This window comes from Leptosomus discolor, chromosome 6 (assembly GCF_034619465.1).
Source record: "Leptosomus discolor isolate bLepDis1 chromosome 6, bLepDis1.hap2, whole genome shotgun sequence".
In the NCBI taxonomy this organism is placed as follows: Eukaryota; Metazoa; Chordata; class Aves; order Leptosomiformes; family Leptosomidae; genus Leptosomus; species Leptosomus discolor.
The window spans coordinates 38,358,505-38,415,778 of record NC_141396.1 but is presented as its reverse complement, the minus strand read 5'-3'; the positions used below and the strand labels follow the sequence as shown (position 1 = coordinate 38,415,778).

At 46.1% G+C, this 57,274-nt stretch overlaps 2 protein-coding genes across 5 annotated transcripts; both read left to right on the top strand.

The window, feature by feature from the left end:
• The first annotated feature begins 686 nt into the window (after positions 1 to 686).
• On the top strand, positions 687 to 36,592 carry P4HA1 (prolyl 4-hydroxylase subunit alpha 1). Of its 4 annotated transcripts, none has more exons than XM_086467479.1 (15): positions 687 to 748; positions 9,175 to 9,291; positions 10,217 to 10,313; positions 12,639 to 12,790; positions 15,144 to 15,281; positions 17,865 to 18,104; positions 19,513 to 19,703; positions 20,260 to 20,436; positions 24,302 to 24,372; positions 30,450 to 30,549; positions 32,123 to 32,176; positions 34,173 to 34,238; positions 34,752 to 34,820; positions 35,497 to 35,593; positions 36,081 to 36,592. In XM_086467479.1, the coding sequence occupies exons 2-15, from the start codon at positions 9,204 to 9,206 to the stop codon at positions 36,149 to 36,151; spliced, it is 1,611 nt and encodes a 536-aa protein (XP_086323605.1). In that variant the 5' UTR covers positions 687 to 748; positions 9,175 to 9,203; the 3' UTR covers positions 36,152 to 36,592. The 4 variants fall into 4 exon arrangements, with proteins under 4 accessions (XP_086323605.1, XP_086323604.1, XP_086323602.1 ...); XM_086467478.1 differs by lacking the exon at positions 32,123 to 32,176 and adding an exon at positions 32,006 to 32,059; XM_086467476.1 differs by having other exon boundaries at positions 32,006 to 32,176.
• An 8,527-nt stretch (positions 36,593 to 45,119) lies between these two features.
• Positions 45,120 to 56,191, top strand: PLA2G12B (phospholipase A2 group XIIB). Its single transcript, XM_086466328.1, has 4 exons — positions 45,120 to 45,354; positions 51,988 to 52,076; positions 53,672 to 53,837; positions 56,073 to 56,191. Exons 1-4 carry the CDS (start codon positions 45,120 to 45,122, stop codon positions 56,189 to 56,191), a joined length of 609 nt encoding a protein of 202 aa, XP_086322454.1.
• The last annotated feature ends 1,083 nt before the right edge of the window (positions 56,192 to 57,274 follow it).

The window sequence follows — 57,274 nt, the reverse complement described above, 5'->3', positions numbered from 1 at the left end:
AGGAGAGGAGGGGAGATGTACAAGGAGACTCTGGGCTGATGATACTAAATTGTGCACCCAGCGTGAACCACCGAGGACAAAGGGCGCCTGGAATGTTTATTTGGGGGTGCCAGCCAGGAGCTGTGGCAGCAGCCCCCTCCTCTCCCCTCGGCGCTGGGCTGGCCAGGCCTGGGCAGGAGCGCGGTGCCCCGTGGGAGCGGAGGGACGCTGCCGGGGTGGCAGGTGCGACACGTGCGCAGGGCTCAGCTACCCCGGCGGCAAGCAGCGACCCCGCCGCTTTAGGCCTTTTTGGGGAACTTTTATTCCAAAACTGGCACTTTTGGATACTTCTCAGGGTGTTTGTTTATTGTGCCGGTGAAGGTTCCCGTGTTCGCTGTTTCCATTACCCCGCTGTGCTCCCAAAAGAAAGCTCCAGCGTTTCGGGTGCCTCCGTGCCGCCGCCCACGAGGCCCTGCGCTCCCGACACGCCGCCGGGGCGACCCGCCGGGCCGCGCGCCCACGTGGAGGAGCGGCGGCGGCGCCTGCGCAGTGGGGCGGCCGCCGCTGTGACCGAGCTCACGTAGCGCGCCGGCCGCCGGCCCCGCCCCACCCCGCGCGGGACGGGCGAGGCGTGGCCTGGGCGCCTATAAAAGCCCCCGCGGGGCTAGTCGCGCGCGGTTGGTTACGCCACGGGGCAGCTCGCGGGTGTCCGTTACCGGTGTCACCGCCCCCTCCGCGCGCCGCCACCCGCCGCCCTCCGTTTGCGCAGGTGAGGCCCGGCCGCCCTCCTCCTCCTCCTCCTCGGCGGCGGGTGGGAAGGAGGGACGGAGTGGGTGGGTGGGTCGGGGGGATGCGGCGCGCCTTGAGGGGAGCGTCGGGGTCCGGGCGCTGCGGCGGCCGCTACGTGGGCGGGGATGTGGGGGATACGTGGCAGCGCTCCGCCACCGGTGTGTGTGTGTGTGTGTGTGTGTCCCCGCCCCCGGTGAGGGGCCGGTGCCCCGGGCCTTGCGGCCGTTACGTAACGGGAGCCGCGAGCCTCCGGAGGAGGGCGGGAGGGCGCCGCCGCGCCGGCAGGCAGGGCCGCGACGGCCCGCCCGGCTGCCCCGCAGCTGGTAGACTAAACAGTGCCGCCGCCGCGGCCGTACGGCCCGTCCCTTGTGCTCGGCCGGGAGCAGCTTGGAGCTCCCCGCCGCGGCCCGCCTCTGTTCCCCTCCGGGGGCGTGCGGCCGGCGGCGCAGGTGGGCTCCCGGCCGCCGGTCCCACCCCAGCTTTGCGGCACCTCCCCGGGTCTGCTGGGTACCGGCTGGCAGCCGGCCGTCGGCGTCTGTCCGAGCAGGGGCTGCCGCTGCTGGGGCCGAAGGCGAGGGAGCTCGGTGCAGCTGGTGGGCCGCTTGTTTGCGCTGTGGCAGGGGTTGAAGGGTGATCGGGCACTGGAACGGTTTCATGCTCGGATGGATGAAAAGTTACTTTGCATAAACGCTGGAGTGGCTGCGCTGGTTGTCACACGCTGTTTGTAACCACGGGAGCCGTGTGTAGGAATTGCGTCGTGAGGAATGAGGCTTATCTTGATTTCCCTCTCTTTATACTCCTTGGGGTTGGAGTCAGCTAATTGCCTCGTGTAAAACCGATCTCGCATCTAACTTTGCGGTAAGCTATACCCTTGAGCGAGTATCTTGATAGGACCCAACCTGTCTAGAAGGAAAAACTCCAGCATGGAGTCTTCAGCGTGCTGTTCAATGAAGAGTAAATAAAAATGGTATATATGCTTAGAGTAAATCTTCCAGTTCCCCAGAAAAGCTGGATGTTTTTAGAAGAAAGATAGTTCAGAGTTACAGAGGGAAGGTATTGAAAGGGTTGCCCAGCATTCTGTTTCACACGTTTTTTTTCTGCTGAATTCACTAAGAGAAGTTGCAGAGGCGCTTGAGTGCTTAAGTGTTCACCTACTTCAGATACATAGAAGTTGAGCACTCAAGGTTTTAGTAAATGAAAGAAGCTATTGGTTACCACAGGTAGATAAATGTTAAATGCAGCTTCTTACGATGCCAAAGACCATTCACTAAGCATGCAGGCAGTACCCTGGGCAGGGGTGGAAGGTGTAAAGGTGATGAGTTTCCAGTTTGTCTGGGAAGAGGAGGCCTGCTTTTGGGGTAAGAGAAGTTCTCTGTCTTGCTGCTCTGTACCCATTACTACCATGGATCATTGCTGGATACATCTGAATGTCTTGAACCATACTACAAAGCATTCTATTTGACCTAGACTACTTTTTTTTCTCCTCTTTCTTCCCCCAGCCCAGGACTCAAAGTAACAGGAATCTGCCTAAATCTTGCTATGTTAAGAGTGTTAACTCTGCCATTTAAGCAGTGGTTGTGGCATAGGTAGGCACATCTCTTCTAGCTGTTAATTCATTTAGAAGCTGAAGAAGCAGCACCATTTCATGAATGGCTGCCCAGCGGCAGTGCTGCCCTAAGCACCTGCTGATGTGTGCTCTTCACATGGGGTGATACGTCTGACAAACCAAATCAGGCATGGGTGTATGGGGGGAAACTGCTACCTCCCCTCCCAGCAAAAAAATAGCTAGTGTGAGTTAGCACCCTTTGCTAATTCACTGTGTAGCCCTACACGTGACGGGTCATCTACTGGCACAGCTGAGGTGGTGGCATGGACAGGAGCTGCTGCAGAACTGTGGTTGGACAGCAGGGTTACTGACTGCGTTAAGAGCTGTGCCTCCAGCCCAAAGAGAGAGTGGTGCTCTGAGCTATAGAAGCTTAAATGTTGATGCATAATGAATGTTTTTTAAGTCTAGCATTTATAGCTAGATTTTGAGGTGTTCACATATATTAAAAAATACCCAGTGCAGTTTGAAAAACATAAATGACAGATAATGAGTAACACTGTGGAAGGAGTAAGGGTAAATAGAGGTTTATGGGAGGAAAACTCTGTCTCTGTGTTGAGGTTGATATAGATAAGGACATTATTTTTTTTTAAAGAAAGTGGTCCAAAAGAATATACTTGAAAAAATGTGCTTGACTGAGGAAAGACTGTAAATAAAGACTGTGCTGAAACAGCATGTTTGCTGTCGCTTGTGCTGTGTGTTTCTAGGAAACGTTCTTGCAATAATTTCAGAATGCCTTGCTGTTCCCCTCAAGAGGAGCAGGCTTTTTGCTACTGGAGAACCACCTGTGGGGCTAGCTTCAGCCTAAAAGAGCTCTTATCTGTTACTGTTTCTTAGCTGATCGTTGGGATTGTCCTGCTTGCTTTTACAAGCACTCTTAATATCTGAAAACAGTCTGTGTGTCTCTATAGATATTCTGCTGATCCTTGAGCAGAAGGATAAATAGAAGGATAGCCTCCTCTTGTTTTGTCTAATAAGATAAGTGCTCTGCTCCATCACCAGTGTTCTTCGTCTCTGCTTAGAAAGTTAAGACAAGTGGGCTGTGAAAGGTGTGCGTCCGTTCAGTCTTAGTCTGGAAGAAACCAAAGAAAAACTTGCTTTGGTTCCTTGGGTACAAATCTGTGTATGACCACACCTGTTCTGTAGTTAGGCTCAGGAATGTCATCTTCAAGTTGGCAATAAATGATACTTAAAACACATCACCTACTGGACTCTAGAATTCATTCTCATTTCTTATTAGACTATTAATTACTTTCTATATATAAAATTACTTATATTACAACTTTGTCGTTAAAAAGAAGCCTAAACTATGCCACATTCTTTTGTTAGCAGCAATTCTAGAAAATCTTTCTGTTTGGATCTTAATTTTAAAACAGCCTTTAGATATACATACTAGAGATCTTAGGGAACTGGATTCTAATGTTTCTGTTCTGTGAGACTGGTAAGCAATGATGACAGCTAGCTGTTCTTGGTACTTCCCCTGGGAAAGTTCTTTGCTTTTGTGTAGTATTTCCAGTCACATTGTGTCACGAGGCTATAACTTGAGTTGTTCTTGAGACAGTAGAGGTTTAGTGCAGTGAGCAGCTATCATTTCTGGTGCTATCCTCTCCCCCACCCCCTAAACTCAGCTCAGTTTAACTGATTCTTTTTTTATATTTTTTTTACATACAGTGGGATACAGTAAGGATTGTGAGAGTGGACCAGTATTTAAATCAAAAATTGAGGATCTTGGTGGTAACAGTTTTGATTCTTGGCTTTGCAGCAGACATAATTTTGAGTGGGCCACTTATTTCTTACCTAAATAAAGCAGCTGTTTTGGAATTAGGTTAGAGCCATTCCAGAATAATTCCTTGTTGAAGTACACCCTCCATTCCCATTTTCTGTCTGTTTTGTGGATCCTGGTAAGCACTTGTCAGCTTGGAATTGGCAGTAAGGACACTTGTATAATGAGCATCTTCAATGAAATGCTTTAGGCTTTGGTCACCAATTAGCGTGACCTTAATCGTTGTGAGGTTATATCACTCCTTGTAGTTCGTCTTAACTTTGCTTTTCCTTCTGCTTGCATGGATGCTGCCATGCACGGCCACTCTCCTACGACTCTTGCAGGTTGTTTCTGCTTGTAGAGCAGAGCTGAACTCTTTAAAAGTCCTCAAAAAACCCGCCTCTAAGTTTTGCCGTTTGAATTGGCATTTGTTGTGTATTCCCGCTGTCTGGGGAATCCTGTGCTGTGCTTGGCACTCTCATTCGTCCAATTCTGCTTTGTTTTATTTGTATCTACACGTTTGTTTGTTCTTTGCTATTTTTTCCCATTCATGGGTTTTGTTTTTTTTTTCCCTGCTCTGCCATGTTTTACTGTTTCAAAGCTTAGCAAACATACTACTTACGGAAAGTTAGGAAGCTCCTGTGTTAAGGCTGTCAGCGGGACTCCCACGTCTCTATGTGGGTAGTGGATTCCCTCCTCTGTGAGATGCTCAACTGCTGTCTGTGTTTGCCTGAGGGAGGGACACGGCTGAGGAGGAGAGTCAGACTGACAGGAATAATGTGGAGAGGATTTTCGTCTTGTTTTACTTCATGTCACTGACAGGAAGAAATTAAGCCTACTTATTTGGCAGCTTGCGTGCCTAAGAGATTTCCAGTGTCTATCTTAAGTGAGCTTTATTTTCGTTGATTTGGGAACCTGTAGCTGATCCTTTTGCAGTAGTTTTGATGCCGTGCTACTTAGCAACTGCTGTTAGGGCAGTGAAAGCTTGGCTGGCTGCTGCCTTGGGCTCTGTTTCCAACTCTGAATTCTGTCTGGGAGGGAGGTAGTCTTGGGTGGCTGAAAGCTACTATGGGAGTCTGAGTCCTTGCAAGTGACAGAGAATCCGGAGACTGCGAAAGGAAAGAAAAATGAAGTTTGAAGTGACCTTTGGACGTCATCTAGCCTAACCTCTTGTTTGAAGCTGGGTGAGCTTGGAGGTTAGGTCAGGCTGTGTGCAGGCTTGTCCCGTTTAGTTTTGAAATTCTTCCAAGAAAGGGAAATTCAGTTTCTGTGGGCAACCTCTTCTAGTGCCTAACTGCTGTCACTGTGAGAAAGTTCTTCTTTGTGCCTACATAGACTTTCCCTTGTTGCAATTTGTGACTGTTGCCATGTGCTCATTCTGCTGTGTGCCTGTGAAGGTGTGAGGAGGGAAAAGCATTGCAGCTGCGTTTGGGTTCAGCCCAGTATTGGAGCAGGCTGTAAAGGCAGGTAGAGAAGAGGAAAAATGATTCTAAAACATTCTACTTAAACAGGCTTTAAGGCATCATTCTGCTGTGTGAGGTGGAAGACTGTCACTAAGAGCCATAGGTGGAGAGGAGGCATTGCTTTCATCACCATTTTGATGGGGTTTTTTTGTTTGGTTTGTGTTTTAGAGAAGTTTCATACCGATTAATAGTACAAAGTAAACTTTATGAAGCTTTCCTTGTGTTTCACTGAGTGCAGTAAACAAATAGCTCAATGAATTCTGCCCACTGATAACGCTGGTAAATATTTATCATGTAGTAGAACTGTTTGTGCTTTGTAATTGATTCAGAGATGTATTTGCTTGAGTGCTGAATGAGGAGGTGGCACTTGGCAATATTAATTGAGCAGTGTTTTCCGGAAGAGTGCAGGTACACATTAGTGTCCTGGCACACGTGGGTACAGCTTCTTTTAAGTTAAGAGTGAGAGGAAATTTGCCAGCAGGAAAACTTCATCATTCCAGATGTGACCCAGTAATTTCCAGCAGTTGCTCAATTGGAGCTCTTGTTTAGTGAGACTGATTAGTCACAGAAGAGGGAGGTACAGTTGTATAGACCTTACCAGCATCCCTGGTTTGTGCTGAAAAGTAGGTAAGTGTTACAGGCTGGCTGGAGGGTTTTGTGTTTGCTCAGTGTGTTTAGGGCTGGAGTTTCACAAGGGGATAAAACCTGTGCTGCTACCAGAAACAACAGTTTTGCCTTCCATTGCTGTCCTTGGCTGCCAGTTCCTACGTCCAAATTGCGCTCCTGTCGTGGCATGGATGTTACGTGGCTGTGAGTGAACTGTATGAGAACTGAACTTAGGGTGAAATGAGCTTTTGGGGGATTTTTTTTTTTTTTTTTTTTAAATTAGTTATGTCTGAAATAGTCTGATTTAGCTTGTTGCCTGGCTGCCTGTGGAGGGGATGACCAAGCGAGGAGGAGGTGAGGACACACCTCCTGGTTTAGAGCGTTGGGAGGCTGAGGTGTCCGACTCGACTGGGGAAAAAGCAGCACTCCAGGCTTCTGTCTCCAGATATTTACTTTACAGCTTACTTTTTGCCATCAAATGTGTCAGAACATTTCAGCCCTTCAGTTGTGGTCATGCAGATTTCAGATTATTTACAAGAGTTGGAGATGGTGCTGCTTTGCTGGGCTTGTATGAGTTTCCTGGTGTTCATGTTAGTGCCAGTGGAACTGTGCTTGCTGTGTCCAAGAGGCAGTCCAGAGAGTCAAGAAATCTGAACCTGAGTACCGTTCTTCCTGTAGTGCTGGATGTGGAAAGGAAAGGAGGGAACTGCTTCCTGACCTTTGGGTGCAATATGAGAAGAGATGCTGCCCTCCGGAGTCAAGGGAGCATTCCCAGTTAGTATCTCCACTTGTGGGTGGAATGATTTTCCTTTGGGTGTGACTCTTGCGCTTTCCTGATTTTTGTTTACACCTTTCTTGTGTGAATGGCACGCCTGGTTTTGTGTTGTTTGCTGTTGGTACTGTCAACTCAGTCAAAAGCATATTGCTTTCTTCCGAAAAAAGGCCAAACCCCTTTGTAGCTGGGCTTGCTTTGTGATGTTGCTTTTTTTTTTTCCCTTTTTTCTTTATCAGTTGTCTTGCCATTGGAAGAGCTGTAGAACAGTTTCTGTTAGTACGTGCGGTGTTTTTTTTTTTTCTGGGCAAATACAATAGATGAGAGTTTAAGCTTTTGTGTTTGGAAAAAAGTAGGTCTTGCGAATTCTGAGTCAGTGTAATTACTTTTAAAGTATGTGGTAGCAAGGAAATCCTAGGCTGTTAAAAGGGTTCAGGATCTTGAAAGGCTGAGAGCTTGGCAGCTGTGTGTGGGAGAAAGCACTGCCTGTGAGCCTGCTATGGACTGATCCAGGCACTAACTACGAACCAGCCGACAGAGGAGCTTTTTGTGTCAGGTACAGAGGCAGGCTGGCTTTGCGGTGGGGGCAGCTGAAGGGCAGGGATATCCAAATAACTTACTCTGAGGGTTTTCATTTAGACCTGTTCCACTGGCATCTTTCTGACTGAGCAAAGGAAACACTTTTTTTCATTAGGTGGGTGGACTCGATAATACATGTTTTAGCTTGATATTATGGGTTTTTTCAGTGTTTGATCTTGGGTTTTTTTTTGGTGCTTTTTGTGAGGCAGCTCTATCTGCAGTGTCTTAGTGTGGTGGTTTGACCGTGGCTGAATGCCAGCACCCACCAAAGCCATTTTATCGCTCCCCCTCCTCAGCTGGACAGGGGAGAGAAAAATACAGCAACAGGCTTATGGGTCGAGATGAGGACAGGGAGATCACTTGGCATTTACCGTCACAGGCAAAACAGACTCAACTTGGGGAAAAAATGTAATTTATTACCAGTCAACTCAGAGAGGAGTAATGAGAAATAAAATCAGATCTTAAAACACCTTCCCCCCCCCCCGCCCCCAGCTTTCTTTCCCAGGCTTAACTTTATTGCCAATTTCTCTCCCTTCTACCCCGAGTGGCGCAGGGGGACAGGGAAAGGGGGTTGGGGTCAATTCATCACTCTGTTTCTGCTGCTCCTTCCTCCTCAGAGGGAGGACTCCTCATACGCTTCCCCTGCTCCGATGTGGGGTCCCTCTCATGGGAGCCAGTCCTCCATGACTTCTCCAGTGTGAGTCCTTCCCACGGGCTGCAGTTCTTCACAAACTGCTCCAGCGTGGGTCCCTTACATGGGGCGCGGTCCTTCAGGAACCGACTGCTCCAGCGTGGCCCGCCCCCCCCCCCCCATGGAGTCACTAGCAGCAAACCTGCTCCAGTGTGGACTTCTCGCCTTAGGTTCACAGGTCCTGCCAGGAGCCTGCTCCGGTGCAGGCTTCCCACAGGTTCACAGCTTCCTTCAGGTATCCGCCTACGCTGGTGTGGGGGCCCTCCACGGGGTGTAGGCAGATGTCTGCTCCACCGCCCATGGGCTGCAGGGGGACAGCCTGCCTCACCATGGTCTTCACCACAGGCCGCAGGGGAATTGCTGCTCTGGTGCCTGGAGCACCTTCTCCCCCTCCTCCTTCACTGACCTTGGTGTCTGCAGAATTGTTTCTCACACATATTCTCGCTCCTCTCTCTCACTGCAATTACTGCTGTGCAATAACTTTTCCCTTTCTTAAACATGTTACCCCAGAGGCGCTACCACTGTTGCTGATGGGCTTGGCCTTGGCCAGTGACGGGTCCATCTTGGAGCCGGCTGGCATTAGCTCTGTTGGACGTAGGGGAAACTTCTAGCAGCTTCTCACAGAACCCACCCCTGTAACCGCGCCCCCCCCCCCAACCTTGCCATGCAAACCTGTTACACTTAGATGTCAAAAAGATGAAGAATGTTTGTGAAGACCCTGTTTCCAAGTTGTTTTTTCCTCTCTTACCGCACAAGACAGAAGTGTAAGAACGTCTGCAGAAGGGCATCAGTCCTCTGTGAGAGCTGTTTATCAAGATTCTGCTACCTCAAGAACTAGTGGTAGCTCCAAGAGAAGCAGCTCTCTCTTTTGAAGGCAGATTCAATTTCGGTGAATAGGGATTTTTAACCTACTTGATGTTTCTTTCTTAGGTACGTGGTGAGGTGACCGCTGTTCAACTATGGCATTCCACAAGATTTGGTACACCATAGCCCTTGGACTTCTGCTGCCTTTTTCTTATGCCCATACGGACTTCTTCACTTCCATTGGTGAGACATGCTTTGGTGTATACGCTGCGTAGCCGAAAGAGTTTCTTGACGGCTCTCAAAACTGATTCTACAATGATGTGTTAATGGCACCCAAGGCTTTAATTGGTACAGAACTAATTCCACTTACTAGTTCTTATGACCTTACTGACTTCTTTCTTTTGGGAGAAACGTGCTTTGAGTTAAGTCAGTCCAGTTAGTCTAATGACCCAGGCTAGGCTTTGTATTCGTTACGTATTCTTTTAGGTATTGGATTTTCAACAAAATTTTGGTGTGGACTGTTGAACGTATGTAGAAGCAAGCGAAACAGCGGTTGAAGGTACATAATGATACCAGTATGTCAGCATACTCTCTCTTGGGTTCTGGTGGCCTATGACACAGTTGAAGATGTGGACTGCATCACTTTGTATGAACCGGTTCAGCTGTCTGCTTGCAGGAAATGAAGCAATTATTAATTAATAATAGTGTCTGTTAGGGGACCCATTGAAGTCATGCAAGTAATCTCAAAAATAATACACTAGATTAGTATTGTATATCAAACATTGTCTGTGTATATTTCTGTAGCTTTGTCTTTATTTGCTCTACATTATGTATGCTTGAATGAAAAATTACTCTGTTGCAGCCTACTTCCTTTTCAAAATGAATCCTAAATTGGTTGTAATAATAAATATGTGATATTATGTTAATTTCCATGGCAACAAGCTTGCTCCAACATAAGATTTTCACCTTCAAAAAAAAAAGGGGTGAGAAGCCTTACCCAAATGCTTGTTCAGGATTATTTAAGCAAATGCAGAAGGACTTTGGGGAAGAAAGAGTTGAAGAGGGGAAGAAAGTAGAAGAGAGGAAGAGCACCTCTATTCACAGTTCTTGGGGGGGGGGGGTGGTGTGTTTGTTTCTCCTTGTCTAACCAAACTAATTTGTTTTCTAGGTCATATGACAGACTTAATTAATACAGAAAAAGATCTGGTGGTGTCACTGAAAGATTACATTAAGGCAGAAGAAAGCAAGCTGGAACAGATCAAAAAGTAAGCAGCTTGTTTCATAATGCTAATAGTTAATAATTTGAGTCCACCCTTATGTAAAAAAGTGTTTCCCAAGGCTGATTAAATTTGTGGAATTTTTTCTCTGAGGCAAAGCTTAAAGTAGCAGGTTTTGCTGAGTTTTAAGTTGTTATCTCCGAGCCATTGGTTTGTTTTATGCAGCTTTCTAATGATGAAATCTAATCAACCTGCTTTCTGTACGATACATTCACTTTAGGACTCCTGCTTGCACGTAATTCCCATGGGAGTGTAGATCTTGCAGTGACAATTTGGTTAATGGAAACTGAAACCCAAGAAGTCTCCAGATGAGTGTTGGAAGGACTGCAGTGATACGCTAGATGTAAAGAACGCTAAAAAGTGTTGGTGTGGCCTTACCGTTCATGAGTGGCTAACCAATGAATAGTAATAACCCACTACAAGAGCAGAGACTCTTTCTGCATGCTATGTTTGGATTTAAAAGTAAAATAAAACTTCTCTACTGCTTTTAAAAATAACAAGAAACCTGACTGTTGTCATTACTATGTTGCTCGGCTCTATAGACGTGAGGACCAGAGCTCAATATGTGAGATTTTATCACAGTAGAAATAAAAATCCATCCAGGAATAAAGATACTTTTGTTGGACTGAATTTATTTTTATTACTTAAAATACAGAGTTGAAATTGCTCATAGGTTTGGAATGTTACAAGTATATTCTTTACAGCTACAAATTAAGATGCGAGTGTGCTGCTTGGACATCCAAACGTGCATAAATACAGCTTATCATATAAGCATTGCAGCTCTGTTTTTATTATATTAGAGGTGCCTGCTGACAGGTCAGAAAAGTTAAAGTGACTGTCAGAGAGAGATGGAAGAACCTGGAAGAAATGCCAGCGTCATTTGAGTTTCGGCTCTGTGCTTTGGCTGAAGGATATCAGTAGCTTGTGTTGACTTAAATTCAGTGGAAGTTGGTAATTCACTGAAATGCGGAGGATGGCTCATGCCTTGTGAGTGGCTTGTGGTGGAGGCTTTGTGAAACAAAGTACTTGAAAGGAATCCTGGCCTTATGGTTGTGGCTCACGGTTGCAGTGACTTTCAGCTACTCATTAGGTTTGATAGGCATGCAGTGGGAAATGCACAATTTGTTGAAATTGGTTTCTTTAGTCTTCAGCTTGCTAGAAGCTGGAGTTGATCCATGGGAGCACTTTGAGCCCTCCATTTTGGAGGGAACCCCTTCATTCACGTGGCTGCTGGCAGGAACCCAGACAGGGGCTGTCAGAGCGCAGTAATACCACTAAAGACAGTGTGGGAAGAGTGAATGCAAACAGTGGCGCCTTTAACAGTAGTGAACATCTACCTGTCTCAGGTAAAGCAGGCAACTGTAGCTCAGGCGTACCAAATTCTGGACACAGAGCTCCCTCCAGGCTACAGGTTTTGTATTTGCTTTCCATTGATGTTGATGTTTGGTATCCTCTGGGGGGGTGTGGCTTTTTTAATATTAGTTTATCTTGTTTTCAGGGTGTTGTTACATGTCTTCGTGTTCTAGGTTTGCGTTGTTTTGGGTAGAGAGGGGAAGTTTGGTTGCTTTGCAGACATGTAGTGGCATAGCACTGATTGTTATGGCATGACTGATGTGCTTCATGACTTGAGACTGGAGCAGACTCTGTGAACATGACAGATGAACAGCAGAGTTCTTGAAAGGTGTGCTCACTTCACAGTGCGTTGGAGTTGTGAATGGCTTATGTCCTGGGCAGAGTTAGGGAGGTTTGTGGAGTCGGAACTGTAGCACCAGAAAGTTGATCTGGGCTCCTCGTTTGGGAGCATGAGAACTACGTTTCTTAATACAAGCTTACAGTATGGAAGACAGTTTTGTGGTGGGAGGCAAGGGGCTTGTAGATTTAAGAGTGCGTGTCTAAATTTGAGAAGCATTGACCTTCTTGTAAACATTAGAAAAGAGAGCTTTAAAAGATAAACAATGTGGGTAAAGCTTTGGTTTTGATTAGTCTTGCATGAAAGCTCACAATGGAACTGCTGGCATACTACATTCGGTATTTGTAGGAAGGAGTTTGTTCAGCAGTGTTCCAATAAAGAGCAACACAAGATTTAGGCTGCAGCTAAGGAAGAAAATTTAAAACAAAAAAAGAAGAAAAAAAAAAAAAAAAGGAAAGAAAAAAGCCCCTTTTGTTCCTTCTAGGAATGCTTTATATATCGATACTGTAAAAGCTTGCAATTTGTTTTGGGTTTTTTGTTAGCGAAGACTGTTGAATAGCTTGAAATAATTTTTATAGTGCATTGGCAGAATTTTACAAGATGAATGTATATTTTCACTATAGATGGGCAGAGAAATTGGATCAGCTGACAGATACTGCTACAAAAGACCCAGAGGGATTTTTGGGACATCCTGTAAATGCATTCAAGTTGATGAAACGGCTTAACACAGAGTGGGGTGAACTGGAGAGCCTGGTTCTGAAGGACATGTCAGATGGTAAGCATGCCTGTGGTAAGAACAAGGGTCATGTTGTAATTGCATTTACTTGACTCTGCCTTTCACATGTCATGGTTTGAATTGAATTTGGGCTTTGAGGTGCCTTCATAAAAAATCAGCCTAGAAGACCTGCCATTTTGCTGTCAGTGTGCTGTAATTTGAGCTTCACGAAAGTCTGGGAAAACTGTAGTGTTTAAACAGAATAATCTCCTTGTATGCTTTAAATTTTGCAAGGGATCAGGGCTTGCTTCATGTACTCTACCACTTCTTGCAAACTAGTATTTTGGGAAATATTATCTCTTAAGTGTGATTACTCTGTTGAACAGAAAAAAGGGAACGAAACTCTTCTGAGTGCAAGACGTGTGGAGCTGTCTTTGAGTATTGTCAAGTGCTGTTGCTGCTGGTATGCCCGAAGTTGTTAAGGTGGGATGGTTCAAAACCTTAATGTTGGCAGAGACTGAACATTTGTGGAACTGATCTGAATTAGTGTAGTAAACACTTTGCTGCCTCTTCTCTTCAGCAGGAATAGGAGCTCTTCAATAGGGAACAGGGCAGTTGACTGTGAAAGACACTTATCACCAAGGAAGCTGGAATGATTATATGTGACCTATGAGAATCTGTCTCAACACCTAACTGATACCAGATGTAGGTTTGTAGTAAGAAATGATAAAAAAGTGAAGCTTTTAGAAAAGACCCAGGGTTAGTCTCTGATGAGGATTCAGCACATTTAGCTTCCCAGTTGCTGCTGTGAGGGACTGAATATGACAACTGAAAAGGCAGCCCGCAGTCCATACCAGCACATCTTCGGTCCTTCTGAATGAGGAGGGAAAAAAAAAAGTGGGACTGTTCTGGTTTCAGAAAATTGTCAGGAAAAAGGAAAATATTGGGGGAAGCGTAGTGCAGTAAAAGAAAGGATGCACAGGAGTGAAAGGATATAGTATTTCTTTAAAGCAGGAACACCTTTCCATAAACTAATAGTGTTATCAGGTCTGAATAGTTAAAAAGGACTACAAGAGAGTGGCAGAAATCACAAATCTAGCCAGTTCATTGGTTTTGGGATGGTTTTGCAGCTGAATGTTGCGTGCTACGCTTGGTCTGGTTTTGGTCATATTCCTTAGTTTGTTGCTGGTGGATAGGAAATGAACTTAACAATCATTGGCACTGTCCCTAGTTAACACTGTAAAGCTCGTTGTGCTTCTGGATCTTGGGACAAAAAGTTTGTTGAGTAGAAAATTTGCTTTTCTGAGAATGCCAGAGTGGCTGTCAGTTTGTTCAAACTGAGGTCCTCATGGCGGACTTGGTTGATGCTGTTCCTTTTGGTGTTTGCGTGTACCAGGATGTGGGTTCTGCTCTCCTGGCTTCCTGGAGTTCCATATCCCTCTTTGGTGCAAGCAGCCCACCAGCCTCTGGACTGTGCCCGAGCAGAAGGGGAAAAACGGTGTCAGTTCTCCTGCTGAAGAGAGGACAATACACTTAGCTCTACAGGAGGGCCCTTCAAGTTACACCAACAGCAGTGGTTGTGTGTGTGCACCAGAGAGGAGTAGGACCTCTTGTAACAGGGGAGATGATTACATGTGATTCTTGTGACCAGGAACGGTTCCTAGAGAGAATATTTTTCTACTTTATAGAACCTGCTTGTCCTGGTGCCTTTTTTAGCCCCCAGCTTTTTCTTTTGATTGTTCCTTTGCTTTCTTTTCACAAAAAAAAACAATCAAAACACTGACTTTTCAATATGCACCCTGAGTTCAATTCAGAGTAGTGTGAAGGTGAGTCTTGAGAAACCTTTTTTAACTTTGTGTGTTTCTCAAGTTGCTGTGTAACTATGTTAATGCCCAAGTCCACAGAAAGCAGTTAGGTTCATAGTGGCTGCTTGGTTGCCTAAGGTCTTGCAAAAGCTGTTTGTAGTTAGACATCAGCATTTTTGGTTTTCATCTTTTTATTGACCAGCCTTAATCTTTACACTGCTATTCTTAGCACTGTTTGATTTTTTCCTCTTCTACATTGTTTGTAAATTCCATGTTATTAAATGAAAGGCCTTATAGAAGGTGGATTGAGCAGAATGTTGCAGAAACTACCAATCTGTTACCTGTAATGTTCTCCATGTCGGGGTGGTCTTTTTATTGTGTGTGGCTTTTTTTTTTTTTTTTTTAACCTGTACCACAAAAACAGTTTCTGTGTGAAACCGAAAGGGTACTCCTGTCCTTCAGAAACAAACTTAATGGCATTTGTCGGTGCTCTGTTAATGGCCTTTCCTGAAATGTTAGCTTTTCCCTGGAGTAGGGAGTCATTTCATGCATAGAGTTTATAGAATTCTTGGGACAAAGAAGGCCAAATGTTTCACTGTCTTTCCTAGGCTTTATCTCCAACATGACTATCCAGCGGCAGTTTTTCCCAAATGACGAAGATCAGACTGGTGCAGCAAAAGCCCTCTTGCGGCTTCAAGACACTTACAATTTGGACACAGACACCCTCTCAAGAGGGAATCTTCCCGGTAAGAGTCATTGATGTTATTTTCAGAAGACGCCATGAACTTTTACTAAATGTCCTGATCGCAAATCAGTTGGTGCTGTTGCATCTTGTTTAACTGTGTAGTGTGAAGGTAACAACAGGGAAACATTTGAGTTAGCGAGTACTTTACGGAAAGCGGTGTGATGTGGTTGTTGAACGTAGGTTGACGTAGGTGTCGGTTTTAATTCTGCCGTGCCTCAAGAGAGAAGAACGTTTTGCTTCAGGCTGTGCTGGTGAAGAGGAACTCAGGAAGAGCTGCCTGGCTCTGGGATGCTGTCGGGTGTGTTGCTGTGGTAGTTCTGTCAGAAACTACATCCACTTGGCTTTCCTGCCTGGTGGACTTTCTTCTGCCAGCACACAAGTGCATGTGGATAGAACGCACTGCACAGAATGCAAGTTTCTTTCTGAATTGAGGCTCTCCTTTGTCCTGTTGTTCTCCTCACTCTACTCACATGCTCATTTTCTCCTTATGCTAGAACTTGAAAATTTCTTTACAGTTGAAGTCCATGAGTGTCTTCTAGTTATGGTAAGATAATTCAGTGTTAATAGCTTTTAATAAAAAATCAATAGCAATAAAATCTTGCCTGCGCACGGATTTTCATTGTGTTGAAGTAGTTGCGTGCTGACAGATACGTAGTTTTACTGCACAACGTAATGCATTTTAACAAAACAGTTGTGTCATTTCTTATCCCTTTCTCTCTCAGGACCTTTCCGGTTGGGAGTGACTGAAGTTTCTTTGAGCTTAAATTTCATGGAGTATATAAACTGAAACACAAAAGACAGAGGGTGTCATATGCATATGCAGGCTTGAACTTATGCAGCATTGCCTGAAGTAATCTTTAATAGATTTATATGCAGGAGAAGACACACTTCCTTCTTGTTAGGAGACTCTTTCTCTGAGTTTTCCTTGTTTCCTCTGTTTGAAAATAGTAGTATGCTAAGTGGCAAAAAAAATCAATCTGTACAATCCATCTGTGGTTTTGCAGGCACTCATTGTGGTCGGATGCCTAATAAAATTAAGGGTAATTGGCTTTACATGGTATGATGTATAACCTTGCTTTTGGATTTAGTTCAAGACTGTCTCAAAGACCTACAGATTCATTCTAATACAATAAACAGTTTGTTATTGTTTTCTTAAAACAGCACAAAAATACAAGACAAAGTGCTTCAGGTGGACTGCAGTTTACTGCTGCTTTTGAGGCAATAAGCTGTCCGGATGGTGTGTGATAAAGTGTAATTGTAGAACCTGAAAGTTCTGAAACATAAAAGAGAATAGGTTGGTCTCTTCAGAGCTCTGGAGAGGCACATCCCACATGATCACTTGTCTGTGCTCCTTGTCTTCCTTCTCAGGGAGTTTGTTTGGCCAGGTCACTGAGTTTTGCTCAGAACCTTAACTACTGTCATACAACTTACTAATTCTCTTTCCTGCCTTACAGGCTGTGCTGTTTCTTTATATTAACTGTCAACCCTATTTGATGATTGCTGTCTTTAGCACGCTTATAAGAGTCGCCTTTTCATGTGTGGGTGCCATGTTGCTTCTAAATGTACCAGGCTATGGCCCTGCAACCTGTTACTCGTTCCAGGGGCTCTCTCTGTCTGAGAGCACTCCACCACCACTGCACCCCATTCCCCTAATCTTTGTGTTATTTTAGAGTTTGCAGCTTCAGGCTCAGAAAATGGAATGCACTGGCCATCACGGGATTGACCACAAGGCGTTTAATTAGTGAGCAGAAACAAAGTTGTTCTGTGGGACACTGCATTTCATGGGCTATCTCTTCAGCTATTTAATCTCTTACGGCATGTCTTCAGCAGAAGAATTCCCCTGTTCGAATGCAGCTGTTGGAGCCTGTAATATAAATTCAGGATGTATTAAGATGTAATCAGGAATGTAATTTTAGCTGTATAACTGGCAGGTCCTGTTTCCTTTTTTCATGATTAAATTTGTTTTTTCACTGGGCCTTAATTTACAGTCGCAAAAATAGGAATGTATAATTTGCTTACTAGGGCTTTAATCTGTCAGAGGTCTCTTCAAATGTTTCTAAAAACGTCTGACTTCAACAATCTTGAGCAGCTGGGAATTTACTGACTGATGTTTTCTTTTTCCTCCCCCCACTAAGTTGTCACTAACAAGATGTGCTTCAGTAACGCTTTGAAAGTGATAATGCAATAGCTTTGAAAATAAGATTTCTGAAACTTCATATTTGGCTTACTGTTGCTCTTGCTTGAAGTGTTTGGGATTTTGAAGAAGGAAGGTTGGTTTTTTTTTTTTTTTTTTTAAAAATTTTTTTTATTTTTTATTTTTATTTTCCAGTAATGGTAAAGACATTTAGCTAGTTGCTGGTACTCTGGCAATGGAAAATGCATCTAACTGCTTTCGTGTTCTGCCAAGGATTTACAGGCTTCAGATACTTAAACTGAGTCTTCAACAAATAGCCACCACAGAAGGGAGATGTTGAAGAACAGAAATAAACTGAGCTGTGAAGAATAAGAAATACTTGATTGTTACTCTGAAGACTGGTCTGGAATTCTGTGTAAATTGTGTTTGGTTTGTTTGTTTTAAATACAGGTGTGAAGCACAAATCCTTTTTAACAGCTGAAGATTGCTTTGAGCTGGGAAAGATTGCCTACACTGAAGCTGACTACTACCACACTGAGCTCTGGATGGAACAAGCTCTGAAACAACTGGATGAGGGAGAAGTGTCTTCTGCAGATAAAGTCTACATTCTGGACTACCTGAGTTATGCCGTGTATCAGCAGGGGGATCTGGGCAAAGCCATGATGCTCACCAAACGCCTTCTGGAACTGGGTATGTGAGAGGGAGATTCGCAGCTCGCCACAGTTACAGTCTCAACTGCCATGCCAGAAAGCGTCACAGTTAAGGATTGTGCCTTTTTATTGAAGTATTTTCTGCCTCCTGACACTGTTGGCTTCTAACCGCTTACCCGTTTTACTCATGACTGCCTGAAATTTGGTTCTCTTAGTGTGCCTTACTTTTCTGTGTTGAGAATACTGCCACTTAGGTACAGGCAAGAACAAAATTAATGAAATTAAAACTAAATTGGTAATACCAAAATCTCTGCAGATTATTTACATGCAAATTAAGCGTACCTGAGATGAAAAACTTTGAAAACAAAGAAATACAGAATGCAAACCGTGAGCTAAGGTTCTGGTTTTATGAAATATGAGAAGTATTTATGCTTCTGTAAATATTCACTGATTGACTGTGTAAAGGATGTGGTGGAAAGTTCAGAACTAAACCTAACATAGCAAAGGCTAGCGAGAACCATTTATTCATGAACTGAAGCTAATTCTGTAGATTTAGTGATTGGGAAAAGCTTTGTCACCAGAAATCTTAATTCCCCTCAGGGAAGTTTCTAGGTTTACAGCCCAGCTCTCTCCCTTCCCTGTTCCTCTGTCTGTCTCTCTGGTGAGATCGGCTGGAATGGCCAAACCCTTTATCTTCATGCTTAGACCCCTGTGCCTACTGAGGATCCTGGTCTCACAGTAAGCAGTTTCCTAATGGAATGAACTGAGCTTAGCTCTGAAAGCTCGTTGTGTGTTTTCGTTCAGATGAGTAAGGATGTATAATAAATATAGATAAATAAGAGCGGCTGAGGGAACTGGGGCTATTTAGTCTTAAGAAAAGGAGGCTGAGGGGAGACATTATTGCTCTCTACAACTCCTTGAGAGGACATTTGTAGAGAGGTAGGTGCTGGTCTCTTCTCACAGGGAATTAATGATATAACAAGAGGGAACGGACTCAAGTTGCACCAGGGTAGGTTAAGGCTTCACATTAGGAAAGATTTTTTCCACTGAAAGGCTTGTCAGGCACTGGAATAGGCTGCGCAGGGAGGTGGTTGAGTCACCATCCCTTAGTGTGTTTAAAGGTCGTTCAGATGTGGTGCTTGGAGATATGGTTTAGGGGTGTACTTGATAGAGTAGGGTTGATGGTTGGACTTGATGATCTCAAAGGTCTTTTCCAACCTGAATGATTCTATGATTCTGTGTGTGCATGCTGCAGGCTAGCATCGCTTCCAGCTTAGCTCAGCATTTTAGCTATCCTGTGGATGCTCTCAAACCAGAATAGATGTTTCTGATTTCTATTTGAGAAGCAGTAGTGTGCATCTGTTTTCTTTTTGTCAATAGCCTCTTCTGGATACTTCTTCACCAGTTGGAAACTTGCCAGTGATACTTGTCTGTTTCTTTCTCAATAGATCCGGAACATCAAAGAGCAAATGGGAACATGAAATATTTTGAATATATCATGGCTAAAGAAAAAGAAGCAAATAAGTCCAGTACAGATTCAGAAGACCAGATGGAGAAAGAAACTGAGGTTAAGAAAAAGGATTACCTGCCTGAGAGAAGGAAGTATGAAATGCTGTGCCGTGGGGAGGGTCTCAAAATGGTAAAGTGGAGTAGACTGTTTTCAAATGTATGAAACCAACCGTAACAAAACAATGTCAAGAATTTGTATGTGGCATGAAAGTGAGCAAGTTGTTACAGCAGCTGGCTAAGTGTGTAGAGCTGAGGATTAGTGTGTGTTGGATTTCTTCCCCGTTGCATTCCGTTCAGCAGACAAAAAGTAATACTGCCGCAGGCACAGCTGCCTAACATGGATGCGCTAAATAATACTGAATAATTTAAATAATTTATTGAGAACAATTTATTGAAAAAAGATGCTGGAAGTCTAGATTTACATACAGAATAGAATGAGGCTGGCTTTTTAGTAATAAAATTATTTTTAATAGGACTGTGTAAAGTACTGCAAGTTGCAGTACTAGAGAGTAATGTGCTGAAAGTATTAATTTCTCAAACTTAAAGCATCTCTTTAACTTGTAACATAACATTAAGGTAGGGAAAGTGAATTGTTCTGTCTCTTGTTCTCAGGACATGTTCTGTTTCTCAGATATGCTAGTCACATGGAAATTCTCTGATTATCTCTTGCTCCACCTTGCTTTCAGACTCCTCGGAGACAAAAAAGACTCTTCTGCCGCTACTACGATGGAAACAGAAATCCTAGATACGTTCTGGGCCCTGTCAAACAGGAAGATGAGTGGGACAAACCTCGAATTGTTCGCTTCCTTGACATCATCTCCGATGAAGAAATCGAAACTGTGAAAGAACTGGCAAAACCGAGGGTAAATGCCTTACGCTTCTTTGCCGTTTGGAATCTTGAGATTTTGTGTGTATTTTTCTGTGTAAATGTGTGTGATTCTGTCTCCTCTTGAATGCAGGTGTGTGTGTTCAGTGTGCTCACACATTGCTTATCTCACCTTGTAGCTCTTGGTGACACAGTCTTTGAAGGAGACAGTGGGGAAGCTGGAAATTGTGTGGTTAAGAGAGCCAGGTAACAGCAGTACGGGATTGTCACTCTTCTGGCGGATGCCATTTCAGTGCATGCTCTTTCAGATAAGGAGGAGAACGTTCTACAACAGAAAACAAATGTACTGCAGCTGGGTTGCCCTGAAGTGTACCTGTCATCCGGTTTTTGTTCAGTTTTCGGGATTTTGCTTTTTTAAGTCTGTGTTTGCCTCAGTCGTGGCATGAAGAAGAGTGCTCTCCAGGGAAAGGCGAGCATTCCTCTGGTCCTGGAATGCCACTTTATTGTATAGACAGGAATCAATGGTTGTATTCTCCACTCAGTGTAAAACTGACTTCTCTCTCCAAGGCTTTGAAGTTGCCTGCAGATGAAGGAGCTTTAAGAAGGCTGTACTTAATCAGCTTCTTACTCACGATGCCAGCTCATCAAATCCTGTTGCAGAAACTGGATCTCGAGGTTCTGAACGCAGAGGAATCCAGGGCAGCTCAGCTATCTGAGTAAACAGGAGTGTCCAAGACAAACAGCAAACGGATGGAGTTGCCTTCTGTATCCAGTTGGTGCGACTCTGCATCTCAAGATGTACGTTGAATTGTAGCTAGTTAAATTGATTTATTTTTCCATCAAATACCAATTACTTCTAAAATAAGATTTAAACTTTGTAGAAGTATAGTTTTCCTGCCTTTTTTCTTTGTTTTTAGCCTAAATGGCTTTTCATCCAGAGAGAGCTGAGCAAACAGGTTAGAGGGGTAAGTGCCTTAAGTATAGGACAAGCTGTCAGCTTGGTCTGCTATAAAGTAAACCAGCTGTGGGCATGTCAAGGAGGAGGCTGCCAGTCGCCACTGCACTGAGTACTAGGTAGCCTGAAGGCGATTTTAGAGCTTCCTAACGGCTGATGCGTTGTATTTCTGAGGTAACTTTCTGAACTGTAAGCAAGAAGCACAAGCAATTATCTCCATTTACCTGTAAAACATCTCTTCCTGCTGGGCAGCCTTGCTGCAGGTCTAAAAATCAGAGCCCCAGTTGTTTGGCTGTAGATGATAAAGCCCCTTTGGTGCTGCAAAAGCTCTGGCATTATGCCTGTGGAATATGCCTGAATCGCTTCTTTGTGGAGTAGAAATAAGTCTCAGCGCTGAAAATAAAAACCTGTGAAATGTGGTGATTGCAACTTCTGAACTTGCTGAGAGAATTGTTTTCCTATTAAATATTTGGCTTGTGGTAGACTTGGAGATTCATAGCGCATTAACGTAGAAGCATCTATATGTGGTTAGCGTTCCCCAGATTTCATACAGCCGAGGCCTTGCAGGGCTCGGCAACGAGTGTAGCAAGAGGCTTGTGTTTGAGACTGAAAGGTCATCTCCTTCTTCCCGATGCTCGAGATGTTACCGTCACCACCTCTCGGAAGACAGCGCTGTCTGATCTGTGCCCAGACTTCTGATGTGCTGGTGGCATAAGCTGGCAGGATGAAGCCTTGTTATTCAGCTTTGGGAGTCTCGCTGGAGTCGTAGTTTGTGCCTTGATTCTTACGTGCATCTGTGCGAGATGAGAGGAGAGGTGGCATATTAAGAGTTCCCAGTACCTTTTCTTGTTAGTAGGCATGGAGAGGCCTTGACTTAGTTTGTTTTAACAATAGAAAAATATTTCTAACTGTTTGGGACTTGGTTACAACATACCATTTTATGCTTCTTCCAAAATTTGGGCTCTGCAACTCAACATTTACACTTACGAATGGTAAGTTATCATTCCAGTTATGAGAGTGTCTGATGGTACATGGACAATATTAAAGGGTGCATGTAAGGTTCTGAGTCAGAGCATCAACATGGATGGCGTGGTGTCAAGTAAATGGAGTGCAATAGAGGGGAAGGAAGGCCCTGAACCAGGAGTTCTCACTCTGTGCAAATGAGGAGTACAATGTAAACATGTCCATGGACTGAGCAATTAGCTTGTGTTAGCAGTCAGTGTTGAAGGAGTCAGTGCAGCTTTTGGTACAGAAGGAATGAAAAAGGTATGGGGTTTATTCATCTTTCACTTATACAAGATCACAGCGTTGCCTGGATTGAATTTAACCGTAAAACTCATCTTACGTGCTCAGGACACTGCGAACAAAGGACCGATTGTACACATGCCGTAATACTGTATCTCTTCCAGCAGTTGTTGCGATGTGAAGGAAATGAATGCTAGTTTACTGCATTCAGATGACTGTTCTTCTTGCTACAGAAATGGAAACATTACTTCTGGAAAACGCGATCATCTCTAACGCTCTGTTTTAAACAAACCAAACCAAACCAAAACCTAAAAAACTCTCTTCTAGTAAAATTGGAGGCCCCCTCCTTCCCCATCACTGCTTTATGAATTTCCACCCCCTCCAGAAAAGAAAGACCACCACAGAAGGTGACCGGGTGGTGTGGCGGCTTGCGTGACATTTCCCCTTAGGCTTCTGAATGGTCGGATTGCTGTGATGCATTATGTGCTTTGTAATGCAACTATTCTGATGGTTCGCTTCACAGCTGAGGCGAGCCACCATTTCAAACCCCATAACAGGAGCCTTGGAGACGGCACATTACAGAATTAGCAAAAGGTAAGAGAGCTCTATGCCAGATGTTTTGGGCCTGTAATGAGTGCGTAGATTCTGCTCATTATGGGGAAAAAAGAAGTGGTCTAAAAAGACAACCTTGACGTTGTAGTCCACCACTTTATTACATGTAGATCTGTAACAGGCTGTTACTGCTGAGTTTCTCAGTCTTTTCCTTCAGCTGGAAGTTTGGGGGGGGAAGTTGTTTTTTTTTTTTTTGGTCACCTGCTCAGTGTGTGTTCTCAAATGATGATCTGTACAAGAAGCAGGTTTCTACATTCAGTTTAAAAATTTAAACACGTCATGCTACAAAAACTTCAGTATAGTTGTTTGGTTTTTTTTAATATTCCCTTCCCCTTGCTCTTCTCACCAGCCAAAAATTGTCCTCCCTTTCCTTATAAAATCCAGCAGACCACTTGAAGTGCTTTTATATGTGTAAGGCTTCAAGTCCCTACTGTGCTTGACAGCCGGAGCGGCGTGAAAAGCATACGTTTGTAAGTCATGGAGCATTTCATTGTCCAAGAGAATCCCGTACTTCTGCCTGGGCTTTTCTACCTCCTGCTGACACAAATCTGGCAGAACACAAGCTCGTTTTCACTGGGCTGTTGGTTCTTTCCACCTTATCTATTAAGTGCTACAAGTCTGGAATTTAGCCAATGTTTTCCAAAACTGGCTGGCTCTAAAACCACCTGCTTCTGCCTGGTTTTAGTGGTGGAGATTAAAGATTGGCTGCATGTTCATCAGCAGCATTAAGCCAAAATTCTGAAGGGACTTGAACTTCTGGGTGAAGAGGAATTGTCTGTGAAACTCAGCATCGTAAATTCCTTGAAGAAAGTCTCTAGTTTCAAACAAAAACAACAACAACAACAACAACAAAAAAAGGAAAAAAGAGAAAAAAAGGAGGAAAAAAGTGAAAGGACAATCTAACTAAATTTTTCCAACCAATTTGTTTTGATTTGGACATGGCAGCTACAGCTTCTGTTGCCTTTCTAATATTGCTAATTTAAGAGCATTGCATACCATCCAGACCAATCGGAACCCTTTCAAACACCTGTGGCTTGGCAAAAAAGCAGCCTACTAGGTGGGTAAGCCCTTGTCCTTTCTCTTTTTGTAGCTGAGCCGTGCTACTGTTCATGACCCTGAGACTGGGAAACTGACCACAGCACATTACAGAGTCTCTAAGAGGTAAGGGGAACGTCTGCCAGGGGTACACCCAGTCCGAGGAAGTCTATTCTGGGAGCGTACTGCTTCATCTCTAAACAGGGGGCAAATAAGGATTTTGCATAACTTTTCTATTCGTAGTCTCTCTCTAGAAGAAAGAGAACGGCCTAAAGCAAATTGAGCTGTCATGTAACAAAGCAAGCGGTCTGCTGAAATAGAAAATCGTTCTAAATGTTAGCAGTAGCCAAGACAGAAGTGGCCTCTTTCACTTAGCATGGCTTGTCTAGTGCAACTAACGTACTAAAATGTTAGCTCAGCGCGGCGTTCTGCTTCCACTAATGAGCAATGGGAAAGGCTGCCCGGGCAGCTCACCTCTGCCGCTAAATGTCGGTGTTGATGCCTGCTGCTGAAAACTAGGCCCTGATGAGCTGCTGTGATTCATGGAGATTTCCTTGTTTAAATGATTGAAAGTAGTTGCTGCTTTATTAGGAAACTAGTGTTCTTTCAGCTGTTTTGAACAAAAAAAATCTGAAATTGGAATGGCTAGTAGCTTAACGGGGTTTTATTTAATTATGAATTTCTCTAAGAAAAGTGCTTCAAAATACTGGATCGGAAGAAGTTCGTTGAGTCAGGAATCATTATAGCTCTCATGGAAACTAGAAAACCATTGTAACCTGAAGTCTGATCCTTAAAGCCACGCTTGTTACAAGTAGTGGCAAGTTGAAAGGTTTTATTTTTACACATTGAAAACTGCCTTGCACCTTCAGCAGCATGCAGGTCTGCTTACTCATCAGAGCATGTGCAGGTAGTGGGAGTCCTTTGGAAATGGTCTGGTGAGCTCTTGCATGTTTGCTTCTTCAGACTACCTCCACAGGCCCCTCCAGAATGACTTTAGGAACATGGTCTTCCTGTTTGACATGTGTTGCATTTAATTTTATTTTTTGTTTTTAATTTTGAAGTCTGTCCGTGTCCTGTCTGGGTTAGCTGTGACTGAGTATTTTAAAGAAAGCATTTATTCAGTCTTGGGGTTTGTTCTCTGTGACACAGACCACTCCAGGGCATTTAGTGAAGAAACTTGTTAACCCATTTGAACATACCCTCATGGTTTCTGTCAAACTTGATGTGCCAATAATAAGAATTAGAGAAGGTGACCAGACCACTAGTTGAAATTGAAATTGAGATGCATAATAGGCCCCTATTGAAACAGATGATACTTAGTGAAAGCACTTTTTATTTGGAGTTCCGATTTTTTATTAGTAGGCAGTGTTATGCCTTGCGGCGATTGCAGGCGCTACAGTCAGACAAAAATAGTATTAGACAAAGCCCATCATTAAAAGCGATTCCACTGTGAATGTGTGCAGCTGACGGTGCAGCCAGATCCCGTTTGCCATCACTTCTTCATTGGCTTAGTGACGTGACAAAATAGCCATTTCCTCTCAGGCTTTAATCTGGCATTAGCTGTGTGCTGTACCTTGCCGCCGGCCTCTGTGGTAGGCTGTAAGGGCAGCCGTTGTCCGTGACATGCTGCTGTCTCCTTGGTGCGGCGTGCTGTGAGCCCAGCATAGAGCTTCTTGGCTACTACCTGGTGAACAAGACTCTTAAACGTTTAAAATTTGGGGCTCAAAAAGGTGGCACTCTGGGACTTCCCTCCAACATACCTAAGGAGCTCACAGAATTAAGTCAGATTTTACTGAGCTAAGATTTTTAATTCCGTATCTCACTGGAAACTGGAATTAGAATTACAAAGAAACGTATGAGTAAATGGGATACAGCACACTGCGAAGTTATTAGTGAAGACCACTTCTTGAGGGTAGGAACAGACGTGAGGGTGGAAGGGGACTTGCCTTCTCATACATCCCCCCTGCTTTTGCATTCCTCCATGTGCAGATTGTTTAGGCTGTATCTACTTTTCCAGAGAACTCAACACCCCAATCTATAGTAGGAGGTAAAAGCCACCCCCAAACCAGGCTGCTTTAGAAGGATCATGTTATTAATGCTGGATCACTGAACTGCTCTTGCAGACCCACTGGTAGAAACATCTTTCTGTTAGAGTTGTTTGAGCTGGGTTGGATTCCAGATGAATCATTGCTCCTGAAACCCAAAAAATGCTTACTTTATTTTTTTAATAGATGACTGCTCTCCCCTTCAAACATTCTTTCCTAGCAACTGCACTTCTAAATTACAGCATTCCTTTCTTTGAGAGAACTACTGTTCGCTGTGCAGTACGTGGCAGGCTGTGTAAAAGGGGGCACCTCGCCAGCAGTTTGAGGAGCACCACCAAGCCGTGCTGTGTGCAGTACCAGAATAACCTCCGACACTCTTGACACCGCTTTTAAAGAAGCTGTTGGTTTTTTTTTTCTCCTTCCAGCAGCCAGTCAGAGCTTGTACCATATGATGTTAAAGTTTCCGCTTCAGAAAGACACAGTCTGTGCTTTTATTCATGCTCTGTTGCATCTCTACTAGTACTTTTTACACACTAAGTTCATTTTAGAAAGTTTTTAGATGTAAATGCCAGTACTTTGTGTGACCAGTACCTGTTACAAAAGCAGTGTTGAACTCCTCCTGGTGCAGTGCTGGTGTAGCTGTGGCCAAGGATATGGCCTTTGCAATGTCTGCTCCTGGACCGACTAGTGCTTGTGGGGGAGATGAGCTTTTGGGTGTGTAAGCTCTTGTATGTTACGTAGCTCTGGACAGTTGTCTGGTTTGTTTTTTTTTTTTCCCTAATACACTGCTTAGTCCGAAATTATTTCTGCATATAAGTATGGTGCTATTAAAAACCTCTAGTAAGATACCTGATACAGAATTATAAGAGGGTGGAGTAAATGTAATTACTGCTAGCTGTTTGTAATGAATATAAAAGGTGTTAAAAGGCAGATCTCCTGTATGAGGAAAAAGAAAAGTAATCCGCCAGCATGAATTCAGGGCGCTAATGAAATTCTTTCAGTTTCTGTAACATATTAGCTCAGTTCATGGATGTCTTTTTTGCAAAGCCAAGTGGGATGCCAAAATGCTATGCCTTTGTAGTCAGGGAATTTGGGGGTTTGGTGTGCGTAGTTATTAAGGAAATATCAAATCCTCCTGTAAGTCATGTCACCCATGTCCTTAAACTGCCATGCTTATGACTTCCCAGAAACAAGCTTGTCCATTTTTTGTTACAGAGTTTTCTGCCTGTAGTGGACTCACAGGTGTCAGCTGGTCAAAAATATGACAGAATGCTGTTCATGCAAATAAACTTGTCAGATGAGTAACTTAAATTAACAACTGTACATGGAAGAATAGAGCTGTGTGCCTTTACTGAACCATGCTGAACCTTGGACTGTGCATGTGTTAAAAGCAAAAACGTTGCTGAGCACAATTTAAGGCTGTTAATTCTACATCACATGTGCCACTGGTGAGGGAGGGTTGTTTTGGTTTTGTGTGAAGCAGTACCTCCTATGAATGGTCCTGAACTGGGCGTGTACTGACGCTGCTGTCAGCAGAGGCCCAAGGCTGAGCCTAGCAACAGGAGAGGACAGTGTAGGCCAGGTTGTTCTGCTCTGTGAAGGCCACCAGGGAAAGCCTGCAGGAATAGGAAGCCTTACTGTGCATCCTAAGTGCAGCAGGCACAGAGACCTCCTGTCGCCGGACAATCGGTGCGGGGTTCTGTAGGCCCTCCCAAGTGCTCTGCCTTCATGGGTTTCGTGGGGCTTACGGGGGTAAAGCACATTGTAACTCCACACCAAACTATTCAGCACTGCAGGCCTCCCCCTGAGCTTTGCTCAGCAATCAGCAGACAAGCTGGCACGTGGAATATGGTTTTAGTTCCCTGTTGCCTCCACCGTTCATAGACTTTCTTTCTATCCATGGGCAATTAATTTTATTTCTAAAATACATATAGTGCTTCCCCTTCATGAAAGGATGTAGTATTCTCCCTGTTGAAAGCACTCATTGCAATTCTAGGTAACCAATATAGTATGAATGCTTGCTTTGTTTTCCTTTGTGGGTTTTTTTTTGTTGGTGGTGGTTTGTGGTGGTGGTTGGTTGGTTGTTGGGTTTTTTTTTCCCCCTTAAAGCATTTATGTGTAGGCTGGACAGAGGTAGCTAGAGCACACACTTTGAAGCTGATGGCTGTATTGGGGCTTTTCTTGTGTATTAAGTGTGAGGTTAGGCTTGCTTGTGAGCGTTACCTGTTCCACATGGCTGCATAGCATGTGGCTGCATAGCTGCTTGGTTTATTTTATATATGAAGCAAGTAGTCTTTGGGTACTCCTGCCACCTTAAAGAAGGTTGCATTGTAACACCCTTATACTAACAGCAGTCAGAAGTGGATGAATCTGTGTATGTGTTTGTGCAAGTCTGTCTTGAGCCATCTTTTTTTTTCTTTCTATAGTTTGTCATTTAAAAAAAAAACCTGCTCGTAGAGATTCTGTAACCTGTGTCAGTGCCTTGTGTCATGTGTCATGCTACTGTTCCTCCCGTGCAGAGTATTTTGTTTGTTTTTAATACAAACTTTATGTTAAAGAAAACAACCTTACCTCAGTATAGATGTGAAAGGTCATTTGAGTAGAAATATGATGATGCGCTTGCCAGCTAGACGCTGAGCACAGGTGTTTCTGTCCAACAGTCTTGTAAAAGCAGGAGGAACCACTGATGAGCTCAAAAGGCTGAGATGCTAGAAAAAAAGGTAGAACTAGCTATCTCCATTTTCCTGCCAAAAGCGGGGGCGGACAGAATGGGACCCAAATCATCAGTATTATCATCCATATTAGTGGCTAGTGGGGGGGCTGTCAAGGTGAACAGAGAAGAGGACCACAGAGGTGGGGAGCATGCCAACAGAGGGAAAAGAAGAGCAGGTAAAATGAAGGTGCGTTGGCTAGAATGGGATGAGTAAAGCAGCAAGAAAAACAGGCATCATGTAAGCAGATGCATGGTTTAAAAAAAAAATAAAAATGACAGTGGGTAGATGAAATTGATCTATTTTCAGAAAGAACAAAGTGTTTCTTTTGTAAAGAGATGAAAAATGACTCTTTGTGTTTCCATGTAAGCAACTGGATGTGTCCATGGCTGGTGAGAGTCCAGCAGGGATGTGCAGAGCTGTGGTCACGCTAAGCTTGTGCCCTTTTCTGCCAGACCCTGCTAGTTTGGGTATGGGGCTGCTTCTGGATGACACAGCTGCTTGCCAGCCATGCAGCTTTCAAGAATGAGCGATTTCTTGGAGTAGCAAAATGCCACAGGGGGTCTGAGTGAAGGAAGCGATTCTTGTGTAGAACTGTTTCTCTACCTGTTCATACCTTTTGCTGCCAGCTAGTTTGCCAGTTATTTTAAATGCAGTATTTGTAGCTGAAAAGTTCTAATTTACAGTAGGAGGCAGACATTTTGAAGATGCCTTTGGGAGTGTGAGGCTGACCTTTCACATACATATATTTTAAAAAAAAAAAAAAAAGTATTGTGTCTTGTGTTCCCGCCCCCCCCCCCCCCCAGTCATTGTGTACCCAAAAAAATACCAAATTTGTAATAGGCTGTTTTGGTAGAAATTGTTGAACGGGGAAATGGTAAAGAGTTTTATGAGTTACTGAGTTATTTTCGTAATGGTTTTTAGTACCCTTGCACAGGTAAGTAAATAACATGAAAGGATGGGTCACAGAGCACTTGCCTGTAAGTGCATGGCATGTGGAAGAGCTGAGTCACAATCTCATAGACTCTGCGTACACTAAATAAAAAGTAACTCACCTCTTCCTTTCCCAAGTGTTGCTTCAAAATGCATCAAATGTGGGATCTAATTTAGCTGGGTTTGGAATGTGTAAGAGCAAAAAAAGTGTTTCGTGCCTATTGCAGAAAACAGCTTGAAGCAGATTTTACTGTTTGGAACATTTTCTTGAGCAGTTTAATGGTCCAGTATGGGAATTAGGGCCCTTAGCTTTTAGAGCTTCCTTAAAGCAGTGCTGTAAGTAAATGTTCTTTCTAGAAAACATGTTTATATCTCTGATCATCTTAGCAGAGTCTTGAAAAGTATGAAAAAACCATCTCAAAGTAATGCCAAATGTTGTGTTTCTACTGCTAGCTTGCTGCCTATTGCTACCATATTTTATTAATTTTTACTTTTCCCCACCCCCACCACTTAGTGCTTGGTTGTCTGGATACGAAAGCCCTGTGGTGTCTCGCATTAACACAAGGATACAGGACCTAACGGGACTTGATGTCTCCACAGCAGAGGAACTACAGGTAAAACTGTCAGGACATGGTGGTGAATGTCAAGTGGCATTTCATTTTGGGTGGCTTTGTGCACAGCACTGTGCTCACTCAGGCAGTGTTGGTGAGGTGCCCACAAAAGCTCATTCAACCCAGGAGTAGCTGATTTGATGGCTGGTTTGATTCCAGACCATGGGAGGAACCAGTGGGTTTTTCCCAGGGAAGAAGAAACAAAGTTGTCTTGGCAGAGTAGCGCTTCTTTTGGTGTGAATGGCTTTCTGTTCCTGGAAGGAAACAGTAATAACTGAAGCTCCTGCTGCTTGTTGAAGTGGATGTGTAATTCCTTTTTGTTTATGCTAATAAAACTGAGTTTCATGGCTGCAGGGTCAAACCTTGCTGCTGTGGTGCTAGTGAAAAGTTTAGCTTGACTGACACTTAAGGAAAGGGGGAGAGAACGGGTGTTTGGATTTGCCATCCCTCCTTGGTCCTAGGCGACCAAGGGTGTGTCTGGTGTCTATGTGCGAAGGACTGACTGTACGTGGCACTTGAGTAAATTTTATTTTAAAGTACTTACTGTTACTCACTTACTTGAGGATTTTACACAAACAGCTGCTTCACTGATGCTGAGAAAGCATCAATACCTAGAAAGCGGGACACCTCGAAGGTGGTTCCTGAAAGCTGTTGTGCTACTGTGCTACTCCATCAAGACTCCCAATGATCTGGGATGCTGCCCAAGCATCTGGTTGAAAGTTGAGGTTATGAATACATAGAATAGGTGAAAAAAAAGTCCAAACAATCAGTAAAAAGGGCAGTTGATCCTCTTTATTGACACAGAGATCAAAAAGTGATTAAAACTTGAATGATCTGTCTTGAAGAGAATATAGCCTGTAAAGTTTGTACAGCCCTGGGGAAGTACCAGATCCCTTACCACCACTGCGTGTTGCGGTGCCAGTCTTGGATATGCTGCTGCTCTTGTAGCCATACGTCTTGGGGCTCCTTGGAGCCTGCGGCTGTCCAGGTCTTCAAGAGTTTATGAAGTTTCATGGTTGGGTTCTGGCACCAGAGAGTCATTAGATCAGACAGCAGCAGGCACTCAGCAAGGGGAGAATGTCTTTCCGCGTTCGGCTGGGGGCAGACAGAAGAGCTTTCAAGGAAAGCTGACCCTGGGGAAGGGAAGGTTCAGCTGCAGCTTTGCTGGGTGCTGGTGTCCAGTGGAGAACCACAAAGGCAGACTGAAGGGCTGAGACCCTAAACCTCACAGCCACGTTCTGGCTCTACACTGATGAGGAGTCTGGGCGAAGTCAGAGCTACCTGTGAGCAAACTCAGCAGGACATTGCTGCATACAGTACAGTTCAGCTGGCAGAGACTTGTAATTTCCTATGGCTCGATTTTTAAACTTCATCTGTCAAAAGGCTGTAGATGATGGCCAAATTCTTGTCTGGGTAAAATACTGCTTTACTAGATTTTGTGCTTCTCCTTTCACTGTAGGTAGCCAACTACGGCGTAGGAGGCCAGTATGAGCCTCATTTTGATTTTGGAAGGGTAAGTCCTGTTTACTGTGTCTGCCTCTTTCTTCTTCACAAGCACTGTGTTTCTCTTTTTCAGGTGGCAAATTATGGAGTGGGAGGACAGTATGAACCCCACTTTGACTTTGCACGGGCAAGTAAAGAGATGGAGGAGAGCTAGTCACCTGGTGAAGCCTGGGCTTCTTGGCTGTGGCACAGTTCTTATTCTTTAATATCTATTAAATTTTGTAGCCCTTCAACTTTTCTCATCATGGTAGTGGAGAAAGCCCTCTAAACCACCAGCTGAACTGAAACTGATAAACATTTTAGGCATTACAGAGCAACAAGGTTTTTCTTCAAAGATATAATTAAAAAATAAAAATAATTAGACTAAGATGACCAATAGTTCTTAACAGAGCAAAGGACATTAGCTTTATTCTAAATCTGAGGAAATGTTTAGAAGTGTTCTAGCTGGCCAAGATACTGGCCACATAAAGCCATTTTGTTTAAAATCACTGAAGGATATACAACTGCACTGTATAACAGCTCGGTGTATAGCTCGTGCTCCTGACGTGCACGGCAGGTGATGGTAGCATCAGCCAACATGCATCCAGGCACTGAAGCTACCATAGCTGTGTCTGCGGTGCAGAGCATTGCTGGATGAGGCAGTCATGGCTGCATGGGTGAGAGCCTAATGCCCTCTTCTGTGAGGGGAAGGCTTTGGAGGCAGCGTAGGAAAACTTGCCTTACTGTGTAGGCCTGCGATGTGGAGAGAGAACTTCCTTCCACAGAGCCGAGACACAAGCATCTTGCGTGCTGTTGAAGAAATTTTGAAAATAAAAGCACTCTGTTCCTGTAGTTTACATGCTGACTGCTAGCAGACTCCTGAAACTGCAAAAGGCCTACTGAGGTCTTCTTATCTCACCATCCTTAATTTTTTTAATTTGATTTGAATTCTCAACCTATTTGCATTCCAGCTTGAACTGCAGGCTGCTGGAAATAATGCCACTGAATTCAGTTGGTTATTTATTGGGCATATTTATGTGTGATTTAACACCTTCAAATTAACTTTAACACTGTGAATCCAAGACACCTGACAATTAATCAGAATCTCTGCTCTGTAAGCACATGCTCAAAAGCATTGCAGATGATTAACAGTTTTTTGTTTGGAAATGCATGGAAATTTCTGGAGTAAAGACTGCCATAACTTTAGCACCCACAAATAGTGGTCACAGGGGGTGGGTTCTAGAAGTAAAAATAGGAGTGACAAAAGTTGGTACCATGACCCATCAAAAGGGAGTTCTGTTCTTCTAAGTCAAGTGCTAAAGACCCCAAACAGCTCTTGGATGGTGTGTGAGCCTGGCTCCAGCGCCTGCTCTGCGGGGGCGGCTCGGCTTCCTCCGTCCTTCCCGGCTGAGGTGAAGGAGCAAGGGTAACCTGGCTGGAGGGCTGCCCTCGGAGCACGGTGCTGGACTGCGGGTGGTGCAGCCACTCCGCCCCCGTTCTCATGCGTTGAGGCAGGGCTGTACCTGCAGGAACAGCTGCCACAGATGTGCTGCTGCTCAGCGAGTCGCTCCTCGGATTTTTGACAGCCCTCTAAAATGCCTGCGTGCCAGGGAGGAGCACAGGAGGCCAGCAAGGCCTGGCAGCAGCCAGCCTGGCACAGCACCTGCAGCTCCCACGAGGTCGGGCAGGCAGGAGCAGGAGAGGGGGGGTAAGGGCCACAAAGGCAGAACCTTCTCCAAGGGAGCAGGGCCGGGGCTGCCCACGGTGCATGCCAGAGCCCAGTTCTGGGTAAACTGGGGACTGAAGAGCTGCCCTCACTGTTGCTCATCTTGGCCAAGGACGATGAGTGAGTGTAATTAAATAACGATGTTTGTGGCTGTGTCAAGGATTTAAATATTCCTCCTCAGACAGTACAGTTGTTCTTACCCATTAGTAATTTGGGCTTATGCTCCACTGTCCTACAGAATTTTCAAATGCCTGATTTATTTAAATGGATAAGACTCATATTCTCCCCTCCTTCCAAATAGAAGGATTGAATTAATTTTCCTGCATGAGTTTGCTGCTGGCTCCGCAGCTGTATGTCATTGGCTCCTCTCAGTAATCAAAATGAAATGCTTATTAAATCTGCTTGCTTTTATTCACAGAAAGATGAGCCAGATGCTTTTAAGGAACTGGGAACAGGCAACAGAATTGCCACTTGGTTGTTTTATGTAAGTGATATATTTCTGCCATGTGCTAGTGCCAAAAATATCTATCACTGCATAGTCTATACCACTGAATGATTTCATTTCATTTTTTTACTGAAACGACTTGCAGATGAAGGCAGCCACCAACTTAGCGGTAATACATACAGGGTATGTTCTTACCCATAAGTAACGGTTCTTCCACGTGTTCTTAAGGAGGGGTTTTTTTCCTTCGAAGTTGAGCATCAAGTTAAATTATTTGGCTGTCTATTCATTTTTACATCTGCATCGGTATTTATAGCGTGCTCGTTGCCAAAACCTTTGAGCATGTAACATTCAGGGACAAGGCTGGCTGTCGCACTTTGAGTAAAGTGGATGGGTTTCAGCCTTTTTTAAGGCTGTTAATCACGCAGCAGCCTTTGCTCACTAATTAGGAGGTAGAAATTAAGTTGTTCAATAACCTAATTCTCTTTCACTAAAACGGGACACTTGAGAATGTACTGGCTTGCAACTTACCTGTGCCTTTTCCCACCTTTTCAGATGAGTGATGTGTCAGCAGGGGGAGCTACTGTCTTTCCTGAAGTAGGAGCTAGTGTTTGGCCTAAAAAGGTAAAAAAGGGTTTTTTTTTAATCCTGTGTAACCACTTCTCTCTCAACCTACTCACAAAAGCTTTAAAATGAGTTAATGTAAAGAAGATCAGAGCACTGTTCACGGGAGCACAGAGGCACTTAGACTTAAATGAAGCAACTGGAGTAGTGCTGGTGATCGCAGGGGCCTCTCTTTTGCGTGTTAACATATAGTTAGGGTTTGGACTTAACTGCTTCTAAGACACAGGCTTTGCAAAACATTACAATACTTGAAAGCACATTTTGAAAACTCTCCCATCTGTAAGTAGGTTTAGCCTTGAGGTGTCTGTAGGGAATTCTCCCTGAAGTTGTGCACTCCCATTCTGGTTTTGCCCTCAGAAGGGTCACGAATCAGGTCTGTCTTTGCTTGGCCTGCTGCTCATTTTTAGTAAATTATTTTGCTTTCTAAACCTGGTCAGAGTTGAATGAAGCTGGCTTAGGGCTCCAAAAAAATTAACAGCCAATTGTATATAGACATAGAATGAGGCAACGGAGGCTCATTCCTTAAGGAAGCAAATGTTAGAATATGGAAGAGAGCCTTCAGTTTAAAAGGAATGTCTGAAATACCCATACATATACCTGCGCCTTCTCCTTAAGTTGGTGTGAAAGCATGTATTGCACAGAGCAAAATGCTGAGGGTTTCCACTGCAATTTCCAGGGAACAGCTGTGTTCTGGTACAATCTCTTTCCAAGTGGAGAAGGAGATTACAGCACGCGGCACGCGGCCTGCCCGGTACTAGTTGGAAACAAATGGGGTAAGTACCCCTCAGGTTGTTCTCGCTGCCTGGAGGTCTGGGGCTTTGTTGGTGGGTTGTCTTGGTTTTCTTTTTCCTCTGGACTTCTTGGTGGAATGACAAGCAGCCAGAAATTAGGTCCTTTATAAAGAAATCTACTTTACAGCTATATCTACTTCAGATCTCTCTCTATTATGTTATATATATTGTATATAGAGACATATTTTATTATATCTATAAAATACATGTAATACTATATCCACTTTAATAGTCTTTCATAGTTCTGTAGTTTTACTGGAACGTTTTTTCCCTCTTGGATTTACTAGACCAATTCTGCGTTTCTGCGTGCGTATGAAAATTTAAGAACATTGTCTGTGTATGTATTAATACTTGAGAAAATTAAGATAATCCTGTGCTTAACTGAAAGCTGGCCAGTAGCATCTATTTAGCTTAAATAGAAGCATGAGCTAACCAGGTGCAGTGATCAAACATCTTTATATTTTTGCAGTATCCAATAAATGGCTCCACGAGCGAGGACAGGAATTCCGAAGGCCGTGCACTTTATCAGAGTTGGAATGATGGAGACTCGTCCTTTGTCCCTCCTGTATTCAGTTTGTGTAAAATGCACACATCTCTTACAGTTTACAGCTGACTAACACTCCACTACAGGTTCAGTCTTCAGCTACACCGGTGTTTCATCTGTGGACAAAACAAACATGATTTTAGTTCCCTTAAAATATCCCCATAAGGTTTTATGAACAGAGTATATTAAGTTCTCTGAGTGTTACAGGGAAAAAAAAAAAAAAAGGACAAAATACAGATCAGGGCCACAACCAACAGTGGTGGTGTGTGTGTGGTGTTCCCTTGACCATCGCCCCTCTGATCAGCATGGAAAGCCAGCGATTGTTCACCTAGAGTCCTCCTCACAACTGCCAGGATGCTAAGGGCGGGATGATTTCAGGGGAGGGCTCCCTTCTAAGGAAGACTGAATTAAACGGTTCGTATTCCTCAATTTCCAGACATTTGACTCCTTGCTTTTCTAGAGTGCCTGACCACTGCTGGTGAGAACTGCAGGCATGGTTGGTGTTCCTCTGGGGAACAGGTTCTTATCGTGGTTTAGCCTGTTTTCCCACTTCCACAAAAGCCCCCATTTTTAAACTGTCTTACTTCTCAGCCTCTGTGGGGAATTTGGCTCCTAACCTTGAACACGTGAGCCAGCAGTTACATGTGCATAGATGAGACGCTTCAGCAGTGGCATGTCAAACACATGCCTGCCTCGGAGCAGCCTGACAGCACTTACAGCCTGCCCCTTCCCTCCATTTTTTTTTTTTACTTTAATGTTTGTCCACATAAACAAATGCTGCTTTTATTCTGTCTTAGCAGCCAACTCCTACATCTGTTCTTGGGCAGTGGGGCTGGGAACATTAACAGACTTCTTCATTAATCAAAATAATTGTGCCTTAGGACACTGGAATTTCAGATTGGTTATGAGACTTCAGGTGATGAGGTAATACATCGTGCTCACAGAATGCTCTCCTCACCCTCATCCTCCCAGTTCTCAAGGTTTTCTGAGAAATAGATGGCCTATTTAGAATCCTCAGTCTTTTTGAGAGGCTTTTTCTTTTGCAAGTGTTTTTGTGTGCTGGGGATGCTGCAGGCAGGCCACAGCAGTGACATGCCTTTCGTCACGGGGCGACTGTTTGCACAGGATGCCGGAGAAGGTGCCTGCTCTGGATGGTTTGGTGTTGCTCACCTTGCAGAGGCTGCCTCCCCTGCAGCAACGTACCTTGCCCTGCCTCCCCTCTCCTTCGCTGTCGATGGCACTCATGAGCGAGGAAGCGCTGGGAAGGGGCCTCCTCCAGAGGCTCCAGTGCTGCTCACTTCACCACTGCCATTCCCAGGAGCCAGGGCTGGAGCCGTTCCAATCCATGCCACCCACACAGAAAAAGCGTCCCCAAAGTCAGTGGTGCCTGCGCTGGAAGAACTCTCTCACAGCGACTGTCAGGGGCCTTAGTTTGTGACGAGTCGTCCTTAAGGCTGAGAGGAAGTTGAAACGTCTGAGGGAGATGAGGCTGTGGCTGCTGTAGCTGTTTTGAACTTCTGTTCTGCTCATCAGCTTCCTGGAAGAGTAGGAGTTCCCAGTGCGGGAAGAGCTGAGCAGGGTGGGGAGAGGCTGCAGGGAGGTTCGCTTCCCTAAGCCATTTCTCTTCAACGGCAGGGTTTGTAGTCAAGTGTCCAAATACTCTACTAGCACGGGGACCGGAATCGAAGTGAGCTGCACCAGACCGTACGGAAACAGCCTGGTTTTCTGGATGATGATGGTTTTACTGATTTAGGGGTCAAGCCTGAAGTCTCTACCAAGGAAGAAATTCCAATTTTAGTAAATTAGATTTTCTGCCTCAATAAAATCTTGAAAATTGAGCCAAAATGTAGATAAAACCAGTTGTTAACATGTTAGAAATACCTCTGGAATACTGAGAATGCAGTTTAAGGTACCATAGTTTGAGAAACTGCATACTTTCAGGAGACACTTTAAAATCTTTGCTGGAAAATGCATTGCTAAATATCTACTGAGCCTGTTAGCAATGGGACCTACGTAGCTGTTTATCCTCAGCCCTGCACCTTCTTGCATTTTGCCTGTGCTTTTGGCAGATGTGAAACAAAGTCCATCCAGCACGCACTTAAGAAAACAAATAAAAAGAGAAATCGGAAATAGTTCCACCTCATGTCTGTACTGCTCATTTATTCAGAGTAGCTGGTACACTAGAGCAGTATCTGATAGAAGTAGATTCACAAAAGAAATGCGTTATCAGAGCATATTTCTGGTCACTAAATTGTAACCGTTAAAAACCCCCTAAGGTTTCTGCTTACCTGAGTTTTCTCCCTTTCACACAGTGATCTTCATTCCTATCCATGGTTTTCTCTTTCCCATCTTTTTTTACTTTCTTAAGCTCGAAAAGAAAAAAAAAGGTAACCATGGCTGCAGGTAAGTTCTGCCACTTCCCTGCAAGTAAAAAGAGTACAATGAGGAACATGGAGTTAGGAGTCTTACCTTTGGGGCCCTAATTTTCTCTCAGTAGCTCTGGGGCATCTATAAGTGCTTTTAGAAAAGCCAGTCCTGCATAGATTACAAAAGGCATCAAGGTATTGCCACCATGAACATGTTGTTTAGAAAACAGCATCTGATTTTGCTGTTACAAAAAAGCTTTTTTTTTTTTTCCCTAAAGCGAGGAGAGGAGTTACTTAACACATTAAAATACCTAAAAGCTAGAAATTGTAAGTTAAAAGAGAAATGCTGAGGTAAAAAGTGTCAGTGACTATTTTAGGTACTGCCGTAGTGGGAGAAAACACCTTGGTCTCTGACCTGGTGAGTGGAGAAAGGGAGGGTTGAAGCAATGAGAACTCACAGTCTGTTACATTAAGCAACAGGATGTTTTGGATTTTCCCCCCATCTCTGTTCAACGCACCCCAAAAGGTGAAAGGCTCGAGGGAAGTTGGGGAATGTCTGGGGAAGTTCTCGAAGCAGTTCCCTCCCTCGCCCCCACTGCTGTTGAGCACTTCCAGCGTTCAGCAGTATTTTAAGAACGGTCTCTAAGAGGCATTGCTTGGGGAGTAAAAATGTTTTAGCGCATGACTTTTTAAAGCAGTGAACTACTCAATAACTTGCAGTTCTTCAGTGAAGGAAAATAGTTTGTCTTCTGACAGTGGAAAATTTCACTTTGTTTAAAAAAAAAAAAAAAATCCTTCTACACTAAAACTCAAGTCTGCTGAGGCACATTAGACCAAAACATTCCAGATTATTGGAAGAGGAAGGGTAAGCTTCGTTTTTTTAAACAGCAGACAATCTGTATTTCCTCTTTCTCTGCTGCAGTAGTGTTCATGCCCCAAACGGTAAAGGTGTAAGGGATTACACAGGTGGTGCTGCTGCTTTCTGCCTTACCCCTTCATTTCTCAAAGGGCTTTTGGATCAAGAGCGTGGCTCCTGTGTGAATCTAGTTTTGAAGTAAAAAGGATTGAAAACTGTTTGGCTCACAGTGACTGACAACTGAGAAGCTGCCTTACTGTTAAATTTTTTGTAATAATATTTGTAATGTAAAAAAAATGGGCTTAAAATAAAAGCCACTGCCATTAGCAGTGAAAAATCCGCCACATCAAACTCTCCTTGTATATGGCTGTCGTAAATCTCATCACACAGATTTTTATCACCATACGTGTTTCCTGGAAACTGAGCTCATTTCTTTCTCTTCATAATCGAGGCAGGCAGGTGCAGAAGACACTCATACCACAAATTACTGTTAAACATGTTCTTGGACCCAAACTTTGTGTCTCGGTTGGAAACACACAGCACTAATGGACTGCAAAAAAAAAGGGGAGGGCAGATAATGCTGGTCTGAAAGCATGTTGTGTGCAAAAATTGACAAAAAGGAGCTGAACTGCACTTAGGGAGGAGCTTGGCTCGGCCCCTTTGGCTCCCTAACGCATTGATTTATGGCAGAAGCTCGTGTGGGATTGAATAGTGACACAGGAACCGCAGAAGCCCCGGCATGAAACTCAGAACAGGCACAGCACAGGGTCAGCCGCTAAGAGACCCTTTCCAGGGCATGACAACTGTTTCCATTTCCCGAAGGCAAGAGGTCAACTGACCAGTTACTCGAGTGGTTCTAGGGAGGGGAAGAAAGATCAGGTACTATATCCTGCACCCCAGACACTGCCAGCATGAAATGGGGCAGAGCACTTACAGGTATGAAGGTCAGGCTGGTGTCTTCCACGATCATGACTTCCACAGTTCATACACTACAGCTGTTCCTGTGCCTCGCTCTGTTGAAAGAGGAGCTCGCACTTCATTTGTGGTTATCAGGAACCTGCAAAGGAGCATACGGAGGGCTGGTTAGAAGCCTTGATCCTTTTGCCTGTGAAATGGAGCCTCACACTGCTGAAAGAGCACTTGGCTGGCAGTTAAGGAACTGCCCTCCCTTCCCCCTGCAGCCCACAGACACAGCTAATGTGCTCACAGATCTGGCAGCCATGGGATAGGGAATATCTAAAGCTCACCAGCATTTTTTTTATTTTGGAAACGTGAATTGATTCTATCCCCAGCTAGTCCATGCATGCTGCTGAAGTGCTGCCGTGCCCCTCAGCGAGGTGGGCCAATGCCAGGAGAACGCGAGCAGCTGGATGGCTGTGTCCTTTCAGAGGACGGGGCTTATGCCAACCCTCTGAGTTTTTTGGGGTGTTTGTGGGCTGCCTTGCCCCAAGCTGGTAATGGCCGAGGCAGGGCTGCCCCTTGGCAAGGAGGTGCGAGGCTCGTGCCGGCAGCCTGGTCACTGAGCTGCTATTGCCAAGCCAGCAGCGCAGCGGCTTTAGCACAGGGGCCTCGTGGGGCGAGATGCGGCTCACAGCCTTCCTTTCTGAGGCAAGAGAGGGGCTGCCCTACCTTCTGCGTGTGGCCTGAGGCACCTGCCCAGGATTTGGGGGAGGCCTAGGTGGCTGCCCTCCCTTCCATGGAGGAAGAAGGATTGTGGTTCAGCCCTGTCCTGCCCTTGACCAGTGCTTATGCACTGGGGCTTCCCACCATCCTACCTGAGCATCTGGGGCTCCTCCACCACAGCTGCACCTACAGCACGGCCATGGGGGACCATGAACCCCGCCTGGGCAAGAACTGCTGCAGCTGAACAAGGCAGGGTAGGGTCAGGGACAGGGAAAAAGGCCTGCGAATCGCCACAACGCAGGATGAGACAAAGAGAAAGGAAAGGGTCTGGCAGTATCAGCACTTATGGATGGGGGAAGGCAGCCCGAGGCTGAGGTGATCTGTCCAGGGACTCCTGGAGAGACTGGACCAGACCATGAACTTGAGCGCAGCCTCCCTGAGGGACAGGGCCTTTAACCACCCACCCATCCTCCTCCAGCTACTGGACTCTGCCCAGACTCTGTGAGGGACTCAGGCATTTCATCATCAGGTTACAGTTTTCCTTCGGATAATCAGCGATTCATCTGGCTCCCAAACCAGGCTCTGAACCAACCACAGATTACCCACTAACCTGCCTATTCCCCTTGCTTAGGCCATGCTTAACTATCAACCAACAACTCACTGAGCTGGCTAAAATCAATAGAAAAAGAGCTCAGTCCCTCAGTCCTCTGTCCTCCCCCATGTCCCCATCAGAACACAAAGGGAAGGATCCTGGCAAAGCGCCTGACCACGCGCCCCTGCCTATGACAGCATGTTCTGAAAAAGGAATGCACAAAAAAGAGCTGGACCAACCCCTGCACTTCCCTCCCAGGAGCTGAGCCCAGGATGCAAAGGTCAGCGTTTGCTTTGGTGTGGCTGGTAACATGAAGCCAAGAGAGTTTCCAGCTTCATCCGGGACAGGGTTCGCTACCTTTAGCGTGGGGGGACACAGGCACACACGTCCAGCTGCATCGCTGCGGGATGGGCGTCTGCTCCGTGTAGTCAGCTCTGCCTCCCCTTTGGCAGGGGCATGCTGCCAACCAACAGTCTGATAGTGTCATTAGGAGCCGGTGACTCACCACAGCCCCAGGGCTGCTCTATATTTAAGCATTACAGACTCAGAAATGAATGCACTGAGTCAGGAGCTGCTTGTCCTGAGGTCAAGACAAGGTTCAGAAAGCAGTTGTCAGAGTTCACCATCGTGGCAAACAACATCCGTATCTCTCAAGTCTTTAAAGAAAATTAGCATAGGGAGAGAGCATTTGCAACCACAGCGCATCAAAGCCAGGTCAGACAACCTGCAGGTACCTGCTGTGCAGATCCATGTCAGAAAGTCCTCACTTCTGCAGCTGTAGAGCTTGAGCAGCAATTCCTGGAAACAACTGCATATGGGGGAAGGTGTTGCACAGCGTTTGTTAGTTTTACTCAATCCTACATTTTTCCTGGCCTTCAGATCTTGAAGTTTGGGTGCAACCAAGCTATTTGCAGATGGACTGAAAAAGTCTCAGGAGACTGGTGTGGGGAGGGGTGGAAGGAAGAAGAGCGGCTCATCCCTGGGGCAGGGCAAAAAGGCTGCCACGTTTTGGGAAAGCAGTTAACACTGCTTTTTTATTCACAAACTTTTCCTTTGGGACAACAAGAGATGAACTAGCAGGAAAGTTTCTGACTCCTGTTTTCCTAGGCTCTGCACTTTGCCAGCTGCTCCCCTCCCTGCCCTGTTCAGCTTTCCTAATTTCGACTGATTTTGCAAATAGCCCTGGCTCCAAGCTCTGGCCAGAGCCACCCCCTCCAGGCTGCATGTCCTGCATGGACAGCTCATGCCACTGTGGTTTGCATCCTCTGCAGTCCTGCCAGCATTTTTCCCCTCTGTTCACGTTCAGCAGCACATGGATCAGCCACCAGGGATTAAGGGATGATGAAGAAAGCCGTGTTCTGAAATTGCCTCCAGAGCAACCCTAAAAGGCTCTGCATAAAAGCACGGCACCAAGCACAGCCACCCAGGGGCTCTACAGAATGTTTCCAGGCTATTTCTGAATATTTCTTCTGCTCTTTTTTACATTAACTTCTGCCAGACTTTCTAAGGGCGGGGAGCACCAGGACTGCCAGCTGGTGTGCCGTGCAGGGCACTCATTCAGCCAACAGAGACACAAATGGCTCCACTCAGTGCAAGAGACAGCGTGGGACTATTGAACCCAGTTTTCCCCTCACTGGGGCTCCTTGACAAACAAACTCCAGGGACAGGGGCCCATTTCCACCCATGACTGGCAGACCAGTCCCCAGCATGACCTGCACACCAGGACAGGCCTGAGCTCTCCAGTCCTGCCCTGCAAAGTGCTCCTGCAGGGGAGTCCTCGCTTCACGAGCGTCCCCACTGCTTTATGCCAGTGATGGCACCCCATTCAAGAAAGGCTCACTGGAGGCAGGGACTTGCTGGTTCCCAGGCTCCAGGGAATGGACCATCTCATAGCCACCTGGCACCTCTAGCTCAATCCAAAACATCACCCTAATTTCTCAAGAGGGATTACAGTGCCCCTCCTTGTCTGCAGCTTGGACACTGCCAATCTCCCTTCCCAGTGCTCTCTGCCCTCTCTCCTTGGGTTCATCTCCCACAAGACAAAGCTGGTTTGAGGTTCCCTTGGGACCTCCTGCACACCTTCTATGTCCCCTCTCATCCAGTAACTCAGCCAAGCTTCCTCCTACAGGCTGGGACAGCAGCTCCAGGGTTCAGGAAGGCACCACGCAGGTATCAGCTGTGGCTGTACAACTGAAACACCTCCAGCTGCTGACTTGAGGAACCCCCACCCCCGTTCTGAGGGGCACTGAGCATGAGCGCAGTCAGCGGTGGGCACCAGAACAGATGCAACAAGGAGGCAGCAGCTGGCTCCAGCTCCACACCATTTCACAGGAAAGGGACTAACCACCTTGTTTGCTTCTCTTCCTCACTTCTCTGACTTCCCTGTCTGAGAAACCAAGACTTGGCTGTGGTCCCTCCTCTCTTTTGCTATTGGTGTTCATTTCATTGATTTTTTTTTAATGAGTAACTTCTTTGAAACTCCACCAGCTGGGCAGGCCCCTGGGTCCTGGCAGGCCAGTCCCACCCTGAAGCCAGGACCTGTGGCTCCCCCACAAGCCTGTTACCTGACCTGGGTTTCAGTGCCAGTTCATCCTTGCTCTGGGCCACCTATGCTACATGTTTAATTCAGCAAGGCTGGCATTACACAAAAGCTGTAACAACTTTTAACATCAGCCTTTAGGAGTCCCACCACAAGCAGGTGCTCATTGATGTCATTGATGCTGTAACCCAAGGCAGCATGCCAAGGGATTGCACTGAATTCAGCATTTCTAAACCCAAACTACTCCTAGCTGCTGGACTAACCCCCACGAGGCCCAACAGCACTCTCTAGCCATAGCAGAGCACGACACGGTGCGCCCTGCCACCCTTTTCAGTCCTGGGGGTGCTCCTGCAAGGCAGCCTGTTCCGGGCCTGCAGGCATGGAAAGCCCCTTCACACAGCAAGCGTCTCAGCCCTGTGGTCCCACAGGTTTTGCTAGGAGCTGCAGCTAGGCTGGGTGGCTGGCCTATCCCACCCGGTTATATGCCCAGGAGGCCTAGGAAGAAGGCTAGAGGTGCTCCTCAGTCTGCTGCTGATCTATTACTCCCCGTGCCTGAGCAGCAGAAATTTTGGACAAAGAGATACTCTTCATCTCCCAACAGGTTGAGGAAACAGTCGGTTAGCCCATGCAGGGCCTCAGTGGGGCAGGCAGAGGGTCTCCCGTGTGCCACATGACCTGGGCAGACAGACCCTGCCCACCACCCCAGGAAGCGGTCCCTTTTGGGGTAGCTGAAGCCCTGGTGCCGCAGGGGCTGAGCCTGTTCCAGGGGGATTGTGCAAACTCAACGCCCCGGTGTTTCTCTGCGAGACGAACTCGGTGCACTTTGCACTCTGACTACAGTGACCTCATGCCGGCTCCCTCGGCAGTGTTTAAAGTCCAGGGGAGAGGGGTGCTTACCTGCCTCCTACGCACAACAGCTTGCTCCCACTCCTCCCTGCCTCCATATCTGCCTGGACGAGGGCTCTGCAGCCTGGATCTGGACTGCAGCATGCGGCTGCTTTTCGAGGCAGCGGTTCTGTGCCTGACCCTGGGCTTAGGGCAATGCTCTGAGGAAACAACACAGGAGAACACCGTCCACCAATCTCCCCAAGCAGAGTCATCCTATTCAGAGTGGGGCATCGAGGCCATCCGGGACAGCTTCGAAACAGTTAACAGCTACTTTGACTCCTTCTTGGAACTGCTCGGGGGAAAAAATGGCGTTTGTCAGTACAGATGTCGATATGGTAAGTGAACCTCACTCCTGCTGGCTCCTCTCTCCTTGCCCGTTCCCCTTTTTCCCTCTCATGCAGAAACTTGCAGTACTCTCCTTCCCCAAGGCCACAACCAGCTCCTGTCTATGCCCTGACCCCTGCTATGCTCAGCACAGGAAAGTCACAACTTCTCTGCTAGTGCCAGCACAGGGACACCGAACCCTCATCTTTCCCTCTCACCAAGAACAGCCTGATCTTGAAGCCAATATGCTGTGTGCAAGGGGACAAGAGGAGAGGACATAGGTTTTACGGGAAGGGCATATAGGCAACCAGGCTGCTCAGCCACCTAGACTCCTGGAGAGAAGGAGCAGGGTAGGCAGTGAGGCCCTGATGGGGAGGACGAGCAGCCAGTGCAACCGGACTCAGAAAGGGTTGTTAGTATTGCCAGCGGCCCTAATCTCAGCAACCTTCGGAGTGCCATTATTCAGCACTTGCGAGCTGGCTAATAATGTGGGCTGGAGGAGAAGAGATAACAGGAAGGTAAACAAGACCTGCTATCACCATGGAGGAACCTTTAGTACTCAAGGCAGAATGAGGCAGCTGCTGCTTGCCTTGGACTTTAGAGTGATTTACCAAAAAGGAAGAGTTTGGTTTGTCCTGGTGACATCTCAGGGAGAGCAAGGCAGGAGGAGTGCAGGCAGGGCAGGGGACTGGGCATGCAGAGGTGCAGTGGGGCAGGCCCCTACGGTGCAGGTCTGTGGGGCACTGGGCAGGCAGAGGCACAGAGAGCACCAGCCATCAGCAGGGTACCTGCTGAAACAACCTGTTTGGGAACAGCACGGAGGTTTTCTACAGACTGTGTCCTCCCCTCACAGCAATAACTGTCCTCTGTCACTTCAGCCTGACCATCAGCCGTTTTTCCCCCAGCTTCATCTCATGTCTCTAGTGATTGCCCGAGCAAGACTCTTGTGAGCACAGAGGCGATTTCAACCCCTCTCCTTCCCTGAGCATTGGTTTTCACAGATGCAGACTCCATGCTTTGGAGGGATCCCACCCACTTGGTTTCAGTCTGTACACATCCTGTTTCTTCCAGAACATGGGCCGCACGCTGTGCCTCTCCAGCTTGCACAGGGTTGTCTGTAATGCTCCCCCACAGATGCAGCCCGAGGGAAGCACCTCCCACCCCTCCCAGGCCAGCAGTGAGGCTGCCAGGAGAAACAGATGCTGCAGGTTTGGGACCTGAGCTCCCTGTCAGGGTGAGAGGGCAGATGGGCCACCCTTAGCCAAAGTAGGACCACAATGAGAGTTTAAAATCAGCCTTAAAGTTGTTTAGTACTTTTTGTTTTGTTTTTAAATAATGGGTATGTATCTGTCCTCCCGCTCCTGCCAGCTCTGCTCTCCAGGCCCCATGCTAACAGCAAACAGGGAGCAGCAAACCAGGCACCTCAGCCCCACATACCTGCAGAGAGCCAGGCACCTCAGCCCCACAGCAGCCCGGGGCCCCATGGCACTCCCCAGCTAGGGCTGCCTCTCTGCGGCAGCTCAGGAGGGCCACGGCTGCTCTGTAAGGGTCCATCGATGGCAGCGTGCACCCCAGGGGCACAGTGTCTGGAGAAGGAGACCCACTAAGCACACAACAGCATCGCCCCAGCACACAGGATGAGGCCATTTGCCCATCAGGCAGCCTGTCCCCAGGCCCACGGTGGGGCAGCCCCACACCATGTGCGACAACCTTCCTTTAGGTCCACACCATGCTCCAAATTCAGAAAGGGACTTGCCCTTTTTTATGTAGTGACTGAAAACCCTGGTAGTGGGCTTAACATGGCTGGGACTGCAGTGTGCCTGAGGCAAGGTTTGGGAAGGCTGATATTCAGAGCTCATTTCAGGGAGTCTCAGGACTCACCAAGTCCTGGAGAAGCAGTCACTCTTGGGCACATCCCAAGGCTAGTGCTCTCTCTCCCCCTGTTCCTGCTGCCTGGCCCTGTGCTCTGGGCAAGGGGAAAGAGCATCTCCACAGAGCAGCGCCTGCTCTGAGAGCATCCTGCATCTTACTGGAGAAATGTTTTACCTAGAAAGGAGAACAAACTAACACATCGTTAGCTCTGTTCTCATCCTCTGCTGAAAAACCCATTGATCACTGGCTGAAGGAGGAAACTATTGAAATGCTGCCCATGCATCTCCAAGGGTCTTGCTGGAACCTTCCAGGACCATTTGTCCATGCTGGTCTCTAGCACAGACATTGCAAACTGCAAGCAGAGGGGATGCAGGGACGATCCCAAACCAGTGACACCCAGTCTGTGCCCAGAAGAATGAACACAAACCATGTTTACCATCTTCCTGCTGGATCAGGGCCTGATTGCTTTTTCTGCAGGCACAAAGCAAAAATTGTGCCTTTTACTTACTTTCATTTCAGCCAAGAGACACTGATAATAGTGTATTTTGACACGATAAAGGTCAAGACTCACCTGTGATTGCCACATCCATCTTCAGCTGAGCACATAGCACTTAGCTGTTCTGGCTGTAAGACTCAGACTCTCCTCTTGATTTTTCAGCAGCTAGTGAAGTCTGAAAACAAACAACTTGATGGATTACTCCCTTAAATCAGGACATTAGGGTTACACTAGCATTTGCCGGCAAATATCTCCTTCTCCTTACAAAATCTCTCTGGGCATCTCAGGAGGGGAAACAGCCTGAACCGGGAGTAAATCCCTTGATAGCTTCCTTCAGCTGTCTGGCCGGGCAGGACTTCAACGTTTTGCCTAGCATTTGGTCCTGAGGGGCTTAAGATGATGAGGCACATCCAGGCTGTGGGAAAAGAGCCTTCAAAGTCAGGCTGTCCAACACAGTGTGAAAAGGCTGTGGTAAGCGCGGGCAACATCTGCTCAAAGCCTGCTTGCCTGGACCACTGAAAACAGCCAGGAGCCCCAAGACCATCTATTCACCCAGAAATACATTCACTTCCCCCTACCAGTGCACCAGTACCGAAGCATCTGAGACCCCCTGCATGGCCAGCAGCTGTTCTAGCCAGCTGGCTATTTCCCAGTCTCTTGGCATAGCTACAACAGCCGGGAGATATTAAAATGCACCAGGGAAACTTGCTTCCCATTAGCAACTCAACTTCAGTTCTCCTCTAAGGCCACGCCAACAAGGCAGTGCCCTGAAGTATATCTTCTTCCAAAGAACGGGCTTGCTTGGCAATGCTGTGCTGCTACACATCAGCACTGCTGTTCAGCACGCGGCTGTGCAGGTCCCTGCTGTGCTTGCTTGGTATCTCTCCCCAGTGATGCCCTGCAGCAAGCAGACAGGCCACAGCAGGCCCTTGGTGAAACACAGCTAGCAAAAAAGCCAATGTGACCCACCAAGTCCCTTCCTCACAGTCACAGACGTTCCTATAAGGATGGGAAGGCAATAAATGGTAACAAGAGCAGAGCCGATGCTCATGTAGCGTCAGGAACACTTATTATTTCTTCTTCGCTTTTGTTTTCCTGTTAGCTAGAAAACAAGATGTGGGAGAGGGGTTAATTTGGTGTCTTGGGACATTTTCTAACTGAGAAAGAGGTCACAAAGGGGCACTTTACAAATGATTAAGCTTCGTTTTTCAGAAGAGGGGGGCAGGTTTCCTACAAGGGCTCATCTTGAAAGCAGTTCAATGTTTTGTTGATCACTACAATTCTCATGTGAGACTTTTTTTCCTCAGGACAACCTTCTAAGACATTATAATAGCTGTAACTTCAGCTTAATGGAAGGCTTTCCCTGGAAACACAGTTATCTCCATATCCCCAAACAGTCTCACTCCTACTCTGACTTGACACCTTACCACATTAATTGACAGTGTGCTGCAGGAATGTATCTTACCATCAATATTACAAGCAAATCATTAAAATTTGACCCCATCCTGCAAAATCCACCTTGGATTTTGAACTTTCATCTGCCTCCGACCTCAGTTCAGGAACATTTGAGTTCGGAGTCCCAGTTCTCATCCCCTTTCAAAAGTGCAACTAGACTGGGAATGCATTGAGACCTGCATGCAGCCCTCCTCTTGTTATATTGCCTGGGAGCCTTGGGTTATAGATTCAGACCACATATAGACATAATTCCTTCTCTCTATATCGTAACCACCAAAATAGTGTAATGTGCAACGTGTCATGAACTCAGAAGTTACCTTGTGTCAGCCTACCTCAACGGACTTGAGTTATGTTTTGATGTGAAGACAATCCTATAAGATGGTGTGCTGCAACCAACAGATTTGTGCTCTTTGTCAACTGAGCTCTACCTGCTCAAAATAACAATGCTTTCTGCACTCGAAAATTACATCTGGAGCATGAAGCAGATGTGACCTATTCAAAAGGGGCCAGAAAGGTAGAAATGCAGCAGTAACTGCTGTACTGAAAAATACCTTCCCACACAAATGCCATCACCTGGTGGTAGTGCCAACTAGAGAGCTTTATCTTGGCTTGCAGACAGCTAAATCCTTGGTGCATACTGCATTTCTGTAGGGTCTGAGAAAATTAGCTATTGGCAGCTCACAGCTGGACAGTATTTCAGTTTGTTGTTTATTTGCTGTAAATCTGTTGTTTAAACAGAACCACCCTAGTAATTTAGAAGATGCTGGGAACCTAAGACCTTTTGAGGCATTTGGCCGTGTTCTCAAGAACACAGTATTAGTAGAATCACAGAATGGTTTGGGTGGGAAGGGACATTAAAGATCACCTAGTTCCAACCCCCCCTGCCATGGGCAGGGACACCTTCCACCAGACCAGGTTGCTCCCAGCCCCATCCAGACTGGCCTTGAACACTGCCAGGGAGGGGGCAGCCACAGCTGCTCTGGGCAACCTGTGCCAGTGCCTCACCACCCTCACAGTCCAGAATTTCTTCCCAATACCTCATCTAAATCTTCCCTCTTTCAGTTTGAAACCCTTACCCCTTGTCTTAGCACCACACCTCCTGATCAAGAGTCCCTCCCCACCTCTCCTGTCGGCCCACTTTAAGCACTGGAAGGCCACTAGAAGGTCTCCCCAGAGCCTTCTCTTCTCCAGGCTGAACAACCCCAGCTCTCTCAGCCTGTCCTTACAGGCGAGGTGCCTGATCATCTTCCTGTTATGGCTATCTTAACCACTGGTACTTTAGGCACCTTGACAGAAAAAAAAAAAGAAAAAAAAAAAAGAGAAGTCTTAAATGATTACCAGCACTGACAAGAAGAAAACAGTAGAAATGGAGGTTAAAAGAACACAACCCTTCCTGAAGGGCTACATTAGATCTATTTTATGTCTATGTAAATTCTCTATAGGTGCTCAGGGAAGCAGAAACTTAACCCTAGAGCTGATGGACTTTCACAGAAGGATCAGCTCATGCACATTTTTGTTGGAGCATTCACACAGCTTACAAAGTTCTCCCAGAGCAGGGTTCAAATGTCTTAACACCTCACTCTGCATTTGAGATCTCCCTTTTATAAACCCATCTGGGACAGAAACAGAACAAGCACTGCTCACACATCAAGGGACAGTACAGAGTAACCAGACTTCATGAGGGGTGGTCTCCACAACTTCTCCAGGGGAGAATCCTCTCCCACCTTTAAACAAGCTCCTTGCACAGTGGGGGTCAAGGCACACAGGCAGCTTGGTGACTGTCCTCCACAAACAGGAGGTGTTAGGTTAGACGGAGATGAGGGTTGAGGTAGGGATGAGAGAAAGAGGATGAGACAGTGCAGGGAATAGACAGACCTGCTTTCTGCATGGACAGTTTCCACCCCAACCCTCAGCGACCAACCCTCACACGCAGAGCACTGTCAGCCATACGCAAAGCTCCAGCATGGGCTGGCAGGCAGACAGGAAGGCTCGCAGACCTTCAAAGCAAAGTAAAAGAGATTAAATTGCTGCTGAAGCTACTGTTAGCTGAGTGTCTGCTGGACTTTTTCTACATTGGATAAATAATTATTCCCGGAGGAAATTCTTGCTCCTCTATGCATATTAAGAAGCGTACTAAGGGAGGGCAAAGATAAAGGAACAGAAACTATTTGCAAAACGTGGCAGTACATCACCACATGCAGAAAATGGACCAAGAAAACCTCCTGCTCAGAGCAAGATCGGACATGCAAGGTCTAGCACAATTTTGCGGATATCCATAGCACACCAACACTCCAAGAATGGAAAGAAATCCCCTTGCTAAGCTAGTAGTTTCTTGGAGGAGTTAAAACCCAGCTGGGTGATCCCAGCTGTGCAGAGCTCTCAAGAAGCACGCGAAAAATCTCCTAGGAGATTTGGGAGTTCTGAGGCACCAGCTGCAGAATGGACTGCTTAGCTGCTAAACTGCATGCTGCAAAGAGGGACTTGCCTATTTGTAAAAGCTGGGGAGGGTCCAGACCTAGGGACTGACTCAGGCCAGCTTATACATTTGAGAGGCTTTGGGGACCCAGTTCACACATGACACAGTGCTCCATGCCAGAGCAGGTGCAAGCTAAGCCAGGCTGTAGAGCCTCAACAGGGCTGAGCTGAGAGCAGGGCCAGTGTCTCAGCCAGCTCTAGTACCTATCCTTCACTCCTGGTATCTCCTGGAGGAGAACGAAGTGTTTGGGGACACAGATCAAAGGGGAGCTGCCTGTCACTCCTTGCTTTTTGGTGCTACTCTTGGGAAGATCTGCTTTCCTAACATTTTTCCTTTCTTTCTCAGGGAAGGCTCCAATGCCGCGACCTCACTACAAACCCCAAGAACCCAATGGCTGTAGCTCCTATTTTCTGGGGCTCAAGGTACCCGAAAGTGTATGTACTGCCACACCCACCATTCCCAAATAATGCAATTCTTTAATCACAGTAACCAGCTAATAATATTGGGGAGGGAAAAGGCTTAGCTGTGCCATGCAGTGACTGTGTGATGGCTTCTCTTTGCACCTGAAGCTAGAGCTCTGAAAAAGGGAGAAAATATCACTTATGTGGTGTTAGGGGACAAGCTATCTGCCTGGGACAGCCAGAAGACATGGCTGCCTGCTGATGGCAAGCAAAGCAAACATGTCAATCTGACTACTGCCTAACTTACTGTCAGTCAGTGAGGTATTAAGATCTCAACTGCTGGTGGCAGCGAAATAGGAATCATGTAGACAGGAGTTACATTTATGAAGGACTGGCCTGTTGCTCTGGCTGTCTCAGCAGGTACCAACAGAGAAAGTTTGCTGAGCAGGTTAGCACTAGAAAAAGGAGTACCTAGCCAAGCAGAGCACGAGTGCGGAGAAATGTATTTTTATCAAGGCCCTGAACAATCCCGTGCCCTTGTGATAGGACAGGAAACATGTTCAACACGAGCAGCTCAGTGACATAGCATAATGCGCAACCAGCAATACCTGAATGCATTCTCCACACCTGGCCCTTCATCCCCTCCCATGCTTTTTGCCTCTGCTAAGCACTGAAATACACCTGTGGGCTTTAATACCACACCCACTTGTTATTTTAAATGCAATTAATGAAATCATATTGGAATCACCAAGAAAAGCACTCCCAGGAGGCTCTAAGAGCAGGAATTACTATTTAGCTCATGCATTACTGCTGCCCATGAAGTCCGCAGCAATTAGGCAGATTCCTGCTCTGAAAAGCCCTCTCTTTACAGCCCATTATTCATTTTAGATTAGTTCCTTAAACTACATTTCATTGCAAACCTTTTGGGCATTTCTGAGGTACCTCCTCCTTATGCAGGCAGTCACGAGAGCTGAGCGCAATGAAGAATCAATTCATCTCTTAAATATTACATGAAGGCCACGAAGAAGAAGAATTTATAACAAGCTAACGAGTCTAGTCTCCAGGAGACAGGCCTTCTGCCCCATCACCCCCATGGTTATTAGCTAAGCTTGCTGTTTACCTCCAAGTGAATAGAACTCCCCTGACCAAGCTGTATTTGTCCTTGGCCTCATTAGAGCACCTCTGAGAAATACGGCATTAATAACACTTACAGCAGATTTATTAGGCCAAGAAACAGGACTTCTCAGGTTGTGGGAAAAGAAGGAAAGAGAAAAGGGGCCTTTGCCACCCCTGGCAAGGACAGGAAGCTCTCCAATGAGCTCCGACAAATGGGAGCTAGCAAATGGTCATGGAGGGGCTGTTTCCCACCTCTCTACCAGAGGTTAATCTCCTGTGACAGACAGGACAGAAGGGAATGTGGTCTGCCCTGCATTAGACCTGCACTACTGTCACCTCTTTCTTTAGATGGTGAGGGAGAAGCACATGTGTTCCCTCCTGCTGCCCCAGCTATCGGGGGCAGCTTCTTGAATAGGAGCCAGCTGGGCTCTGCAACACCTCATCCAGTTGCAGCTGTTTGAGTCCGAGGCCAGGACACATCCAAGGGACACTTCTTTTCTCTCTTTCCCCAGCTAGATTTGGGCATCCCTGCCATGACCAAGTGCTGTAACCAGCTCGACATTTGTTATGACACCTGTGGGGCCAACAAATACCGCTGCGACGCCAAATTCCGGTGGTGCCTTCACTCCATCTGCTCCGACCTCAAGCGCAGCCTCGGGTTCGTCTCCAAGGTGGAAGGTAGGCTTCTCGGCTCACATACCCTGTGGAGGGAACAAGCGATGGCAGGGAGGGGAGGCCATGGGCAGGGAGCCTTGTCCTTGCCAAGACGAGCAAAAATCTGCAGTAGAGAACTACACATCTGTCCTGTACTTGTCACAGACAGGTCAGAGGTGAGTGAGAACACTCAGATCTGCCCCCTCCACACACACACACTTCTGTCCCAAGACTGAAGACCTAAAATCATTTACATTTCAAAAACATTACAAAACACACGTGGAAAGAAAGAAAGAAACAAACAATCAAACAACAGAAAAACCCTAGAAGTAATTCCTTCATCCCTTGGATGCCTTCCCTGAGAGTTCAAGCACCTTCATGGGAGACCAAAAGCTTTCCAGAGCTAGTAAGCCACACACTGAAACCTGTATATGGCCAATGGCCAACAAACTGGGAGAGCCAAGGACAGCAGCTCTCCAGGATCTGGTTCACAGATAAGAGATGAAGATGGTACCAGGGACATGCCACAGCATGGGTGGTGGCCGAGCCATTGCTAGGAGATCTGGATTGCTCAGAACTCCCTCTGCTAACAAAGTTCTAGTGATGTGTCAGCAGCTCAAGATCCACCCTGGTTTTGCCTAATTTTAAAAGCCTCAGTCTGCAAGTTTAAGAGCAGCTTTTTGGTAAAGGCTGCATTTGGTAACCCCTGTGAAGGTGACACAAGTGATAGCCCAAGCCTGCCTCTTGATCCTCTGTGCCAACATCAAGCACCTCTTCACTGTGTGAGGAGAGGGAAACATCTACCCCACCGCTACCACAGCCAGGAAAGCCTTGCCTAGGCTGCTCCTCCTGAGGCTGTTTCAGAGCATCCCCATGCTCTGTAAGGCAGGTACCCATCTCTTGCAGAGGGGCTGTGTGGCAGTAATGCAGAACAGGCAGAGATAAGACCTTCCAACAGTAGGAAGTACAGCCAATCTTTCATGGTCACCCTTATCTACAAGTCCTCATGCAGCCAACCTCTTCTTATCGCTTCAGATTTTCCCCTGCCAATTTTTCAGATCCCTCCTTTTTCCTTTCTGCCTGCAGCAGTGAAGCAAACAGATAGCTCCTAGGGAGTTAAGGTGGAGCAGAGCTCACACTCCTTGGCTGAGCCAAGCCACCTCTGCCTACAGTCAAGTAGGACTAGATTCCTCCAGCATCTCTCTCCTGGTTGCTACGGGAGGTACAGGTAGCTGCTCACAAAAACGAACCTCTGAGCCATCCTTTCCTCCCCTTCCTCTGCCTCCTCTTGTCTTGTGCTCTGTACCTGCCACTCCCTGTCCTCAGGGCTGCTCTGAGCAGCTCCTGTCACACAGTCCTCCTACACTGCCATCTCAGCTCTTACCTGGGATCCTTTCCACTGACTCACCAGGAGTTCAGAGAAAGCGGGCAGGGGAAGGGCAGCTGCACTCCGTTCATGTGGGTGCCAAAATCCCAGTTGCAGCAGCACCAGTTAAGCAAAGCCCTGTTTTCCCACTGACTCACTACAGCCTCTCCAATGCCTGCGGGCTGAGCAGACTCCCAAAGCAGCAGGAACAGAGTGAGGTGCTTGGAGAGGCTGAGACTGGAAGAGACAGCCCCAAAGGCAGGGCTTTCCCAAATCTATTATGCGTACAGCAATCAATGTTAGTGCCGGTGAGTAAACCCCAAAAGACCTGATATTAACCTGTTTAATTTATTGACAAGCTTCTTGCTTGTTTTTTGGGAAGAGCAGGGGCCAGTAGTCAGGCAGACTATTATCAACAGCTCCACTGTTGCAATCTCAGTAGGATTTTTCATGCTGGCTGGCAGCTGGTATTGTAACTCCTAAAAAGCAGAAAAAGTTTGTTAGTAATGGCTACAGGCAAAACTGAGGGGAGAGGGAGCCAGGAAGGACAGTACTATGGAGGTCTTCTGGGAAAACTGCTTGGTAAACAGTGCTATTTGCAGTGCCTCCAATGAACCATCAACCAGAAAAGCCTGAGAGAGGCAAGAAAGGAGGGAGGTTAGGAGGGAGAGAAGTTAGCGCCAGATTGGTGCCACCCTAGGGAGAAAAAAAAGCCCTTGGTTCCCTCAGAATGGAACCTCTGGATTATAAAAATCCAATATCCAGAGACAAAAAGACAGCCCACACTTCCAACTGCAAATATCACACAACTCAGTGCAGAGCTTGGGCTAGGGTGCTTCCACCTAGCCCTCAGACATCCTGGAGTACCTGCCTGATCTTTTCCTTCTCTGCAGCTTGTGAATCCGTCGCAGACACAGTGTTCAACGCTGTCTGGACCCTGGGCTGCCGGCCCTTCATGAACAGCCAAAGGAGCGCCTGCATTTGCAACGAGGAAGAACGAGATGAATTGTGAGGAAAAGCAGATGCCTGGCCTCCATGAGCCTGCTGCCAAGCGTCCCCTCTCCGATACCGCACTTCAGCACGGTGATTTCTATCAGCCCTCCGGCATAGCCAGGATGGGGGGACCTGGGCCAAGCAACACACATCAACTAACAACTTTTGGGCAGAGGGCTGTGAAAGGGGAGACAGCCTGTGGATACAGGGCAGTGATACCTGCTGTCCACCACAGATGCAGTTCAACAGCCCTACCCCTTTCCAAGTCCATCAGCCTGAATGATCCAATGCCAATTTTCTCTACAGACTGATCATGAGAGGCAAGCAGGAAGCAATGCTGGTTATAAACAAGGGGCTTTACTTGTTTCTTTGCCTTAGGCACGTGTGTATTAGCCCCCCCTGCCCCTTAACTCTCTAATTGGCAGTGCGAGGCATTAGGTTTCTTCAACCCCCTGAAAATCCCAGTCCACGGACGCACTATTTACATTTTTTGCACCACTGGTGACAGACTGAAGAAGAGGGGTAATTTGCTTTCCGTATGTTGCTCACACCCATCCCTGACATTTTCCATCCTATCATTACACACCCTGACAACGCTGCTTATTTAAAATTTTAGTGGATCCTAAAACAATCTAAAACATCAGGGGACTTTGGTAAGCATGAGAAGGACTTTTCAGTGTTTGTGATGCAGGCACAATTCATACTTGGGCAGAAGGGGACCAAAGCCCATCATGTCTGAGTTGTGAAATCACAGTACTCTCCCACAGTCTCAGGAGAGGAAGCTGCTTTTCTTTTGCAGTGCCATCCAGATCTATTTAATTATTTTCCCCCTATATCATTTAACAAAGCTTTTGCCTTAAGATCTCTTTTTACACAAAATGACTGGGTATCCACCTCCATCTTTTGCATGAGGAGGCTCACATTGCCTTAGATGAGATATTCAAAATCCTAGAGGCTTATCTGTCAGGTGGCAGGGCTTACATGCCACCTCTGTGGGGCAGAGACACTGCCAGCTGAGGAGCGATCAGCAGCCTCAGATAGCATTCTTTCTAAAATGTGGTTAATACTTCCATCTGCTATCAGGAGCTTTTACTGCATGCAA

Coding starts and splice junctions, on each gene's coding strand:
- P4HA1 (XM_086467476.1), top strand. CDS start 9,204: ATGGCATTCCACAAGATTTGGTACACCATAGCCCTTGGACTTCTGCTG. Junction 10,314..12,638: donor AAGCTGGAACAGATCAAAAA/GTAAGCAGCTTG, acceptor TTTTCACTATAG/ATGGGCAGAGAAATTGGATC. Junction 18,105..19,512: donor CAAACGCCTTCTGGAACTGG/GTATGTGAGAGG, acceptor CTTTCTCAATAG/ATCCGGAACATCAAAGAGCA.
- PLA2G12B (XM_086466328.1), top strand. CDS start 45,120: ATGCGGCTGCTTTTCGAGGCAGCGGTTCTGTGCCTGACCCTGGGCTTA. Junction 45,355..51,987: donor TCAGTACAGATGTCGATATG/GTAAGTGAACCT, acceptor TTTCTTTCTCAG/GGAAGGCTCCAATGCCGCGA. Junction 52,077..53,671: donor GGCTCAAGGTACCCGAAAGT/GTATGTACTGCC, acceptor CTCTTTCCCCAG/CTAGATTTGGGCATCCCTGC.